The sequence below is a fragment of the Ursus americanus genome, chromosome 22 (assembly GCF_024610735.1).
Source record: "Ursus americanus isolate L20-20 chromosome 22, mUrsAme1.1.p, whole genome shotgun sequence".
Lineage (NCBI taxonomy): Eukaryota > Metazoa > Chordata > Mammalia > Carnivora > Ursidae > Ursus > Ursus americanus.
In genome coordinates, this window is record NC_142148.1 from 3,924,014 (window position 1) to 3,994,753 (window position 70,740).

The 70,740-nt window shown below is 53.9% G+C and overlaps 1 protein-coding gene across 4 annotated transcripts; it reads right to left on the reverse strand.

Moving 5' to 3' along the window:
- Positions 1 to 30,503: 30,503 nt before the first annotated feature.
- Positions 30,504 to 53,302, reverse strand: EDN3 (endothelin 3). 4 transcript variants are annotated; one of them, XM_045814639.2, is made up of 6 exons: positions 53,127 to 53,302; positions 52,119 to 52,365; positions 51,232 to 51,520; positions 35,556 to 35,729; positions 34,445 to 34,522; positions 30,504 to 34,004 (listed from the first exon to the last, which is right to left on the reverse strand). In XM_045814639.2, exons 2-6 carry the CDS (start codon positions 52,168 to 52,170, stop codon positions 34,001 to 34,003), a joined length of 597 nt encoding a protein of 198 aa, XP_045670595.2. In that variant the 5' UTR covers positions 52,171 to 52,365; positions 53,127 to 53,302; the 3' UTR covers positions 30,504 to 34,000. The 4 variants fall into 4 exon arrangements, with proteins under 4 accessions (XP_045670595.2, XP_045670594.2, XP_087709586.1 ...); XM_045814638.2 differs by having other exon boundaries at positions 30,504 to 34,007; XM_087853460.1 differs by having other exon boundaries at positions 30,504 to 34,522; positions 53,127 to 53,301.
- Between the last annotated feature and the right edge of the window lie 17,438 nt (positions 53,303 to 70,740).

The following is a 70,740-nucleotide window of genomic DNA, read 5'->3' on the forward strand; positions in this document are numbered from 1 at the left end:
CGCTCGGGGCTGACTGGCTCCAGGGAGGTGGGCTGGAAGCAGACCCACAAAACCAGACTGGAGAAGACTCTGAACGGGCAGGGGGACAGGGGAGGCTGGGCTGCTGCTGGGTGGGGGGGCTCGGAGTCGTCCTGCTTTCCCTGCTACCCTCTAGGAGGTCACTGCTCCCCTGTGCCTTTGGAAGGCAGGGTGGTCCATCTTAGACGTGAGGTTCTGACTTCGTTCTGGTTCTTCGGTATAGACGTCAGCTTTTGCAAGACTTCCAGCTCTGCTCCTGATTCTGTGGTTGCATGACAAGCATCTGCTCCTTCTTTACAGGAATCTGTGGTGTCACAGTCAATGCTACACCCAGATCTAGGTTTAAATCCCACCGTTGCTGTGTGACCTTGTGCAACTTCCTTAACCTCTCTGGGCCTCAGCTTTCTCTTCATAGACAATTAAAACCACTTCAGTGTGAACACGAGGGGAAGCTGGGTGAGGGTTTGACAGGAACTCTCTAGACTATTTTGGCAATTCTCCTGTAACTCTAAAATTATCTAAAAATAAAAAGTAAAAATTAACCCAAACACTTCCTCGGTTATCTGAGGACTGGAGATGGCAAATGTGAAATGCCTGGCATGCACTTAGTGTTCACTAGCCTTTGTATGGAAGGAAACAGCCCACTCGTTGTGTCTTTTCCCCCTTTCATTACTATTTTCCCCCTGCTGCACCCTATGCCTATAAACAGACTGATCCAACTCTGAAGGGGTGATAGAAATGGAGGAAATCTTGCAGGAAGGCATACCCTTGATACTATGGAGTGGGGAAGGTCTCTCCCCTTGAGATCACAATCCAATCACAACCGTAAAAGCAAGTTCCGGGGCACTGGGTTCACTGGTTGACCTTGACTGCTGCTTCTCTCTCTCACCAAGGGTTAGAGGCCACTTTTCCCCAGCGCCATGCAAGGCAAGAGACAGTGGCTCTGGCGTCAGACCCATCCTGAAGCCAGCGAGAGTAAAAGAAGGCTCAACGTCCCCTGCGGCTAATCCTCCAGAAGCTCCTTGGCAAGCTCATAGCATTGTGTCATTCTGGAACGCGGCGAAGGTGAAAAATACCTTCCATCCATTTCCACTATTAAAGCAGGAGGAGTCCCTGATTATATTTATGGGGAGACTTGGCAATGGAAAAGCAATTCAATTAAACACAAGCAGGGCACAGGGGAAGTTTGGAAGGAGGGTCGATGGCCAAAATGCTTCATCCAAATAAAATTCCGTCCCCCACCTGGAGACTGCAGAGAAGCTACGTCCAGCATGAGATTTACAGCCCCAAGCATCGCCTCCACTGGGTAATAAACTGTGTCCTCTAATCAATATTGGCGCTGGGCTGCCCGTCTGCAGCATGGCCGCCCATTTAGCAAAGTCACTGAGTAATGGAAAACGCAATCAAGTTGTATAATGAATCTGGGTAATTGGACGGACTAGGCAGAATGGTCCAGCTAAATATATTCAGTCCGGCGCGTTAATTAAAAGCTTGACACTCCAAGCGCCATCCAAAGTGCCCCATTAATGCGTCTCTGAATCCAAAGGTCAGAGGCAGCGGATGAGTTACAAGACATCGCCACCATTGCTCAACGCTGGGGCCTTGCGCTGAGCGTGTCCCCGGGGGGGGGGGGGGTGGGGGGGGGCTCCCTGGAGCTCTGGTGCGCCCTTACTGGCCGCTGCCAGGCCGCATCAGGAGGAGGGACCGCAGCCGCTCGTGGTGCAGAACCACTGCGCCCAGCACGCGTGGCCTCGGCCACTGCCGCACGCGGTGACATCTCGTGCCACCCGCACAAGTTGGGGCTAGTCCCATCGTCGTCCCCTCTCCATCGAGCCCTGCAGGCACACACCGGGGAAGCCACTCATCCGAGGTCAGAGGTCGGCGGGGTAGGATTCAGACCGAGGCTTTCCGGCTCCAGGGCTGTAACTACGTTCTTATTTCACAGAAAAAGGAGCAAAGAAATGTCATGTAAAGCAAAACAGCGGGAGTGGTGGAACTCCCAGTGTGGAGGTGACAGGCCGTGTGGCCAAGAGGCAGAGTCGCCGGGCGTTGAACAACAGCTCACCTCACGTCTGGCATCCAGAGCAGCTTCAGAGCAGGGTGGGCCGTGGGGAGCAGTGGACGGCGCTCCTGCCCGGACGTGACCGCTGCGCGTCCGTCGGGAACATCGCAAACTCACACGCCAAAGACGGCACTCGGCCTCCCTTGACCTTCCCGGAACCAAGAGCCCGCGGAACTGCGCCGTCAGCGGCACTAGCGCGCCCCAGCGGCTGGGAGGTGCGAGTTGTTTGGATGAGCCCGCGGAACTGCGCCGTCAGCGGCACTAGCGCACCCCAGCGGCTGGGAGGTGCGAGTTGTTTGGATGAGCCCGCGGAACTGCGCCGTCAGCGGCACTAGCGCACCCCAGCGGCTGGGAGGTGCGAGTTGTTTGGATGAGCCCGCGGAACTGCGCCGTCAGCGGCACTAGCGCACCCCAGCGGCTGGGAGGTGCGAGTTGTTCGGATGAGCCCGCGGAACCGCGCCGTCAGCGGCACTAGCGCGCCCCAGCGGCTGGGAGGTGCGAGTTGTTCGGATGAGCCCGCGGAACCGCGCCGTCAGCGGCACTAGCGCGCCCCAGCGGCTGGGAGGTGCGAGTTGTTCGGATGAGCCCGCGGAACTGCGCCGTCAGCGGCACTAGCGCGCCCCAGCGGCTGGGAGGTGCGAGTTGTTCGGATGAGCCCGCGGAACTGCGCCGTCAGCGGCACTAGCGCACCCCAGCGGCTGGGAGGTGCGAGTTGTTCGGATGAGCCCGCGGAACCGCGCCGTCAGCGGCACTAGCGCGCCCCAGCGGCTGGGAGGTGCGAGTTGTTCGGATGAGCCCGCGGAACCGCGCCGTCAGCGGCACTAGCGCGCCCCAGCGGCTGGGAGGTGCGAGTTGTTCGGATGAGCCCGCGGAACCGCGCCGTCAGCGGCACTAGCGCGCCCCAGCGGCTGGGAGGTGCGAGTTGTTTGGATGAGCCCGCGGAACCGCGCCGTCAGCGGCACTAGCGCGCCCCAGCGGCTGGGAGGTGCGAGTTGTTTGGATGAGCCCGCGGAACCGCGCCGTCAGCGGCACTAGCGCGCCCCAGCGGCTGGGAGGTGCGAGTTGTTTGGATGAGCCCGCGGAACCGCGCCGTCAGCGGCACTAGCGCGCCCCAGCGGCTGGGAGGTGCGAGTTGTTTGGATGAGCCCGCGGAACCGCGCCGTCAGCGGCACTAGCGCGCCCCAGCGGCTGGGAGGTGCGAGTTGTTTGGATGAGCCCGCGGAACCGCGCCGTCAGCGGCACTAGCGCGCCCCAGCGGCTGGGAGGTGCGAGTTGTTTGGATGAGCCCGCGGAACCGCGCCGTCAGCGGCACTAGCGCGCCCCAGCGGCTGGGAGGTGCGAGTTGTTTGGATGAGCCCGCGGAACCGCGCCGTCAGCGGCACTAGCGCGCCCCAGCGGCTGGGAGGTGCGAGTTGTTTGGATGATCTTTGACATTTGACCCCAGGGTCTTTGGTCCCACCTCTCTCTCCATGAAGACACTGACAGCTGCTCCTTGGACCTCCGCAGCCCGAGAGCCCAGGACTCAGGACCAGCAGAGGTGCTCCTAGCCCGTGGGGAGCACGGTCCTTGAAGTATGTACCGCCAGCAACCCCGTTCTACAGATGGGGGGTCAGGGGCCAAGTCACGGCAGCCAGAAGAGCAGCCCATTCCTCGCTGCCAGGCCCCTCTCGAGGCCTCCACCTTCACTGGGCCCTGTGCCTCCCGGCCCTGAGAGGGTTGCATGGAAAGAATGTACAAGACTTCGGGGAAAAGCAGAAGCCGTGCCAAGAGTCAAGGACTGGCCATCTCCTCTGACAGGTCAGCAATTTTACAATATCCTTCAGAATTACTGACCTGGCGACCTCTGACTTAGGGACTGCACTTCTAGGAATTAACCCTCCCGATGCACGTATGTGTCTGAGCTGTGAGGCTTCCGGGGCAGGATCTGTTACTGCTATGCACGCCCCCAGCTCTGAGGGACCCCAAAATAAATGAAGGGGTATCCCACCATGACAGCTCCACACAAGGAACCCGAACTGTATTCCTTCATTCAATGTAAGTGTTTCTGGCTGGAAACCACGAGCAGCTACCGCCCTAGTAACCAGGGTAGACGCACCTCGCCCCCTAACCTGGAGCGAACAGGGGAGATGGCCCAGCGGGTCCAAAGGAGAAGAAGCTGGTGTTGGCCAGCACACGAGCGGACCCACTGAAGTTGCTCGAATGTAAGACACACATACACGTGTGAGTATATCTGCAAAATGCAACCTTGGGGTGAAGGTTTTCTTTGTGCTGCATTCCCTTCCGTCATGATTAATTTGTTTTTGCACTGTCATGAACATATATTATTTTATATGTTTTTTAAAAAATAGTTTGAATTTCAAACTTCTACAACCAGCTCTGAAGTCAGCAGATGAGATGGAATTCCTCTGTGTTCCTGGAACAGCCTCTTACCCTCTGGGGCCCTGAGCGAACCACACTCACATCAAAGTTCAGTAGTCAGCAAGTGCTGTGGGTGAGCGGCAAGGCGGTGCTCTCAGCCTGGCTGGCCCTGGAGCCCAGGCATGTGTGGCTCCTATGTGAACATCCCAGACCTTGCCAAGGCCCCTGGGCTGCCTTCTCCCCTCCTTCAGCCTCCTCTGGCCACACGGGTACTCTTTCAGTGTCTGGCTTTGTCCCCTCAACAAAGGTTCACTGGTGAACCAATTAATTCTGTTTCCATGAGGCTCTGACATGGCTTTGGCTTTGAAAACCTCATGCCCTAGAAGGAAGGACTGAGTGGCCCTGACGTGTGAGGGCATGCACGCACGCAAGCACCCACCCACCCACCCACCTATCCATCCATCCATCCATCCACCCATCCCCCATCCAACCATCCATCCATCCATCCACCCACCCACCCCCCATCCAACCATCCAACCATCCATCCATCCATCCACCCACCCACCCATCCCCCATCCAACCATCCATCCATCCATCCACCCACCCACCCATCCCCCATCCAACCATCCATCCATCCATCCACCCACCCCATCCAACCATCCATGCATCCATCCATCCACCCACCCACCCCCCATCCATCCATCTACCCACCCCCTATCCAACCATCCATCCATCCATCCACCCACCCACCCACCCCCCTATCCAACCATCCATCCATCCACCCACCCACCCCCCTATCCAACCATCCATCCATCTGTCCATCCATCCATCTGCCTGTATGAAGCTCCTGCTGAGTACGGGGCACCATTCTGGGTTTGGGGGTCTGACAATGAGCTCATCACACAGGACCTCCCCACAGGCCTCCGCTTACCAATGTTGCCAGTCAGCAGGAAAGGGTCAGGCTTCCCAAGTACGGTGGGAGCTCGGGGAGAGATTGTACCACCCCCTGGCACAGGTGATCTGGCACAGTTTGAGGGCAAGGGAAGACTACCAGGGAGCCTCCAGATTTTTACCAGCTTCTTGGGCCTGGAACATATAATCTGGAGCTGCCTGAATATCGGTGTTGTTTTCTATCGGTGTTGTTCTCTGTCACTGTTTCTGGTGCTTCTCTAACACTGAGTGAGCCTCTCCTAAGAAGCGTTGCCCACTCCCTTCCCTGCCACCTGCCCCCACAGGCCTCTCTTTGCTCCTTACTCCCTGGCTTCCATTGCCTTGTTTCTACGACGGGGATGGAATAGCTACCACTTTAGAACATCACGAGCAGTTTGTCTCCTAAACCCTGCCTGTACTTTTGCTCTGTCACTCCTCCAAGCAACCCACGCGCAGCTCCAGGACGGTGCACGGCTGCGTGGTGGCTAAGTGTGGAGCCAGGCTTTGAAGGTGGCCACGTCTGACTGGAACGCCATGCCTTGACCACCCGCTTCCTCCCAGGACGGGGCGAGGATGTGCTGAGCCGCACTGCATGAAGCCAGGGCTTGGCACGGCGGGCCTCGGCTACAGCTTCCTTCCTTCCCTCCGAGGTCTGGCGGGGGGACGTGCCTGCCCGCGTCCGGTCAGCGTGAAATATGCTGCAGATGACCTCACCCCCAGCTCCAGCCATATCCGGGATGTGACCCCGGGGGCGTGCCCAGGGGGGACCCCCTCCCAAGCTCCAAGGCTGTGCCACATTGTAACCCCAGAGCGGCCGTCTACCCACTGGGGGACCCTACTAGGGAGACGCAGGAGTCATCTCCACTTCTGGAGAAAACTAGCGTTCCATCACCATTTTAGTCCCTTAGAGGGTGGGCCCTGCTCCCTGAGAGCAGGTAGAGGGAGGGAGAGAGGGAGAGAGAGGGATGGGGGAGGGGCTGCGCTCATCCCAAAGACAATGGAAGCAGAGGAGAGGAAGCCTGGCCCCGACTCTGCACCCCTGGCCCCAACTTCCACAGTAGCTGAGTGGAGCTGGGGAGACTGGCAGGGGTCAAAAAGGCCAAGGCAGCATTTCCCTTCTGCTTTCCTGAATCCCAGGAGCCACTTGGCAAATGGCCCCGTGGGTCTCTTGGGGCCATTCCCAAGGCCCTGCTGCCGGGCGATAAACCTGTGACAATGGGCATCCCCTGAGGCCCCCTTCCTTCTTCCCCACAAGCACTATTAATAACAACACTGAGCATATTAAAAATAGTCACTTCCTGAGCTCTTGTCGTGCCCTGGGCATAATTACCACCCCGAGCACTCCCATCAGCCCCGTGGGAGAGGCTGTGGGGTCACGTGCGTGCATCGTGGGACGTGCTAACCGAGGCTCCCGGAGTCCGCGGCCCTCTGTCCAAGGGCGCCCAGCCAGAGATGGCAGAGCTGGAGTCCTGAGGCTTGGGGACCCATGGCCTTGTGTCCATTCAGTTCATCCACCTGTTTCATTGACTTTAGTCACCTGCGTCCAGGTGCAGGGAGTGCTGGGCGTGGTCTAAGCGCTCAGCCAAGGAGCACAGAAGGAAGACGAGCCCCGGTGACCTTTAAAGAAATGACCAGCTACACCTTCAGAGGCCAATCCTGTGAGGAGCAAAGGTGCCGGGGGACCCAAGGAGACCCCCAAGTCTCTAAACCACCACTGAAAAAAGAAATAGAACCATCCAGAATCCAGTGGGCCAGACAGAGGTGCAGAGTGAGGTGTGCTCTTCTGGGGGGAAGGCGAAATCTCATCACCGTGTGAGATTCTATCAGCCCTGCCGTCTTCTCCTGGGAACAAACTATTGATTACTGAGATTATCCTGGTGATTCTAGCCCCGAATTCCTTTGTGATGGAGTACTGATGTCAGGGCTCAGGTGGGTACATACTCTCGCTTTGGAGAGAAAAGCACTAGCATCTGCCTCTCTTGCAACGAAAGATCTCCAGATAAGTGTTGTTATTGCCACGGTCTGTTAGATAAAGCAAGTTTAAACTATTCCAGGCCCTCAGGGTTATGAAATGCCACCATCGTTTCAGGGGGAGAGAAAGTCATCTCTCTTTTGTTTGTTTCTTTTTTACTCTTAAAATTTAGTTTCCCGCACTAAGGCCCACACTGGGGTTTTCTGCTGGCAGGCTGGGTCCACACTCAAGCGGCTGGCCCTCGAGCCCCACCCCAACGTGCTTCTCCTGCCTGCCTCCCCCCCGCCCTGCCACCGACCCTACTCATGGGGCAATGGGCCCCCGTCACCTCTGTTACCACCCTTAGTCTGACAGGACCGAATTGCAGGTATTTATTTATCTCTTCCTACCCTGATTAACCAAGTACTTCTAGAACCATCACTCTTATTACGAAGGGCTTGGGACAGAGCCTCGTCCCGCAGGGGTGCTCAGTGATGTAGGACAGATGGACAGAAGGAAGGGAGGAGAACGTGTCAGTAATTACAGCCAGGCTTAGCAAATCCTAGCACACCGGTCCCTCATCTCAGAAGGGAAGTAGTAATCGTATCTCTATTGGGTCCATTATTACCTCCACTTTACAGGTGAGAAGGCTGAAGTTTAGAGAAGTGAAGTAAAATGACCCCAGTCCCCACAGTCTCCTGGTGACAGAGCCCACAACCACATGGTCAACAAGAAAGACACTCCGTCCTGGGGTGCTCAGGTCTTGATGGGGAACAGAGGTGGGCCCCAAAGATCCGAACACATGACTAACCCGTCCGCTAACGCCACTGGGTAAGGGCGAAAGAGAGGCTCACAGTGCGGGCGGAAGGGGGACGGAGGGAGAGGACCAGACGGTTCTGGATTCCACTCTCATGATGAATATTTGCTTTGATTGGCTCAGAGTGACTCTGATAGCTGTGAAACCATGACCGAGCCCAGCGACTTGGTCAACACGGCCATCCCTTGAAAGGGCAGCCCATATGAGGAATTCCTGGAAATGAACCACAGACAACGCTGACATTGCATCTCTGAGTCTCCCAATGTTCACCCACGTCCGCCGGGCTGGGTTGTGTCCTGGGTGGCCCACCCGAGCAGAGACCCGAAGCTTTGCTGGCTCCCCTGGCAAAGGGGCCCGTTTGGCCAAAGATCCTTGGGGGAAGAGGCGGGAGCTGTGCCATCCACATGGCCGGCGACACCTCCCTGGGCCCCGGGCACGCTGCCCTACATTTTCATGTCATCGCTCCTGGTTTTGGCTCCTTACAGATTTGTTTAGTGACGACATAATCCCTGGAAATGTAAAAGACGCTTCCAGAGCACATTTTGAGACCCACTAAGAAAAGTCTGTAGCATTCAAATGAAAATAAATAAATAAATAAATAAATAAATAAATAATAACACCTGGTTTAGTCAACCGCTTCTCCATGTTTGTTTGAACTTGGGGTCCTAGGGTATCCACCCTGGTGGACGACCTCTTCTTCGAAGCCCCGTGTTTTACTGATGGGCCAGCTGAGGCCCCCACAGAGCACTCGCTCCCTGTAAGAGCCGGACATGCCAGGGGAGGAGGCTGAGATGGTCCATGGCCAACATGCTACAGTTGGAGACGTCAGTATGCACTCACGTCGAGCTTAACACAGATGCAGGTGGTGGAGTATGAAAACGTTTGTAGATGCGTGTGTACACACGGGTTCACACACACACTGATTGCGGGGTGTCGGCTGGCACAGCCTAGAAGCGCCAACACCCCGCAGCGAGGTGCGTGGCCAGCGCCTGGAGCTCGGCCTCCATCGCCAATCCCCCATAAAAGGACCCAGGGCTCCTTGCAGAAGTGGCTTATTCTGCCCAGGAACACACCAGGTGAACTTGGGGCATCTCGTGGTGCCAGGAAATGATAAAAAGCAACGGTCATGACGAGCGGCCACAATGACGGGGCCATGTCCAAGCGACGTGGGAGATGGTCAAAGCTGGAGCAATTTGAGTGATAAAATAAATAAAGTAGTATTGGGTTATAAACCAAAGTTAGAATAAATATCCACGAGACCATACCGATTAAAGAGACGATTGAACAAATAAATAAACTGAGGAGAAGAGACCGATCTCCCGTGAAGAAGTAGCCCAAACGGTTTACAGGCCCTCCAGCTCCCCTCTCCTGAGGTGTGGCGTGCGTGGTGACCTCCTTCCCAAGAGGACGGCAGGGGAAGGGAGAAAGAACCAGGAGATAGTTCCCAGCAGAAAAACCTGACAAGCACGTGACCTCAGCCAGGGGCTCAAGGTCAACATCAACAGCCGTCTGTCAGGTGGAGAGCGTGGACCCTTGATGTGATGTGATGAGACGGGCCCCTTTTGTGGTGCCCCTGCCCCAAACCATGACCCTGAGTCTAGCCCCAAGCAGAGCATCAGACAAGCCCAAGTTGAGGAACATTCTAGAAAACAGTTGATGAAGAAAGTCTGAGAAAGTGCCACAGACAAGAGGAGCATAGGGAGGTGCCGCCACCCTATGTCCCATGGGGTCCTGGGAGGGACCCCAGAAGAGAAGATGACACTAGGGGACAGCTGGAGAAATGCAGACAAATGGGGACATTACTGTTTCAGCAAACATGATGCCAACAGGGGACACGTGGGCTACATGGGGATGCTCCACGCTTTCTTAACAGTAATTGTGCAAATCTACAACTGTTCTAAAATACAAAGGTCAGTTTTGAGAGCCCCCCTCCCCCCACCGCACCTTTTGAGCCAGGAAACTGTAGTACACTGAATAACGGCCCCCCGAAGACATCAGGTCCTAATCCCTGGAAACTGTACATGTGACCTTATTTGGAAAAAAGGTCTTTGCAGAAGTGATTAAGGAGCTTGCAATGACATCATCCTTGATGATCTGGGTGGACCCTCAATCCATGACAAGTGCCCTCCTAAGAGTGAGACAGAGGCCAGACCCAGACAGGAGAGGGGCCGTGGGACCGCCGAGGTGGAGGCTGGAGGGACACGAACCACGGGCCGCCCAGAGCCCCCCAGAAGCTGCAAGAGGCAGGAAGCCCCCTCCCCTGGAGCTTCCGCAGGGCACACGTCCTGCTGCCACCTCAACATTCAACTTCAGCCTCGGAACAGTGACAGAATAATGTCCTGCTGCTCTAGGCTCCCCGGTTCGCGCTCCTCTGTTCCAGCAGCTGCAACTCACTGATCCAGCCAACTACCTTGTCCTGGAGCTCCACCCGGAGCCCGGTGCCCGCGCGGGCCCCTGCCCTGCAGCGCTGACAGTGACAGCTGTTTACAAACAAATGTTTACGGAATCAGACATGCCGTGTGAGGGAGGAGCCACACACCCCCACAGTGCGAAATGGGGGATCTCACCTGATCAGGGCGAGGACGCTCTGCTGATTCTTTGGCCCAGATCTGAGGAGGAGTGGGCGCTAGCTGAGTTTGTGCAAGATGGGAGGGTGTGGGGAACAGCATCCATGTGCAGGGAACGGTACAACCTAAGACCCTGAGGCAAGAGGAGGGATAGCCTGTGGAAGGAGCAGCAGGAGGGAGAACCAGGGGAGGGATTTAAACTGTAACGTGCTGGACCCCGGGGTTAGGAGGTCCCAGACTGCCAGCTGTCAGCCCTTTGTTGACGGGTTGGGAGGGGTCGCAAGGACTCCCAGAGAGGGGTGCTTTAAGTTGGGGTGCTCAGGGCAGCGGCCATTTAACCACCAGCATGGAGAGATTCCAGAATTCCAGCCAGACACTGGCACACTTTTCTGTCAATGGCCACACTTCATGAGCAACCCCTCAGTCCTGCCATTGCAGCAGGACCCCGGTGGGGGCGAGCTGTTAGGGAACGGGCACGGCTGCATCCCAGTAACGCGGCGTCTGGGCACAGCGGAATGTGCATTTCATGTCATTTTTCATGTCATGAAATATTCTTTTTTTTTTTTTTTAATCAAGACTTTGGAGCTCCAATACGGGGGGTGGGCCGGATCCACCCCGCAGGCTGCACATGGCTGATCCCCAGTGATCACCACCAGTACAGCCTGGCCCTGAATGCATCAGCCCCGAGGGCTGGGTGGCCAGGACACGGACGGCCAGGCCGAGAGAGGCACAGAAGCAGGGGGCAAGCAAGGCAGGGCCAGAGTTACTACACTGGCCCTCTGGTGCCTGGAAATTGGCCAGTTTTCACCCCAAATCTGCTCATTGGGCTCTCTCCAGGAGCAGCCTGCAGGAGGATGGGCCCTTCCCGTGAGGCCCACTGCCTCAGACATTGTTTGCTAAAGAGGGTGGTGGCGGCCAGGAGCTGTGATTTTGCCATTGACCTCCGGCACCATTAGAAACTGCTCACCCCTAAAACCACATGTGCACCTGTCGCCCTCTAGCCCCGACCCCACACATCTGGTCCCCATCAGTCTCGAAGGTATGAGGAGGGGACACCATTCCCCTCCAGGAGGGTTTTACTTGGAAGTCAATTTTTTTTAAAGGTTTTATTTATTTGAGAGTGAGGGACAGAGATAGCGACAGATAGCAAGAAAGAGCAGGAACGGGGAGGAGAGGGAGAAGCAGCCCCCGCTGAGCAGGGAGCCTGACATGGGGTTCGTCCCAGGACCCCAGGATCATGACCTGAGCCTAAGGCAGACACTTCACTGACTAAGTCACCCAGGCGCCCTGGAAGTTAATTTTTAAAGTCGCAGCTTTCTTGACCACCGAAGGAACACCGCACAGAAAAAGCAGGCACGGGATGGTGGGGAGGCTTAGGGAGGCAGGGGCTGGGGGAGAGAGACGGGCCACAGTTATCTTAGGTCCAAGGAGGAGGCCTTGAGGTTAGCAGCTACAAAACTTGTTTGCCTTTGCAGCGACAGTCCCAAGGGGTGGAAACACCTGGAACCCACGGCCACAGTCTCACCTAGATCACCTCTCTCACCTGCCTCCCTCCCAGCTCCTCCCAGAGACCCCTTCACATCCTGCTATCTGCTGCTCAGTCCCAGTCTCCAGGGACCCCCCCCCACCTTGGCTTCTGAGGCCTGTGTGGCCCAGCCCTTGTTAGCCTGCCTGGCTACCTCTCCCTCAACTCTTCTTTCTCTAATGCCCCATCCCCACCCCGACCACAGGCCCTTTGCACTTGCTGTTGCCTCTGCCTGGAAATCCCTACCCTCTTGGTTTGGTTACCTCCTTGCCCATTGGGGTGCAGATCCCAGATCCATCTTCTCTCTCTTCTAGACCCTCAAAAGACCTTGTATCTAGAGTGAGCTCATATGACAATGATGATTTTTTGTGTGATAATTTGCCTGTCTGTCTCTGCCTATCTGAGAGCAGGGGCATGTCTGTCCCACTGTCTGTTGAGCACAGGGCCTGGAACGTGCATGGTAAGCACACATATTCTCTTGAATGCAAGGCTGGCTACCTAATTGGCAAGGCAAATGCAAGACGAAAATGTGATGTGGGGCCCTTGTTTAAAAACAATGAAGAATTTCAAGATAATGAGACTGAAGCATTAAATCAGCTGTGGGGGTCCTTCTAAGTGCGGCCCCATGTCCCTGCACAGGTCACGCGCTGGTGAGGCAGCCCCTGCCGGAATGAATGTCCTTGGGCAAGGCCATCCGCCTCCTGGGCTGTCACCGTCCTCACCGGTTCCTGGGCCAGGCGCTGGTTATCTGTAACAGCGGACCGAGCCCTGGGGGGCTGGGAGGAGCACGGAGGCTCTCGCCGTGGTTCTGCAGGTCAGAGGTGGGGGTTTCCTCTTGGGCTCTCACAAGGCTGAGACCGAGGTGCCAGCCAGGCCGTGCCCCTTATAGGAGACTCTAGCAAAGAATCCGCTCCTGAGCTCCTGCACCGTCTTGCGTCTGGAAGGCTGAGGCTCCATTTCTCTGCTGGCTCCTGGCCCAGGGCCTCTCCCAGCTCCAGAGACCTCCCACTGTGACCGCGCGGCCCCCTCCACCTCCGAGGCCGGCACCAGAGATTCTCTCATGTCCAAACCTTCTGCGACTTTGACTCCCCCTCATTTCAGTCTCTGACGTCTGGACACAGCCTTCTCAGGGCCACCAGATTCTCTCCCAGTCCACTGATGGATAGCCTTCGTTAGCTCTGCAACGGCTCTGTGCCAGCGACGTACCCTAATTCTGGGGTGAGAGCCCGTTACGTCCCCAGGTCCTGCCCACACTCAGAGGGAAGGGACGACCCAGGGCACGACAGGGAGGGACGTCCTGGGGGCCGTGCTAGAATTCGGCCTAGCACAGGCCCACAAATACAGACTTATCGGCCAGGCTCTGAAGATGAGGGATAAGGCATCCCTCATTGTATGGGTCACCTTGGCCAGGGCCATGGCGTCCGCTGTTAGGTCGATGCTACTGGATGTTACCGTGAAGGCATTTTATAGACGCGATTAACACTTACACATCAGTTGACTTCAAGTCAAGGAGATAACCCTCAATCACGTGGGTGGGCCTCATCTCATCAGTTGAAGGCCTTAAGAACAAAACCTGAGGTTTTCTGGAGCAGGAATTCTGCCTCAAGATGAACATAGAAATCCTACCTGAGTTTTCTGCCTGCGCTCCAAATTCCAGACTTGCCAGCCCCACAACTGTGTGAACCCATTCCTTAAACTCTCTCTCTCCATCTCCGTCTCTCTCTACACACACACACACACACACACACACACACACACACGGCTGCAGACACAGACCTACATATAGTCTATTGGTTCTGTTTCTCTGGAGACCCCTGATGGGTACATTACACAAAGCACGGGGCGCATAGTAGGTGTTGAGTGAATCGCTACTACATTTTTTCTAGTGGGTTCAGCCATTATTTATCAAGAGCCTGTAACAGCGCTTCTCACGTAACAGCCGCTTCTCTAGGTGCTGGGAGGAGGAGGGTTTGGGGCTGAAAAGGCCCAGTGTGGCCTCTGTTCCTCACCTCTCTCCTTTGGTTCCCACGGTCAGTGTTACCATCTTCCTTCCGTGATGGACAAGAAGGCTGGGAAAGTTCCGGGGCAGCCGCTCGGGGTCAGGCCCCTACCTGACCTCAAGTCCGTGGCCTTGACCGCTATGCTGCACCTTCCTGTGCAGGCCTTCCCATCTTCCTGCAACCCCGATCTCTGGCTTCGTCACAGGACGGCGTGGTTGCTAGCCTGTGTCATGATGGGAAAGCCGATGGTCGGGGAAGTCCTGCAGAGAACACAGGTCCAGGCCAGGATCAGCCACCCACGGTCCCCCCGGGGCTCCCTTGGCTAAGTAGCGCCCTGGTTCCTGGTGGCACAGCAGTGTCGGGGAAGAGGGTTACAGGCATCCAGCCCGCGACGCCGTCCTTTCCAGAAGCGCGAGGACCCCCCCCAGCTATGTGCCCCACGAAGTGAGTTAGAGCTTCTTTTGGAGTCATTGTGTCTGCCGTGTTCCTCTCACCTTACTACAGCCCCGTACGTTCCTTGCCACGAGCCAGGAGCCCCATGAGGCACTAAGACACAGAGTCTAAGCCACGAATCTGCCTGGCTGTTCTCTTGTGGCTGCATGTGTGGCGTGAGAGCCACTGCAGGTGGCCACGTGCGGTCGTGACATGGAAAGGGTGTTGAGGTCATTGAGTCAAACCCCCTGGTGACTCTGTGTTACTGAGGGACCGGTTCTGCGGGGGGCAGGGTCTACCCTTGAGTCCAACACATACCCTAGTGCGATTTGAGGCAAATCTAGTCTCTGTCTTGGTCCAGTCACTGCACGGCAGTTAGCTTTTGCTGCGTAACAAGCCCCAAAGTCAATGGCTTGCAGTGTAGACGCTTCTTACTGTGCACGAGTCTATGGCTCAGCCAGCGTTTCTTCTGGACTCAGTGGACACGCTCAATCCACGGTCAGCTGCAGGTGGTGGACAGCCCCACAGATCTTGCCTGGGCTGTCTCATGTGTTCGGGGTCAGTGGGCTGTCAGCTGGTCTAGCATGGCCATGGCTGGGCAACTGGTCTCTCCCACGTGTGGTTTCCCATCCCCCATGGGCTTGTGCAGGCTACTCCGATGGCAGCTGGGCAGGCTCCAAGACAGAGCAGACTCACACCAGGCCTCTGGATGCCCGGACCTCTAGGCTGGCCCACCATGGGTTGTGCCCATTCGGTTGACCAAAGCAAGCCACAGGCCAGCCCATATTTGAGAGGCGGGGAAGCCCAAGTCTTGATGGGACAGGCCACAGAATCGCGCTCCTCCTCCTCCAGACGCAGGGAGGGCTGGGAATTGTGAGCGCTTTGCCGTCGGTCCGTCCCCACCTGTGCAATGGCCACTGGCTCAGCTCCTCCGCCTTCCTGCTGTTCACCAGCCACTGGCTGCTGCTCGTGTCATCCTGCTGGGGACACGCCCCATTTCCCAGCCTCGCACACTGTCAGGTCAGACTGTGAATCCAGAGCCCCGAGTTTCCCTGGCCCAGAAGCAGACCCTCCCTCCCTGGTCGACGGACCTCGAGCAGAGGGTTTCAGAGACTGGAAACAGCTGGATTCACTCATTCCAGCAGCAATTCCGATCCAACAGTTCCTGCCCCAGAGCCGTCCCTGCACCCTCTCTGTCCCTTGCAGGGCGCCTCTGCTTCCGGGCCGATTGCAAGCCTGGTCCTCCCACCTCCTCGTCAAATCTGTGGGCCCCGATTCCTTAACGGACTTCCTTGTCCCCCACCCCACCCCACAGTCAGTTCCCCACCATCCAGCCCACAAGTCTTCCTGAAGCACAGATCCCGTGACATCAATCCCCTGCTCCCAGCCCTCCTGCGCCCCCCCACTCACTGAGAGTCCAGAGACCTCCCCTTCGGCCTCCAGGCCCCTGTGGGCGGCTGATGACCCTCGGGGACCCTTGGCTTAGAGCCACGTCTCTCGGTCTCTGCCCCCATCTTCACGTGCGGTGTCTGCCCCCTCTGTGCTTCTGAGGACACCGCATCCCTGGATATTCACATGCATCTTATCTGAAGGTGGCCGCGGCTGGGGTGGTCTCAGCCGTTCTATCACTCAGGCTGCTGCCGGGAAGCCCCCTGGGGCTCAGCTGGGAATCGGGATTTTCAGTGTCCGCGGTGTCCGGAATGACTGGCCCTCAGCAGATAACACCTGCACTTCAGCGAAATCCAAGAGCGCGGGAGCTTCCAGTCTCGGCCTCAGCTCCTGATGCCCCCCCCCCCCGAGACACGGCTGTCATCCTGCCCCCACCGGCTGAGTCCCATACCCCCCCCGACTCTCGCCTGCACTGTGCAGGTGGCTTGAGAGCCCTGGCATTTTGCCACAGGCTCGACCTTAGTCGGTCTGACCTGCAGCGCCCTGTGGCTTGATAAAGCTGCACACCCGAACGTGCCGAAGGCTCGCGGACAGCCCCCCCGCCCCAGGGCCAATACAGGCTCTGTTTCGGGTAGCGCCAGTGAAGCAAGACGCAGATTGGAAAGGTGCGTGACAGTGTTGATTTCTGGGAGATCTTGGCCTGCCGCCTGACCAAACCACATCGCCACCCAGCAAGCGACAAGGCCCAGGCTCCCTCCAGCGGCTCGGACCACAGACAGTGTCAGCGCTGGGGTTGGCTTGGACGGAAAGGGGCACCCGCAGGAGTCTGCTGTTCTCTTCTCCCCCTCCCTAAAGCTGAGTTGTTGGATCCCCTGGGATCAATTTGCATGTCTGGCGATATCTGGACACACCTTTGGTTGTCGCCACCGAGGGCTAAATACCTGATAAGACTGGGGCAGCCCCCACGAGGGAGAACGTTCTAGCACAAAACATCCATGGTACTGAGGTTGGAAACAAGCTGTTTAACGGGCTGGCTGAAGACTTTCTTCTCATCAGCACCTGTCTCCCCCCCTCCCCCTGCTGGGTGCAGATGTTCTGCTGACACAGGGGACGCTCCACAAGTTAGCGCCCCATCTCTTCGCCATTCCTTCAACGTGGTTCCCTGCAAAGAGGAGCCTGAGGACGCCCGGTCTGGCCTGCTGCATGTTCCAGTGACCCAGAGTCCTTCTTGAGCTGGTCACATCCTCGCCGAGGCCGAGAATGGCCCCGAGGGGACTTCTGCTACCCGGGGTGGGGCTGTTGCCCAGCGAAGGGGTTTAGCCTTGTTTCTTAGCCAAAACACAGAGACTGCAGACATAGACCCTTCCTCCCCTGCTTCCCCTCTGTCCCCTCCTTATGACTTTTACAGATGGCACGTGCCCAGCAGGCAGTCCTCTGACCACCTACAGGCATCACCTCATCAGGACTCACAGCCATTCCTCGAAAAAGTGTCCTTACTCTCCTTACTTCACAGATGGGGAAACTGAGGCAGGGCATGTCAAAGAACTTGCCACAGTCACCTGGAGGAACGAGGCCCAGCTTCTGGCCCATCACACTCGGGCCTCCCAGTCACCACTGGCGCAGATGTTCCGGCGTCTCGGGGGCTGCACCCCAGACCCCAGCTTCCGATGCCAGTAGGTTCACACTACCTCAACACTCTTACCCCACCCACACATGAAGAGGTTCTGGGAGTCTCCAGGGTCACTCACATCCTCTGGCTGGACGCTGGCCCTCCCTCTTCCTCCCAAACTCCACAAGAAAACGAGTCTGCGGGCGGAGAAGGCCATATCTGATGAGGCGCTCGGCCACCAGGGCTGCGTCACGGTCGGTGCTCGTGCGCCCCAGGCACCCTTGCCTTCCTGGTCCCCTTCCTCCATAAAAAGCTTTAGAAAGTGTATTTTACAACTGTGCTGTCATAAAGATGAATGCAATCGAGGCTGGATTTGTTATTAGATATTCATTATTATTATAATACTCATTTTTCTTCTGATCTTACGAGAAGTCACAACATTTTTGCAGGAGCCTGCAAATGCTGTGGGCCCAAGCCCTGGGCTTCCTGCGTCTCATGGGTGAGGCAGGCTGAAGCTGCCCCGGGCTTGCCGCTGATGAAGGGAAGGGGCCCCGGGGCCCCAAGGCCATGCAGCTCCAGCGCGCTCTCACCGTCTTGCACAAAGACCGCTCCTTCCAGTTCTTGCCTCTTTCCCCCGGGGGCTGAGTCCACACTGCAGTGGGAAGGTAGGGGAGGGGGCCCCACCAACCCTCCCATACCGTGTCCTCCAGGAAGCCTCGCCAGAGACTCAGCCCCCACCCAAGGTCTATGGCTGTCACTTTGGGCTCGTGGATGTTGCAGGAAGTCAACAACCCACAAGTTCCCAAATACCGGGCTGTGGAGTCCAGCTGGCGCTTGGCCAGGCCCCCATGCACCCCTCTGACGCTTCAGCAAACACATGAGACTACTTTGCAGACAGAGAACGAGCCAAAAGGAGCACACCAGACTTCTCTTGGTGCCTGGCCACCAGGTGGACCCCACGCATTTTTGGACCCTTGCACGCCACCCCAGACACCGTCAGGAGCACCTCCCTTTGGCCAAGATGGTATCCCGACACGTCCTTTTGTGAGAAGGATTTTGTCCGAATCCCATGTGTTTCCTGAGACTTCAACTGAACCCTCTGGTTTTCAGTTTCACTGAGCTTTGGGCCCTTGGTCAAGGGTCAGAGCTGCTGGGCTGGGGCCGAGCCGCGAGCCCCTGCGTTCGTGCGCCCAGAGACGTCCCCTGCGCGGGAACGGTCGTCTCCAAAGCGGCTGCTCCCAGGCCGACTGCAGGCCACCCAGAAGGCCATGTTTTTGTTGCTCATTTGCTTGTCACTGCACCGAAACCTTTACTGACAGCCATCAGAGAATGTCTTGCTCCTTGCTGGAAAACTTAGGGGAAAATTTCATATTATTAGTATTATTTGAGTAATGGGGTTTTTTTCCCCAGCTAAGTTGCTATTTTGGGTAACATTGTGATGAACACTTTTGTAATCAAAGTTTGGGGTATGAACATTTGCAAGTTCTTCAATCATTTTGACAAACTGTTTACATAAGAGATCATTCCAGCTTACACTCCTCCCGGGATGCGAAGAGAATGACAATTCTTCTGTATTGTTGCCAGGTTTGGTAATTGCCAAAATAGGTTTTAGTCCTCAGAAACTGTTGTATTTTTTTTTCAATTAGGGAATAAAAGGATAAACCACACCAGAGACAGACATCTGTTGGAATCTGAGGAAGTAAATCCCCTCGATCTAGGATTACCAGATAAAATAGAGGACACGCAGTTCAATTTGAATTTCACATAAACAACGAGTCATTTTCAAGACAGTGTGTCCCAGCCATGGCAGGGGACGCAGTTCCACTAAAATTGTATTTATTGCTTATCTGAAATTCAAATTGAACGGGGTTTCCTGTATTTTTACACCCTAAACCTGACCCCCCAGCTTGAGGGTCACTGTCTCCACCATTTGGGAGCCCTTACTAGGTGCTGAGGTTATGCCTGTCCCCACATTGACTCGTTCCATCCTCACAATACCCGCCGAGGTCAGTACTGTTCTTATCAGGCTGGTGCTTCTCACAACAATAAGCACGTATCTTAAAAGTGTGAGTCAGGAACGCAGCAGTGGCGGCTGGGTGGTTCTGGCACTTTCGGAGCTGTGGTCAGGATGCAGACCCCAGGCGACCACCCTCGGGCCTGGAGGACCCACTCCCAAGGTGGTCCACTCATATACCTGGCACAGACTGTCGGCAGGGGGTCGTGGGTACGTTTATCATCCCCATTGTACAGTTGGGAAAACTGAGGCTCAGAGAGATTGAGGAACTGACCAGGGAAGCAAGCGGCAGAACTGGGCCTGGGCCCCAGGCCACCTGACTCCAGACCTAGGCCCTCAATGCTCTCTGGGTGTCATCGTGGGCCCAAAGGAAACAGCTGTAATCAGCCACTTGAAATGCTTCCGTGTGGGACTTCAAGCACAGTGAGAACTGAGAGCATGTCAGCCACCAGCATTCTTGGGGGCCTAAAAGAGAGCCATTGGCCATTACCCTATTAATTCATGACATGGTAACGGAGGCTCTGAAAGATCTCGAGCTTGTTCCTGTCCATAGGTTAGGCATGTCCCATGCAATCAGGATTATGCTCTTAATTTGCTTTTTCATAGATAATTCAAACAGCAGATCCAATCCATAGCCTGTCAGAACAATTATAAACTCCCAATTTATGGAGTCCGCAGTACCCAGCATGGACCACGCAGGTCTGCAGGTGCTGAGTGTGTGACATCAGAGGATGACTCACTGGAAGCCTCAGGGCAAACGGCATTGATTTTGCTGCTCTGGGCCTTCTGGGTGTTCAACCCTGAGCCCCCGGGAGACTTCCGGGCTGGACGCCCGTCTCCTTGATCCTTTCAACAAACAGTGTCTGTCCGCTGTGTTCACGTTCCCTGCAGCCCCGCAGTGAGAGAGGCCGGGCCTCCCCGACGACGGTGGGAAAATGAGCTGATTGGAGCAGGTGGTGGCACCTGGGGTCGGCTCCAGGCCCACAGCTGCTGCCCAGCTGCACAGACCCAAATCCCCAAGTTTTCGGAGGATTTTCCCACCATCTGGGCTCGGGAATTCCCATGCCCGGAAGGTTCCTCTGGAGCCAAAGTGTCCCGTTTCAAATGTGACCAGCGTCTGTAGAGGGTCCATTCACAGTCCTTTTCCCTGAGAACATTCTAATCCTCTCCCACCGATGCCCCGCCTCGAGCAGCAATCTGCCATCCCGCCAAGTCTGTCCGTCAGGAGAGGGCTTCCGTCCAGCCCCTGATCCACACCCAGCTGAACGCGCTTGGGACGTCTCCAGTAATATTCTGCTACCCTTTGCTGCCAGCATGGTTTTACCATTTAACAGAGAAAAGGAAGAGTTCGAAGTTCTTAGAAAAAGCCTTCTTCCCATCCTTCCATAGTCTCGGGCTGGTCACCTGCTGGTTATGTAATAGCCCAGGCCTTGGATTTGGGACAGGGGATCAGAGAGCCATTTTGTTCCTAAAGAGACCCCAAGAGCCCGGCCCTATGTCCTTGTGTCCTCTCCCTCACATGCTCTCCATTTCTCTGCTCTCAGAAAAGCTGGTCTCACATCACTAACTCATTCAGTCAACAGCCCTCCCCGAACACAGACCGGGTGCTGGGCTCTGGGAAGCCAGTGAGAACAACGAGGGCGGCTGAGGCTTCCAGAGCACGCTCAATGTGTCCGGCAGCCCGTCAAGCCCTTGACACGTATGATCTCCCCGAGTCCTCGGGACCCTGTGCACGGCTCATGCTGCTGTCCCCAGCTTACAAAGCAACGGGGACTTGGGGGTTAATTCACTTGCTCAAAGGCAGAGACCCAGCAGACAAGAGCAGAGTTAGGGATCTCACAGCCCCAGCAGTCGCCAGCTCTGACGAAACTCCAGGACCAACACGCACCTGCGGATGCCCCACGGCCCCAGGCTGGGAAAGAGCCTCTCAGCCAGCGTGCAGCTCCCATTTGATCTTTGAGTGAGGTTGAGGCTCATAGATGGGCACTGTGCAGCGCAGACAGAATTTGGGCGTGACGACACCTTGCATCTCGCTAGGGCTCAATATTTCCTTGAAATGAGAACCACAAATGACAGATTTGCTGTTCAGCTGTGATAAATACCAGACTGTAACGCCGATCCCCCAGCTCCTCTACAGCCAGGCCTTCGCGGCATGAGTTTGCAGTCGCCGCCTCCAGAAACAAAGCTTGCAGCTGGGCCCCGTGTGTCTGGGCTGCCTCTGCCTTGCTTGGAACCGCAGGGTGTGGGGGCGCCTGGGTCCAGGAGCCCCGCATGCCTGTCCCTTCCCCCGCGATGTTCCTGCTCTGCCGTGAGATCCGCCGGGGCTCGGCTGCTGGGAGACAAGGCACACGTGCGGCCCAGCCGCGTCCCCCTGCCGAGGCCACGCCAGGCTGGCCGGGGCTGAGCCCTCCCGCAGCTGATGCAGACGTGCGAGCAAGGCCACTGAGGTCAGCCGCACCTGGCCCCGGGCCGCAGACCCCCACCTGCGACCCGGGCACTTGTGGGAAAGCACAAGCCGCTATTTTTTGTTTCAATCATCAGATGTGGAGATGGTCTGCTACAAAGCAATGGTGCCTGACCCAGGACGCACGAAAACGTCCAGCGTGCTGCTGTGTCTCTCAAGACATCATCGGAACGCAGGCAGTTTTAGCCCCACGATAGCAATGAGCCCTACAGGCAGGCTATGGCTCAGGAACCTTCCAAGGGGGCGATATCTGAGGGTTGAAACAATTGTCTGTTGGCTCGAAATACAAACAGAAACTTAACAAAATAAAACAACAGATACTTAGTAAATGCCTACAGAACTAGCGTCATGTCAACGAGTCAAGTGTAACCGACTCTCTTAACGTCTAATCAGGCGAGTGAAGTAACATTTAACACAACCAAGCCAAATGCATGATTTCTTCTTAATGAAGTCCAACATTTTTTTAAAAATCAGAAGAAACTTCAGATTGTCTCTTCCACTTTTGCTGAGCCGAATTCCACATAAAGTTCCAAAGAAAAACAGCCTCTCAGAAACGCACAGCCCCGCAAAATGGTCTGGCCCAGGATGGACGCGCACTCGACGTGTCATTCCCCAAGACTTCTGACCACCACAGCAGCCCGGCCTGCGGGGGTCTGCAAACAGCTCGGGGAGAGCATCCCCACTGTGCAGGTGGGCACGGCGAGGACTGGCAAGGCAGGGCACTCCCCTAAGGGGACAGGTAGCACTGGCCTGAGTCAAGCCAGGCAACTGTGGTGACTCACTGGGCCAGTGGAGGAGCCCCATCTCGACAGGCACGTGTGCAGTGTCATGTCCCAAAGAGGGGACCCTGATTCCCTTTGCTCCCACGGCATCCCACTTGGCACCGAACTGCTGGGCCAGTAACAGTCTATGCTTGCTCTTCCAGGAGCCTGCGCGACCATCAAGGCAAGGACCCTGGGGTTCTCACTGTGTCTTCATTCACTGGACAAATGTTCGTGGAATGCAACCAAGGGCTAAGTGCTTGGCTAAGTACTGAGTTAATAGCAGTACATAAGGCAGATACTTACTCCACCCTCAAGAGGGAGGCGAAGGGAGGAACGATCACTAAGCAAAAATGACAGTTATGTGCAAGACAAGCTATTTACGAATTAATCGAATTAACTGCGAGGTCTCCAACCTTGACCTTCGCCTCCTCCTCTGGCTTCTTGTTCTACCCGCTCTGAGGGGGAACCCACGTAGGCCAGCTCCCTAGGGCCTCTGGGAGGCAGAAGTGGGGACAGAGGCTGAGGACCAATGGGGCTTAGGGGAGGCTCGGCTCGTGGGAGGTGTAGCAGGAGAAGGGGCCCGGTAAATAGTAGGTTCTTAGGAACTCGGTGTTTTTTATTCGTGTTTGTTTTAGTGCTGGCTTCATGTTTATATAAACCAAGAAAAAAGGAAAACCCCCTTAGAACTTATCCTATCCTGTTTCTAAGCTAGGGTCACGTTTAAGATGCCTGAGCCAGCATTAGTTACTGAATTAACTCTGGAGAAGAGTCAATACATTTCTAAAGCCTAGTGGTGTTTGCTGATCTCTAACCTATACCTGTAATTAGGGGTCCTTGATCCCAAGGCCAGTCAATTAATTAGTAGGAAAGCGTTTCCCCCGGTTCTTGACTCAAGAAACTAAATGCATGAATACTTAAGATATCGCAGGTTCAACTCTGAAAGCCCAGCTGCTCCGTCCCCAGGGAAGATGGGGATATGGCTGTGGGCAAAGTTTTCCCGGGCATCCCATAATGAGTTTCACACTCACTGGCCTCAAACTTGTAGTTGCATTGCAACATGGGAGGCAGCCTCTTCTAACGCTGTTTTTAAAAGAATGCATATTTTCCCTTCGAACGATCTCTTTCCCCTACTTATAGCACAGGCTGGTGCGTGGGCCATGGGGCATGGAGAGAAATAAAGATGTCACCGGGTCTTCTCCAGTGACAAATGCTGGGGAGATGTGTGCTCAGAAGGAAGTCTCCGAACAAGCCTGTCAAGATGCATTTCATATTGGCGGCTAAAAACTGATGAAAAACCATGGTTTCACTTGGAAAAAGCACTTAATTCACTTAATTCAAAACAGGCATGATGTCTTAATCAACAGCCTTGGACAACTAGGCACCTAAATACACCCTTGTGGGTTTTGCTGCCCGTCACCCATCTTCCCTACTTCTGGAAAGAGCATCCCAACTTCCTTTGGCCGAAGAACTTTATAAGTCTCCGAGCCCAGGCCCATCCTTGCACTGTATCTTGCTGGCCCGGTGATTGGTTGGGGGGTGGACACGTGACCCAGGCTGGCCCAAGCACAACGCAGGCAGGATTTGGGGCAGGAGCAACCAGAGACCGAGCTCCCCCTTTACCCTTGGACTTGAGGCAACGAGAGCCCGTGATTACCGGATTCTGGTTGCTAAGTTAGAAGAGGGTGCCCACGTTAGAATTCTTATGCCATTACATGAACCTCAGCATCTGGCGAGAGAATGAAAGGAAAGGAAAATGTTTGCATGAAATCCACATAGGAGATACAGCCGATCCTCCCAGGAAGCATCACCAGGAACCAGGCTCTGGGCTGATAGGCCCTCCCAGGGGGGTAGCTTCCCTGTTCCTCTGTCTCTAGAGCCCGCCTTTCCTCCGTGCTCTGTGTGGAGGGCAGAAAAGGGAGCCCCTTTCTGAGGTCCTTCACCGCCGACGTCTGACCAGCTCCCTCATACCATTGCACTTCTGAGCTCCTGGCCCTCGGCTCGTCCAGTCCCCAGCCCTGGTCCAATCAGATACGGCAGAGCAGTGCGGTCATATGCCATAAACTGTGCCACAGAGGTATAATCTGGGGGTGGGGTTAATTTTTTATAGAATGGGCTTCACGGACACCCCCAAACTGCCTGGCATGCGTGGAGACAGACCTTGCGTTTTGCATTCTCGATGAGGAAAAGATTCTCATCTTGGTGAAAAGATGCAAAAGCTATTTTTATGAGATGGGGGCTGCTGCTGTCCTCAACAACCAATTAGCCCACGAGGAAAGAAGTACCTCCAACAGGAAGGACAAGGGAAAAAACATACTCTGTTGTTAATGGTTCCCACTGCGTTTCCCAGTGTTATCAAAATTCCAGAAAGAAATCAATCACCGCCAAGAACATGATGAGGAAGGGGACGGTTCTCAACAACTCCCAATGGCTCCCACTTCCTTCCATTCCGGACCTCATCCCACTTGCTATTTCCTTAATGTTCTGACTCCTAAACCCCCTTGATCTCGCTTCTCCCCAACAGCATTTTCCATGCTAGTCCCCATACTTGTCCAAGCCCCTGAACAGGTTGTGTCCTTCCTCCTCCTTCTCAGCTGTGTCACTTTGGGGAAATGACTTTTTTCTGAGCCTCAGGTAGACAGACTACTTACCTGGATGTGGGGGTGATAACGATACAGTCCTCAAATATGATGGTATCTACCAAAACCACAGAAGCATTTACCCTTTCACACAGCAGTTTCACTTCCAGGAGTCTATCCACGCGCAGATACCCACATGGGTGCATGAGAGCTGTGGCCCCACTCACTGTGGCATTACTTGTCATAATAAAATACTGAAAGCAACCCGGTTGTCCGTCAATGGGTACCCGTTGAATAGACCACAGTACACTCATCTCCTAGATATATTAAGCCAACAAGCAAGTTCAAAAAAAGTATGGGTTCATGTTATCATAGAAAATAAATATTTGGACTTTGTCCCCCGTTTCTGGCGCGGAGCTCCTAAAACTTTTGAAATTGACTATCTTTGGTATGTTCATGAGATGGCTCTTCGGGGAGGGGTAGGCTTCCTCAGGATGGGGGCCCAAGGGCCAGAAAGGCAAAGCCAGGGCAAAAGGGTTGGAACTTTCAGTGGCACCCCACGATCTCCGAGGGGAGAGGGGCTGGAGACTACATTCAATCACCTGTGGCCGGTGATTTCATCAATTGTTCTTACATAATGAACCTGCAATAAGACCTAAAAGCTTCTGGGCTGTTGAATACTTTGATGTGTTCGGAAGGTGTTGGGCTTAGAAAGGTCATGGAAGCTCCGTGTGGTTCTGCCACCCCCTTCCCCCCACAACCCACCCCCCACATCTCATCCCTTTGGCTGTCTCTGAGTCGTGTCCTTTATAATAAAGCTATAACAGGAACAGAAGAGCTTTCCTGAGTTCTGTGAGTCACTCTAGTGAATTATCGAACCTGATGGGGGGCAAGGGTTGTGTGAACCCTCAAATTTGTAGTCAGCCGGGCAGAAGTATGGGTCACCAGGGGACTCTACTCCCGCTGGTGTTTGAAGAGGGGCCGGTCTTGTGGGACTGAGGCTCCAGCCTGGGGGATGTGACGCTCATTCTGGATAGGTAGTGTCAGAACTAAATTGGATTGTCGGACACCCAGCTGGTGTCACCAAATTGGAGAATTGGGGTAGAAAAATGACGCATATTTGGTGTCAGGAAAAAAATCTACACATTTAGTGTAAAAAGTGGAATCAGAAAAAAAAATTGCACAGTGTTGAACACTAACTTGTGGAAGGAAGCAAAGAAGAGCAAGACCACGGGCTTGACTTGCCCATATTCTCACAATGAAACAGTGGCAGGTAGACCAGAAAGTAGGAAATGTGATCACCTACAGCAGGGCGGGCGGGAGCCGGGGTGGGGCGGTCTTGGGGGGAGTTTTAATTTTTGAAGCATGGAAGAGTATCACTTATTAAATGCTTTAATTTTAAAAACTTCATAAAGTTATTATGAACCTTACATCCTCACTGTGTCCTGCCACTAACACCTACTAGACGAGCGGGCACTTTGCACAGAGTAAGGGCTAGTTCTCAGCTACTGAACCATGGGCTCGTGGCCTCCCTGGGCCTTGGTTTTCTGGGTCATCTGTAAGGTGAGAACAATGACAGTACCCGTGTGGTGGAATTATATTGAAGATTTACAAAGGTGACACATAACTTTGAACAAACAGGAGAACTTAGCGTGCATTTGGACTCCTGTGGCCTCTTGCACAAGGAGAATCCCCTAGAAATACGTGGAATGGCTGGTAGTCGGCTTCATGGGAATACTTGCTCCCTGGATAACCTCATATAGTCTAATGATAGGTCTGGATTTTCAATACTAAACTCAGACTCCCAGTAAGAAAGAAAAAACATGGGGTAACTGAGTGGCTCAGTGAAGCATCCAACTCTTGGTTTTCGCTCAGGTCATGATCTCAGGGTGGTGGGATCCAGCCCGCCTCGTGCTCCACTTTCTCTCCCTCTGCCCCCTGCCCCCCACTCATGCTGTCTCTCGGATCTGGAAGGAAGGAAGAAGGGAGGGAGGGAAGGATGGAAGGAGGAGGGGGGAGGAAGGAACATACCACACGCAGGGAAGGGAGAAACCGAGAAAACAGTACAGACGAAGTGCCACAGGCCCTCCAGGAAAAGCGGACAGGGTGGAGTAGTGGCGTTGAGGAAAGAGCTTTAAAAGGCGGGTTTGGGGGATGAGGACCCTCAGATGGGGGCGACCCGCCGAGTTACGCTGCCATCAACTGGGGAAACAAAGACACTTTGTCATGAACCCGCAGGACGACAAGGGTAAAGACCAAGTCCTCAAAGCCCCAAAGAGAAGAGGCCTCGGCCAGCCGGCAGAGCAAGAGTCTCCGGGGAGACTTCTAGGCGGCGGCGCTGACCTCGGGAGGAAATGAACACGCCCAGACAGTGGAGGGGACCCAGGGTCAGCCCGAAACGCTTCCCTCGCCAAACCAGCGCCGTACACACCAACACCGGGACATTTCCAGATGGACGACGACACAGAGTTCTTGACCCAAGAGCCGCGTGGGGCAGGTGCCGGCAGAATGCAGCCCCCGCCGGTTCCCGCCCGGGGTTCCCCGGGAAGACGGTCGCCCCATGCCCCGCGCGCTGCGGCCCCGCCTGCAGCTCCCCGCTCTGGGGCCCGCGCTGACTGGCGTGGTCGCTCGTGCAGCAGGTGCCCTGTGCCCCCCACCGTGTGTGCGCCAGACCCCGCTTGCGGCGCACAGAAAACGCCCCCTTCCCGCCTGGCGGACGGGCAGCTCCCCTCTCTTCTGCGACTAGTGCGTGTGTCTAAAACCAAAACAAACCCCGTCTCCACGCAGACAAGCGTTGTCCCCTTGGACGCTGACAGGGAGCTTGTGGACCCGGCCGTTTCAGGTGCGCGGAGATGACGGGGGGAGGGCTGGCTTTGGTGCCTTGTGTCGGAAACGTGGTCACGAGTCCTCATTGCTCTCCCTTCCCGCCCACGTCTGCTCTCCTCCGCCGGTGGCCTGACCCACCCACAGCCGCAGTGCCTCGGCCTTCCCTGAGGGCCCCACCTCGGCCCATGGGCTTCTCCAAGCCTCCCCTCCGCTGCTGCGGGGCCCTTCCCCGCCGCTTGGCTTGCGCACTCTCACGCACCTCCGAGAAGTCCTCCTTTCACCCCCAGCCTGGAGCGAGGGCCCTCCTCTTCGGGCTGCGTTACAAACATGCCCCGGAGGCCCTCTGTTGCGGAGCAGCCCCGACAGCGCCGCCTCTTCCGTCTACCACTGCACCTGTTGCTAGTTACTCAGCGCATCATTCTGGAACCCAGGAAGGATTAACGACACACACCTGGCAGAAGTCTGATTGCATTCATTCCTCCTGGCCCCTGACGGTGACTAATTCTTAAATTTCCCTGCGCTAAATACCACTCAGGTCCCAACAATTCCTAGCATTCCTGCCGGCAAAAAGAAAAGAAATCACATATCCGATGACTGAAGGACCCAAGTGGGTTTATAATGGCACGAATAACAGGTAACTGATTTGCTCGAGCTTTGAGATACTTAAGTATTCATATAAAAGAATTTGGGGATTTAGAGAATATATATCTTCTGGGATAGGGGGGAATCAACTACCCTGACAATTTCTATAAATCAAACTCTATTACTTTGAGGAACAGTCTAAATTCAAAGATGTGCTTCCATGAGAAACTTTTAGTAAAAATAGGAACTAGTGACTAGTTCAGAGCGAACTTGGAAGACCTGGGGACTGTGCCTCATGCCTGCTGTGAGTTTGGGATTAAAATTTTTTTTTACATGGACTGTTTCTTTCAGTTGGACCTCTGGATAAAGCAATGAGGTCGGCAGGCGGGTATTACCACACCCATTTTATAAATGGGGAAACTGAGGCCCGGCTTAAGGCTAGGCCCCTTGGTGATTTGGTGGCAAAGCCAGCTCTCTGGATCACTGGCCCTTCCCGCTGGCCTTCAGGGCCCACCACCTGCGGGGGATGCCCACGCCTGGCCGGGTGGTCTGCTGTCTCCACTCCGAAATTCTTCCACGTTTGATCCAGGAGCCCTGCATTTGCTTTCCGCCCTGGGCCCCACCCATCCTGCAGCTGGTCCCGCTCAGCACTCTGTGACTCCCCTTCCCTTCCTCCACCCCCATCCGAGGAGCGCCCAGGACTCTCCAGGCCTCCATGGCTCCCAGCTCTCCCCCCACCCCCGCCCCGGTCTGCAGCATCTCCATGGGCTGCCACTCTGCGGGTCCTGCTAGGGCCTCCCCTAGACACTGGCAGCCACCCCTGCTCGGCCTCACATCCTGCAGGAAAAAAATGTGTGCCAATGCTCCCAGTTCATCAAAGTCACACTTCTCTAAAATGAGTTTCATTAAAACGAGAGGCTCTTGCTTTTCTCGAACTGGATGTGATCAAACCCACTCAGAATCCTGGGCTCCCCTTTGCACTTTAGCTGAGCCTCTGTCCACTTCCCCGCCCCGGGGTGCCCTCCAATCCTTGATGCAAAAGAAAGAGAAAGGAAGGGGAGGGGGAAGAAAATGAAGAAACCCAAGTGTGTTTTGACACTTCCAACCCCCGAGACGCCCTCGTTGTCCTAAAGGCTTAAAACCATTGCAATGAATGGAGGAGATCAAACAAAATATGGTCACTTGTGGCTGCTAGTTCTTGAGAACTGTAAGCAGCAAAGCAAAATAAAATGACCATCTCAAGGGCTGACCAGGTCAACCTCTGGTTGCTGGCTGTGATTGCCCTGTCCCCGGACTCCTGTCCCAACATTCCCGTGGCCTGTGGGCCATGGAGCAAGCTCTGTGAGCTACCAAGGCGAACGCGACAGTGCCAGGGGAAGGAGCCAATGCTCTCCCCAAATTTCTCTCTTCCCGACTGCCTTGAATTGTTGATCTTCCTCAGATAGTCCCCAAATCCCGCTCCTTCCTTAAAATTCAAGCAGCCCCATACTCGCCTCCCTCCATAATTGACTTTGGATGGATTCTACTTCCTGGACTGTAACTCCCTCCACGCTCTCCAGAGCTCCATGAAGAGTTGATGTGTAACCATGCATATAAGACCAGCAAGAAAAACCCACAAATCAGAGCAAACTTCTAGATTTTTTTATTATGCATTTGACAGTATTTTCTGAGTGTTAGCACAACGAATGAATTTCTCTCCAAGATACCATCTTGCCACAGAGCCAAACAGTGCATATGCGTTGTAAAAATGTGATTCAGGCTCTAAGGAATAGGAGTTTGGGTTCAGAACACAATTTAACATCTATATATATATACAGTGGCTTTACTCTGGACAGATCCACATTAAGGAACTGAGTACAGAACAGGCTCACAATAAATAATTGCTTCTCTAAACTATACACGCTCCTGCTAGCAAACCAGTCCCTCCTGCTGCATGATAGATACTCGCTTTTATACCTATAATAACTTACGAAATACTCATGGAGAACTTAACATTTGGTTAAGGCCAAGACTCTGTCACCCACCACCTTAAATTTCTCAAATGGTGACCTGGGCGTGCCTCAAACTCGGATACTCATCTCTCTGCCGGCTGGGGGTGGGGCATGGAGGGGTTGGGGGAGGGGGACAGCCCTCCCCCACCGGTGACGTTGCCGCCGCATCGCTTTCTCAGACAGGCACGGTAATCTCGGGCCGGACGTAAAAGTGCAGCTGAAACAGATCGTGAACTGATGGCATTACAATCCCCAGTGATTGCCAATTATATAGATAAATAGGAATTTACATAATTTACAAAGAGCTTGCATTTGTGGCTTATTTTGAAGCCATTCCCCAAAGATCCACATTTATTCATGAAAGCAAATACTCGCCCAAACGGCCGGGAGCTGCCGCCAGCTGCCTTTTCTGTGACGCGCTCTGCGACCACGGCCCGTGGTGGACCGGCCTGACTCTCCACAAGGGGCACAGAAGGTCAGTCCCAGATCGAGGACAGACTCTCAGCCGCCTGCCCGGGTTCAAAGCCCACAGATACTCATTTACTCCTTTCCTGGTCACAAACATCACAAACGTCATTCTTTCTTTTTGAAGACATACTCTTTTGGTGGGTACCACGCATAGCTGGAAATTTCTGATCAGCTTCGAAGTCCTCAAGTCCTGTATAGCTAAGGCCCGCATCCCTAATCGATGCCCGGCGCCCTCCCTAGCTCCCACCGTGTGCCTGCTCATGTCAGAACGCAACTGTCTGGTGCTCCTGTCACCTGCTGCATTGGGTACAAGGGGACACGTGTCCACATTTGCAAAGTCAGCTTGGAGCCCACTTACTCTCCAGGAGAAGGCGACGGCCCGCAAGTGGCTTTCCAACGTGCCATACCGCTCCCAAAACAATTTCCTGCATGAAACCTGAGCCGTGGGCGTCAGGCTCTGGGGCACATCTGGGATCATTTTACCCATTAGAGAATCCCGGTCCTTTGGACGGGGGCATTCTTGGGGTAGGGCTGTATTGTTAAGTGAGGACCCTGTGGGTGGGTTTTTCTCCCCCAGGGCAAAACTCATTCCTTGTCCTCCAAAAGGTGGGAATGTGCAGTGGTAAGGAGCAGGGAGGGAGGGTCTCTGAAACGGGGTGCCGCAGGCCTGCTTCGGCAGGGGCTCCTCACAGAGCAGAGCAGCAGGCAGAATGTGGGGGGCGGGGGAGCGCTGCCAGGCAAGCATTTGAGGCTGGAGGCCAAGGCCTGCTCATTCTGTCCCTGACTTTAGCCCGTCTTGAGAAAGGGGTGAGAGCGAGAAAGGTATGTGGTGCAGTGGGGTCCTCACTGGCTGAAAAAGGTAACTTCTCCCCACTCCCTCTCTAGCTCCAGTCCCTGCTTTGAACTGGACCTTCTCGCCAGCGCTTCTTGGCAATTTCAGAGCCTGCCACCCACCCAGGGAGGTGTGAATACACCACACAGCTGGGAGCTGCCCTGCAGCCTGCTCACGTCTTCCATTATCACAATCTCGGGATGGTGGCAAGCTTCCACTCTGAGAATGTGAATCTGGAAATGACTAGCTTGAGTCTTGCAAGAAATTAAGGACCGTGTCTTATAAAAGACTTTTCTTCCCGAATAAAGCTTCCTACAAGAGCTTGACGTGAATTGTAAAGACCTGGAAGAACCACCTTTCCAGGCCCCAGGGGGGCACCTGTGCTACCTTCCTCTTCTCCTGCACCTGCAACAGACAGTAACAGCAGCAACAGCAAAAGCAGCCTCATACTTTCTCCGGGCAGGGCTCTCTTGCCTTCCTTGAACATACCCAGCACGTCCCTACCACAGGATCTTTGCACTTACTGTTCTCCCTGCCCGAAATCTCTTCCCCTTCCTCATTCCCCTGGCTCACCCCTTGACTTGCAGGTCTCTAAGCCAACGTCACCGGCTCGGGGAGACCACCCTGTCCACCCAATCCCCAACTGCAACCACCGCCAGCACTTCTATCCCGACCCAGCCTTCCTGCTCTCCTTCACACAGCTCACTCTATTCTTTTATGTACAGTGGTCCCCTCGTATCTGTGGTTTCAGTTACCCGCAGTCAGCCATGGTCCAGGGCAGATGTCCCTGCTTCTGACACAGTGTCAGAAGGTCCCTAGCAGCCTCGCGCTGCGTCACAGGCCCACATATTCAGCTCACGTCACCTCGTCCCAAGGAAGGCGAGTGCAGACCAAGGTGTTTCGAGAGAGACAGAGAGACCACATTCACGTAGCTTTATTACAGTAGACTGTAATGCTTCTTCTAGTCGATTGTTGGTTACTGTTGTCACTCGCTTTTGTACCTAATTTATAAATCAAACTTTCCCATGGGTGTGTACGTGGAGGAAAGACACAGTACATCCAAGGCTCGTGGTGTCCGTGGTTCCAGGCGTCCACTGAGGGCCTGGCAACGTCGCCCCGCAGATAAGGGGGGAGACCGTATCCGTCTGCTGCCCGCTTCCCCACTATTTAAGTTCCGCAGAGACAGACCCTTTGCCTCCCTCCGTGCCGTCCCCAACTTCTGGAACAGTGCCCCGTGCGTCACAGGTGCGCGACACATCTTTGCTGAATGAATGCATGAGTAGATGAATAAATGATGCAAAGGATGAGTGATTTTCATCACATCCCGCCCTCACTGAGAGGAGTGGGTTTGGGGCGAGAAGAGAGAGAAAGGAAAAAAAGACCGAAAAGGCAAGGCAGGGACCAGCTGGGGCCTGGCTCGCGCTCTCCTGGGGCCTCTCTCTGCCTCCTCGCCCGCCCCCTCCCCTCCGTTTGTATTATGGATGCTGACGGATCTCTCTGGACGCCTAGAAGCCACTGCCACCGATTTGGAAAGCCTCCTGTATACCGAGCATGGTGTAATCTTCCCTTGATCAGTCCCTGTAGGAACCCCAGCCACCTCCAGGCTATTATTATGGACATAAATTACCATCCCATTGTAGATGTGTAGGCGAGCCATTAATAACAATTTCTGATTGATAGAATGACAAACGTGGTTTGGCTGCAGGAGACCCTCAGAATCTCTCATACAAAAAAGACAAGCAGGTTAAAAAAAATAATAAAACCAATGGGGGGCACGGGGGGCTTGCTGTGAAGGCCAGCTGCTGCGATTCACCTCTGTCCAGAGTCAGCTGCTGAAAAGAAGAGAGGATTTTTTTTTTCTTTTTTTTGGTAACGACCCCATGTTGCTTCCGAAAAAGTGATACCTGGGCCCAGGTAGATGAGCCGGGGGCGTTCGGGTGGGGGGGAGGCTCATCTCTGAGCAGCAATGGCCAGCTAGCTGTGTCTGGGCCCAGCAAAATCCAGAGCCAGATGTCACTGCTGTAAAGCTACGAGGGACGCAAGGGGTCAGCTCCAATGACCAAGAGTGGCTGGCCAGGGGCAGGGCAATGACAGTGACTGTCCACAGCTTCGGCCTGCTCTGACCCCAGACAATCCACCAAAGGCCCGGTCCCCTGTGGATGCAGCACCCCGTGCGTGCTGGGGCTCCCACCGGCTGTCCTCTCGACCACACGCCACCCTCACATCCTCCATATCCCCAAGGGTGTGACGTCTCAGAAAGTAGTTTCACCTCCTTGGACGCAGGCCTCCGTGGGCACCGCTGGCTGGCTCTTCCTCTTTGTCAGGATGTTTTTCTGTCCTTGAATTCCTGTGGGGAGAGGGCTGGTTTTAATGAATCAACCTGCCTGTCCATGTGCCTGGTTTTTCAGTGTCAAATTGGGACTTCCTCTTCCCCACGCATGGGCACATCAGTGCATTCCCGAGGGACCACATCTGAGCCAGGCACGGTTTCCTAAGGTGGAGAACACTGTGGGTGGATTTCTACCAAAGCACAACGGCGACTCGCTCCTCAGTTATTCATCGGATGTTACGAAGCCAAGAAGAAAATGAGGTTGGCACTGGGGTTTCCGACAGAGAATCCTGGGTCCCTGACCACTACGGCACCTGCCCAGTGAGTGAATGCCAATGTGAATGGCCACCCGGGGTCAAACCTGGGTCTGCTCATTTATTCAGGCCCACACAGACTCACAGACTTCTCTTTAGCAGCCAGAGGAGGCTACAGGGTCTCAAACTCAAGGGTTACTGGGGTCCCCAAAGTAAGGTGCTGGGGAATGCAGGTGAATGCATGTAGCACGTCTCCCCAGATGTGAGCAGTCCCCACGTGGTTCCAGCCTCTACCCACCAGGAGGGGATGTGGGACCCCGTGGGACCAGATGGTCCCATTTGCTGTTTTTGAAGAAGCTAAAAATACACATTTGGCAGGGGTGGGTAATTCTTCAATTTTTAAATGTTGGCAACTTATGCAGATTTTGGCGAAGTGCCGGGCACTCCAGAAGTGGGTCTGGAGACCAGACACGGCCTCGGCCATGTTGCGGGCTCTTTCTGAAAGGCAGCAAGGGGGCTGGACCCACCCTCCTGGAGCAGAGGACTCCCATGTGCTGTGCAGAGCCTGCGGGACCACACCAGCCAGGGCGTGGCCAAGCCCTCCCGCGCCACGCCCCCCACGCCACGCCCCCCCCCACGCCTCACCACGCCACACCACGCCACGCCACACCACACCACGCCCCACACCCCTGCATCACACCCCACGCCCCGCGCAGCCGTCAGACTCTTCTGGTCTCATCTCGCCCTCTCGCTCGGAGCTCCAGATCCTCGGGGATGAGTGTGACGTGGCGTCATACCTGCTGACAGCCGGGGTGCGGGCACAGAAGTGCAAGCAGGCACTGTCCTGGCTCTGCACACAGGCGCAGCGCAGTGTCCACTTGGAGGGCTGTGGGATCTGCGGGAACGGCCCTGTGGACCTCCTTCCTCGGAAGCTTGCTCTGTAGTTGGACAGTCCATAGGGCACAGTCCGTCTGCAAAAGACAGAGCAGCGTCAGGGCCACGTGCGCACAAGCACGCCCGGACTCCCCACTCGGGCCTTCTTCGTGGAGCTGGCGGGCGCTGGGAGACCGTGGACATGGCAGGAGTGATGGGGTACAGGGACACCTCCAGATCTGGTGTCCACATGCTCCCCCACGCTGTGGGTATCAGGAAGCATCTGCAGGCAATCTTTACCCATTTTCCCCAAGCCCCCCAAAAGTGCCCTGGGGCAGAGGGGACAGACGGGGGCGGGGGGGCGCGGAACCCTGGGGGAGGAAAGGTCAGCATTCCCCTGGGCCCACCCTCTCACACTTTCAGTGCCCCTGAGTCGGGAGCCTTTCGAGGGCAGACCTGGGTTGTCTCCCAAGCCCCGCACAAGGACATTCTGAAGGACGCATAGGCTCGCACAGGCTGGTGCAGAGCGCCTGGGTCTGGTCCTCCCTACCAGTAAGAGGCCTGCCCAGTCCCCAGCCCAAGGCCAGCCGGGTGCGCCCTGCAGGCCTGATGCCCAATGTCTTCTGTGCGCACGTCGCCTCGCCATCTGCACTAACGGGAATACACAAACGTAATTACAGACGCATTCTGGCCCCAAGACTGCTTCCTCGAAGACACAAACATCAAGAGGATCCCCGGCGCCCTGTAAGACACAGCCAAGGACAGAACTGGCCTTGGGAAAAAGCTTATTTAAAAAGTCTTATTAAAGAAAGTCTGAAGCTATTTACCAATCTCATTTATGGTTGGAGCCGGGCAGAGGGTGATGGTGTGTCACTTGGAACAATTAACAGTGGTCTGTTTCTTATGCTCATGTGTATCCAAACCATCACTCTCCAGAGAAGGCAGAAGACTGCCAGGCGGCAGTGCGGTGGAAAAAGTTAAAAGCAAAGGGGCGCCTGGGTGGCACAGCGGTTAAGCGTCTGCCTTCGGCTCAGGGCGTGATCCCGGCATTGTGGGATCGAGCCCCACATCAGGCTCCTCTGCTATGAGCCTGCTTCTTCCTCTCCGACTCCCCCTGCTTGTGTTCCCTCTCTCGCTGGCTGTCTCTTATTTTTTTTTTTTTAAAGATTTTATTTATTTATTTGACAGAGATAGAGACAGCCAGCGAGAGAGGGAACACAGCAGGGGGAGTGGGAGAGGAAGAAGCAGGCTCATAGCAGAGGAGCCCGATGTGGGACTCGATCCCGGTACACCGAGATCACGCCCTGAGCCGAAGGCAGACGCTTTAACGACTGCGCTACCCAGGCGCCCCTCGCTGGCTGTCTCTTATCTCTGTCGAATAAATATATAAAATCTTTAAAAAAAAAAAGTTAAAAGCATATTTCATCAGCTTGATTCATTAGCACTACTTAACAGGACTAGGGGACGAATTGCTAATTACCAGAGGAAACTTCTGTGGCCGAAAGTTACTGTTCCAACATGGCCTGGTTTTCCAAGATGAACCATCTTGGTTTCTGTGAGCCCCAAGGAGTATCACCATCATCCGCCTCAAAGGGGTTCTGACATCCTCTTTGCGCTTTCAAAATACAATCAAATTGGATTTACTTTAATTTGAAACACACATGGTGGAGCATTTCAGGGTGGTAGGGGCCAGCTGGGGGGGGGGGGGGCTGGCGATCCTCCATGCCCTGATGCCCCGAACCAACTTTCCCCTGCTGGGTTGGAGGCCAGAGCGAATGGGGCGTTGCCACCCCATTCCCTTGCTCGTGCTCTGCGCTGTGCTGGGTTCCTTCCCAATCGGTAGAAGGTGGGTTCCTCCTGCCCTCAAGGAAGACCCGGTGTTGAGCAGTCTGTGCCCCCAAAATGGAGAAAGCAACACAGTCCAGTCCTGGTCTGAGCCGAACCTGTGCTGAAACCCCATTTGTTCTCAGGAACGGGCTGGGGGGCATGGGGGCGAAACAAATGCAGACCCTGTTGTAAGTCAGGCTTGGCTAAAGGTATATTTTTCCAGTAACAGGGCTGCATTAGATCTCAAAGTGTTGACATTAAACCCAGTCCCCATTTCTTGGTGAAAATTACACACAGGAATAACCACGCTCCCATTTTTCCATCAAGAGCAAGACCTGCAATTTTGAAATTGCTGTCAGCTGATTGTGCCTTTGCGTGTGCAGAGCCCCTCGACTTCAGTGAAAACACTCCAGAGTGTTTTAAGTAAGGAAACGAGGCAACAACGAGGTGTTTGTTAATAGAGAAATGCTAAGGCTTTCTCGGCAGCCAAATGCAAAGAGCTCGTATGCAAATGAGCCCTTGCAATTTTCAAAGAGTGTTTACAGAGAGGCACAGCCCCATCCTCTTCCCCACGGCAGGATGAGAAAACCCTGCTCCAAGCCCTGGGGGTCCAAGGGTGCTCTCAGGGGGCTGACCTCAGGAGGGGGTGGGGGAAGATGGAAGCTGAGCGACTGAGGGTTTAGAAGGTGGCCCAGACCACAGAAGAGCTCACAAGTTCCAACCGAGGCCCACCTCCCATGGGTCACAGTTCGGAGGTTTTAAATCAATCTGATAAGCTCTTAATTAAGACAGTTCGATCCTTCTACCTGAACAAATACGGCTTTAAAACACCTTGAAGTCCAGGCTTGACTTTAGAATTCTGGGGCTCCCTGGAGTTCGATGTAGGAATGTGGCCACGCAAGGAGGTTCAGCACCCTCTCTTCCACCCACTCCGTCCTCACCGAGGGGCCTCATCCACCCGTTGGCCACCCTGTGGACTTAGGGAGATGTGCCTGGGGCTCTGTTCTGTCCCTTGGTGTCAGACTCTGAAAGACACCTACCTGCACAGGCCCTGGGAGTGGGCTCGGGGACATTTGGGTAAAGGAGTCCAGGATCCTGGACACCTGGAAATCCGTCGAGAAGGGGTACACTTTTAGTCCCACAGAGTGGGAGACATGGCCAGGGCTGAGGGTCAGAGGCAGCCCTCGAACCCACAGGGCCCAGGGCAGGGGACTTCATTGTCCAGATTTAAATGTGGACCACCAGCTCCTCAAAAGTAGAAGGCTCGTCTTCATTATTTGTACGTGCCGTGGACCCGGCACAAGATTGAGCAAATGGAGGCTGTTGACTGAGAAACTGGGAGTAATTGTGAGATCATCTGGTCTGGTAAGACTGGATTCTTTCCAACCTGAGAAGTGCAATAACCACAAAATGCATTACAAAGATTTGCCAACATTTGCCAAGCACACCATACACGTATGAACGTGTGTGTCTCTAGCATTATTCTAAGTGTGATGGGGAGATAGAAAGGTCTTCAGGAGTTCACGTGCTATTGGGGTATAAAACCAGGTAAAGGAAACACGACAAGCCAATATCTACAGCTATGCGCAAGGTGCACAGAGAAAGGTTCGCCGGTGACTCCATCATTAGGTTGTAAGTCCCTTACGTGATGACCACTCCACCCTCTGGACAGCCGCCTGGTCTAGGAAAGAGGGCCTTTCGCCAGACTGACACTCTGCACTGCATGTAACATAGTTAGCAAAGGGCTGGCAGTAAATGCATGATAGCTCTCATTGTGCTTATTTAGTCTGGGAATTCAAGGGAGTTGTTATCAGGCAGAAAAATGCCACCTAACCGGCCTGCATTTGAGATGCGTGACCAAGTAATAAAGGCATCAGAGCGCCCTATGGCACAACAATGCCATTCTCTGCCATGCTTCCTTCTGGCTGCTCCGTTCATCGGCACCGCCCATCTAAGAAGCATCTGGGCTTCATTTGTGTTGGTGCCCGTTTCATGTTCTAACGTTTCCCCAACAGTGAACTGGAAGGACCTTACGGTGGAACAATGGAAATGAAGTCAAATCGGCTGAGAACCTTTGACCAGCACACTGTCCAACCCGTTGGTGTAGCTACTGTTGAACAGTAGGGCTTGGAGAACGCGATTCTTAGTAGAAAGTAGGCAGCTCCTCCATCTGTTCATGTTTCAGTTGTAACACAGAGCTACACACGAAAGAGAAGCAGACGAGATCAACCCAAATGCCCTCAGACAAAACACAAGGGCCTCCCGCGTACCTACATATGCGACGTCCCTGCTGTGCCTGTGTAATAAACTGTCCCGCAACCTCCGTACAGTCACTGTTGATCAGAGACGGCGATGCCAGAGTCTTCTTCATGACAGTGTTCCTTATTTACCGCTTTGCCCAAATGTCATATATAAATGTTATTAATTATTAAACTTCCAGATCCCCTGTATTCATTCTTCATCTGCATTTCACACTGAAAGCACTTGATTTCTCTCTGCAAGAAGTTTTTAAATAAGGAAAGTTGGCTTTTTTTTCCCCCTAAGATTTTTAAGTTGTTTTTAAGTTCAGTGTTACCTGTTCACAAATGAATTAATTACCTCCATCTTTCTGATCAGGAAACTGGCTTCGATACCTGAGGTTTAAATGAGAGACACAGACATTCACCGAGGCCAGCCAGAGCAGCAGCAGAGACTCACTGGTCAAAATCTAATTTCTCGGGAAAGTTTATCAAACTGCCATTGAAAACCCAGTTTTAATCCCCCCAGCCCCACTGAGAGGCAGGCAACAAATCTCCACCCAGGGCTTTTCGATGTGCAGGCACTGGACTAGACTCTGGGGACCGTCCAGGAACAAGACGGACGAGTGGGCCCCCACACAGAGAGTTTTAAGCTACTACAAGGTTAGCAAATAGGCATTTTCTGGGTTTCATCCAATCAACAGAGGGTTGGTTTTTGTTTTTTTGTTTTTACTTTGAAAATTTCACGTGAACATCCCAACTCGTAGCTTTTCCTGAATAACCAGAAGCTATGCTCCCATCAGCCCCGCTCTCCAACACGGCAGCGATCGTCTGGCGCTGAGCGCCAGAGTCAGCAACGGGCATAAACGCTCCATTTTGCCCCAGCCCCCGCCACTCCCGGGGCATCTGCACCTTTCCTTCAGTGCTCACTCTTGTCACCAGCCTGGTCCTCGTGGGGCATCTGAGTTTACCCCCAGGCCTGGTGGGCTGTCCCACAGAGCAGAGCCAGAGAGGTCATAGGACGGACTGACAAAATCAGTACGCGATCCTATTTTTATAAATACAGTTGTTGGCAACGTAAAAAGCCCACGTTCGGCTGAGCGCCTCCGTGGCGGAGAGAGCGGAGGGATCGTTCTCACTTCGGTCGGAATATCATCTGGATGACCTACTTCCTTTGTCCTCGCTCTGCCTTCTGAAACGGGAAAAGCGAAGGCAGTATCGCCCGAGGGTGCAGGGACATACGGTACAGCAGGCAGGCCTCTGAGGACCGGCCCCGCGGCGGGCAGGGACAGAAAGGACCGTCCCGCTGCAGACAGGCACCAGTGGCCATCAGACACCTCCGACTGCTCCGCTGAGAACAGCTTCTCAAGCCCAGCGCGCTTTCCGACTCGGACTTTATTAATAATTTCCCTCCGCAGCAAGCACCACTGCCCTGCTCCCCCAAGCGGAGAAATTGCCTCTTGGGCGAGGAAGAAAGTGTGGCTCCCCTTCACTCCCTGCCTCTGTCCCCCTAACCCGAGAGAGTGTCAGGTGAGAGCACTGCTCTGACCGCTACAACAGCAGGGGTCACTCTCCACAGGGCCAGTGTGTCACGACAGGCCTCCCGTGCACAGGCTCCCTGCACACCTGCTAAGCGCAAAGGCGAGGAGGCAGCAGGCACCAGCTCAGGACTTGAAAGCCCGGAATTCTCCAGAGCCCGAGTCCAACGTTGGTGGCTTTTGTCTCCTGGAATCCAAGAGCTTCTCTTTCCTCGGGGAATGATCTGTCCCTCCATCAATGTGCCTCACCTGCCCCTGTCTAAGGACTCACAGGTGACCCCAGTTGGACAAGTGAGACTCCATCTCTCCCAAGACGCCGGAGTGAGGCAATGCAACATCCGAGAATACTCTGGAGCTGCCTTTGCCCAGTGGCCCCACCCTGCCTTGTCCATCTGTCTTGCCCCTGGGCCCCGTCTGGGTACCTCTCCCGCTGCTGGAGCGGCTTATTCCCCCCAGTCCACGTCCTCCCCATAAACGTCTCTGATGCCACCTTAGCTAGACCAGGTGTTCCGTGGCTTGTGACCAGTGACGGCTGGCTGCTCCAGAACTCACTTACTTGAGACAGAAGTGACCGCGATCTCTCGGATTTAATAGCAAGACCCAGAGCGTCTCCCGCTGCTGGGGACGAGCAGAGATTTCTTCATTGCAACAAAACACAAACGGGTGGGTTCAGAATCAGGACAAAACCCAGCAAACGAAGCTGGCTGGAGTCCTTTCTTCCCAGGTGTGCCCCCTGTGAAATGTTTGCCTTGGATCATACTGTCCTTTGGGCAGGTGAATGCAAGCACACCACGCACTGTCCTCCGTTTCAAGCGGCTCAGAGCCCAGCTCCTGACTCTCGGCTGACCACCTCAAAGTCTCACCCTCCCTCGAACTATTCCTCGTCCACTCATCAAACGCTTGTGCAAGTCCGCTGCGGGCCAGGCCTCGTGCCAGACAACCCACAGGGGGCCCTTGCAGCCTCCAGGAAAGAAAACAGGCCAGGAAATACAGCTCCTCCGCAACCTGGTTATACAAGCCGAAAACACACACACGCTTTCCCGTTCTAAGGACGACTCCACAAACCCTACACAATGTAAAGCGAACTGGCAATTTGTAGCTTTGCTTCCACTGCAGAAAATCCTTGCATCTTAAAGTTGGAAGACGCCAAGGCAGAGATTGCTCACCCCGCCCATGTGGAAAGTCCTCCTCCCGCAGCCCCCCCAAACAGCCAATGAGCCTACAGTATTTGGAAACATCAAAAGTGAGCAATGGGCTGTGTGTTGGTGGTTGACTTTGCGGGGGGGGGGGGGGACACTCTCCCACCAAGGGGGAAAAAATATAAGGAAGTTTGGATTTATCCAGGACTTGGCTGTTTGGGAATATTACCAGAATCATAGGCACGTTCGGGGTCTGCTGAGCACGGAGCCCCACCATCAGAGCCAGAATGAGGGTCGATTCTGCATCTCAACTCCAAGTGTGGCTGGCTTCTCGTCCCCTGGGGTCAGCAAAACTGACCTTTCCAACTGGAACCACTGATCCTTTCTGTTTGTTCACTCTGCACCCAGGGCTGCAGACGCAGTGTGTGCCTCACCCCTCGACATCTCAGCAACAGACGTGTTGAATGAATGAGGGAAGGAAGGACCGAGGTCTGAGTTAGCCGTTACCTCTGGCCCACTCCCGATCCCCCATATGTGTTGATTTCTTGGCTGATTTCTTGGACTTCGACTGTTGCCCTCAACTGGCCCATCTTAGAGGGTTTTTCCTGGAGAGAAGATGTCTCAAGATGGAAAGGGAAGAACTAGGAGCTCCTGGTGGCCACCCCCGTGACATGGAGACACCAGGTTGCACAAGTGGCCCAGGCCCCCGAGGTGACACAAGGTGGACCCAGGTTTCTGGTCCAAATGGAAGACTAGCTCAGTGAAGTTAGAGTCCCCAGGGAGCACCTGCCTTCTGGGCCTGAGAAAAGAAAGGGCCATCTGGGTATCTGGAAATGTCTGTCCAGCTCCACATTCCACCTAGAGATTTTCAAAACACCCGCGTCCCCTGGTCTCCAAACTGCACGGCTGCTGGAGCAGGTGTGACCCTTCACTCCAGCAATAAAACCACAGCTAAATGTGGGATCCCGGCCCCCCAAGTCAAGAGGCCCCGGGGCTCGCCGCCTGTACTTGCAACACTTTGGCCTATTCTGTTGTGTCCTATCACCGTATCAACAAGCTTAAAAATAACACTCAAGCCACAGACTTTTTCACGCTGCCAGCTCCCTAGAACGCAGGCATACCCCTCCCGAACTCGGGCACGTGCCCGCTCAAGGAGATTCAGAGGCACGAAGGGTCAAAGGAAAGGAGAACAGAAAAATGCTCTGTGCTTGTAGTATGGTGTGAGATCGCCAAGAGTTCCCGCTCAAAAAAGAAGTTGGGGAAACAAACTCCAACACTATGTGGGGAATGAAACCGTCTACGGAATCCCACAGATTAGCTGGTTTCCCCTCCATCTGGTGCGGCCCCAACGTGTGCACGGGAGTAAGGCTGGAGTTTCTCTCCCCAGCCACCCCCCCTCCGTGACCCTAACAGATTCCAGGTCGAATGTAGGCAATTCCACGTCTGTCTGGCACGGCCTCATTAGAAGTTTATGCAAAGCTGCAGACAGATGTGGCTCAAAATAGTTCCCAGGAGTGGAAAGAGTGGCCATAAAATAAGGAGCAGGTACTTTTTTAAGGACGGGGGGAGATTTGCAGAGGGATAAAAAAAGAAAATACAGACACCACCCTACATCCTTTAAATAATCCACAGTAAGCAAGAGAAGACCCTCTTGCTAACTGTCCGATTCCACTGTAGGGATGAAAAATGCTACCGAACAAAGACACACTCACCAGCGGAACTCTAACAAAGACTCCTTCTCCTCCGAATCTAGCTGTTTGCGTCCTTGGGTCGTGTCCTTGTAGCTCTGATGCACCGATCACTCACCTCAAACTGGGAATACTCGAGTCCCTGTTGAGATACAGGCTTTACCCCCACACGAGAACCCGATCTTGGGATCCGGGCAAGGTGAGGGAGGCAAGGCGGGCACGCACACTGTGGGATCCTGCCTTTATTATACATGGTGACGTTTTGTTGATGATTAATTTTCTGCTTTAATTTTTTAAAAATATTGCATTAACATTCATTTATCTTGATGACGGGCTCTTGGGCAGATCCCTGAAGACCCTACCTGGGGGAGTGTGTTATCGGCCTCACCCCAGCCGCGACCCTGCAAAGAAACCCATGGAAAACAGTCCGGGAAAGAGACATACACCTCTGCTTTCTCACTGACCTGCTTCTGACTTTCGGCAGAATTATCACACTCCCCGAGTCAGAGGTGGAAGTGTCTCTACTCTGGGCCATTCGTGTCATTGTCACGTTGGCCTCCGCGTCTCTCGTGGATTCCTGAAATGAATCTGTTTCATTTCTTTAGTTACTGGCCCAGGCCACAGGGCTCTCTGGCTGCCTCGTTCTAGAGTTACTGTCTACCGAGGCGTCCTGCTCAGGGCTGAGCAGAACGTCAAAGAAGAGAAGGCCCATGCCTCCTGGACTTCGGGCAAGTTCTCCAAAAGCTCTGGGCTCCCCAAGGCTCCCAGCTGGCACAGCTGAGAAGGGCAACGTGATACCCCGTCCTGCTGTCAGTCCATTTGAGCAACACTTGCCGGGGATGCGGGAGTTTCAACGCACCCCAAGCTGTGTCTGGACAAGCAGCTCTTCGTTCGCGCTAAGATGGGCTCCTATCCCGAGCAGGGCAAAGTGTGTGCACGTCCAGTTTGAAGGAACTGATTCCGTCGGAAACATGACACAATGAGAGCGGGTTGCCTCCTCATGCCAGAGGCCAAGCGTGCTCTCCACAGGGCCGCCTGGAGGTATGAAAGGTACGGAGGTTCTGTGGGTCCCCAGCCGGCGGGGCGGGAGAGCAGAGAGCGGGGCCAGGCTCCAGCACAGCCGCGGGGCCTCTGGGAGGAAAGCGCTGTTTGCTCCCAGCTTCCTTTGTTTTAAATTCTTGCAGGAATAAACCACACCAGAGATGTCAGAGCCTTTCACCTGCCTTCAGATTTAAGGCCAAGTTCCCAGCTGTGAGGTCCCTTTCATCTACCAGAAACCCAAATTCTCCCCCCGGGGTCACACCGGGTCAAGCCCTTCGTTCCAAGCCTCCTTGCTACAAAGCAAACTGGCCCTCGCCTCAAGTCGCTCTCTCGTGGGGACCGGCTTCGTTTCGGTCCGCCCCGCCTCGGCTCCTGCACACCCACCCCGCGGCACAGAAGGGGGCTCTCGGTCCCCGTGACCCCTCTAGTGGGGTCACCTGGTGTGTGCCGACCTCTCCAACAAACTGAGATTTAGCCCCAAGGTCCTCTACTTTTAAAGACCTGTCTTGCCGTGAAGTGTCCTCGGAGATACGCTACCTGAACTCAAAACGGGTTCTTTACCAGACTTCGAAGGACACAGAAATGGTTACGTGGGGAGACAAACTCCCACAAAGTTGAGCAAAACCATCATCAGTCAGAACCCCGCATCCAAACTCACATCCAGTCTGGCCACGAGCAGCTTCTCTCCTGAGTCCTTCTCACAAGTGTAACGCGAATGGTTTCTGTAAACCAGTGTGCAGAGCGTCTCCTCCAGGCCCTGGGGCAGGGTCCTCCGTCCACAAACCCCAAGGCTCGGTGTTCACTCCAGGCAGCACAGGAGAACGCAAACAGACCCCTCACCAGGAAGCACTTGACAGGTTCTAAACTGATTGTTCATGTTATCCTGAAAGGCCAGACGCCAGCTGCTGCCTGCACCACCCCACTAACGGAGGGAGCCCCAGGCCAGTGCCTACAGGGAACACCGAGCCCCAAACATTCCAGTGATCTACCAAGGGTGGAGGGAAGCAATGGAAAACAGGAGGGGCAGAAAGGGCGGGACCAAACCTCATCAAGCCTGGTCCGACCTTTGGCCAGCGTGTCCTTATCAATCTACTTATCAGCGGCGGAGGCAGCCAGGCACACCTTTCCCCCAGGTCTGTACACCTTATGCTAATGGCATGCTAATAGACCGTCTCCCAAGCTCGAGCTCGCTCAGTGCTACTCCCTGAGCCGGGGCGTGATCTGGGGTGGATGGTCCAGGGAGGTGCCCGCAGCAGTCCTGTAGAAAGCACTTCCTACTCACTAGCGCCCTCCAACCACAGAACGGGGTATGGCAGGCAGGCCCGCCCCTGGCCCAGGTGGGTTTACACGGACCCGAGGCCGCACAGTTATCCTGATGGTCATGTTTTCACCACACGGAGGGTTCACCAGGTTCTATGTCTCGTCTTCACTCTGCGTCGGCATCGGCCACCATCATCGTCGTCATCCGCGGCGCTGGGATTCTCACGATGGCCAGAAAGTCTCCATGCCCCTGCCCGAGCCGCTCATCTCCAGCAGCAGTGCTCCCAGTCCTGACTCACGGGTTGGGGGGATCGCACAGAGGATGGGGACAGCTGGCCTCCTATCAGCAGGACCCGGGGCTCGCGATCCATCCACTTCACTGGAACGTTCTAACATGTGAAATGCCCCTTCTTGGAAATGCGAACATGGCTTTCTTGAACAACAAAGGGGCAAAGATGAATCTGTGACATTGTTGCCTTTTTGTGGCAAAATACATTAAAACACAAGTTTCAATGTTTTTTTAATTACCATTATTACTTTTTTTTTTTTTTTACTCTATTTCTTTGGGGAGGAAAAGAACGCAAAACAAAGTCACTCTTGCTGGACTGAGTCTGTGAGGCATGCTTTGAAGCAGGCAGGTCGGTCATCGTGTGAGGTCACTACTCCAGAGTCAGACTGGCACTGACGCTTTACCCCAGGGGTGCTGGGAGAGGGGGCAGCACACCCAGGCCACTCAGCTTGTCAGCTAGGACACGGAACAGAGCGCCTGGGTCTGGCGCCTTCCCACGAGGAGGCGTTGTAGATCCCGGATTTTCCACCACAGTTGAGACTGCAAACATCCACACCACTCTTTTCATAAATACATTCCTCCTGGTCAGCTCACGTGGCTCAGAGTTTTGTGTGGAAAACATGGTCCCCATCACAGCACTCAGTGCCTCTCCCTCATTGTGGGCTTGGAGGGATTAGCAGATGGCAGGTCCTCTCAGTTCTTGGGAACAGAGTGGGTGGAACACAGAGGAGCTCCTTGCTGGGTGTCGTTTGGTGGGTGGCTCACTCTTCCACCAGGTGCATGGTGGCCGGAATAGAGGAGTTAATTTTATGTGTCAACTTAGCTGGCCCACCACAGCCAGATGTTTGGTCAAATGCCAGTCTAGATGTTGCAAGAAGGTATTTTTTTAGATGTGATTAAGATTTAAATCAGCAGACTTTGAGTAAAGCAGATTACCCTCCAGGATGTGGGTGGGCCTTGTCTAATCAGTCAAAGGCTTTCGTGGAAAGACCTGCGGTGCCTGGAGAGGAAGGAATTCTCCCTGCAGAGTGAAGGCTGCAACATCAACTGCTGTGTGTACGTATGTGTGTGTATTTACACAGACATGTCTGCACACACGTGTGCACACACACGTCCTGTGAGTTCTGTCTCCCCGGAGACCCTGACTAACACAATTGCCCGCTGTGACTCCTGGCTTTCAAGGACTTGTGGAGAACAGCCCCATGTGTACAAGCATGTAAGCGTGTGGACTACTTGTTCACTACCTCTCCCTTGTCATCTTATTCTTGGCAAACTTTCCATGATCCTAAGGTGGGATGTGTTTTTTCTCTGATTTGGAGTTTTATTTTTGTTTTTGTTGGCAACAATGGGATTACTGGGGGGAGGGGCGGGAGCGCCCTAACACGGCCAAAGAAAGTTATGAAAACCACACTGTGCCACGGAGCAGCTGTGGCCTCAGCAGCCTCCGCAGGCCCAGGACACATTTGGTTCCCCTTTGGGACCACAGACTTCCTGGAGGCTACAATGAAAGTTATGGGCAACACCCCTGAAAAAACCCACATTCCCACACGTGTCTGCTGGGCTGTTCGGGCCTCTGGAGAGCATTCACGCACCCTGGAACAAGAAGCCTCGTTTCTGGGAGAAAGCATTGCAGACCAGAACCTCGGTGACAGTGAAGACAAGGAAGCATGTCCAGCCAGCATTACTGAACGTCTCGCACACACTGGGTGCAGGCAGCGAGGGCTAAGCAAGCTCGGGTCTGGAAGAAGGAAGCATGTGGGGGGTTGTGAGAGAGCCAGAGATGCTCAGCTCTTACAGCCGCAAGGTACTTCGGGAGGACCTGGTCTCTCGGGCCCTCACCAGACTTTGACTTTGCACGGAAGGTGCACAAAGGGTCTCGGCGGTACCCTGCACATCCCACCTGCAATTTTTACGTCTTTACACACAGCGTGAGTGATCACACTCCCAGGGCGTCTGTCACCCTGTAATGTCCTCCCGAGGAGAGCAGGACTGTGGGGTCTATCTTCACACGACAGGATGGGCAGTAGGAAGAAAGACACCAAGAGCTGAAAAATCACCCAAAGTCAAGCTTCTCCCTGTAGGCATGAGGTTTAAGAGCCCTACAGTTCTCCGCGCGGCCAGCGGCAGAGCCTGCGTGCACATCACAGGCTGGAGAAGCTTCCACAGACTGGGAGGGTCTACAACAGGAGGTGGGAACAAACAGGAACCTAGAAAAGACCTCGTTACTCTCCACTGTTGTCCTGTTAGCTCAATTCGGCCATTTTTTCATTCTTCCATTTCTCCAAAGGCCTACGTTCCCTGTCCCTAGAGCCCATTTTCTCACATTGCAAACTCGTCCAAGTTGTTTAAAGATAGCAAATGGACCTGTCTCCGAATCTGAGTTTTGGAAGGAAGGAAAGAAAGGGAAGGAGAGAGGCAAGCAAGGGTGGGCAGGGGGAGGAAGAGAAGAGAAAGAGCATCTGGAAAAATCTTCCTTATAAAAACTATGTTGCTTGTCTAACTTCAAAATGCTCGTCTGGCTGTTGTCATTTTTGCTGTACACAGAACTCTCAACACCATATTTAATCCTTCTTTCCTAGTGTTTAAAATGAATCAGGGTCAGGAACGAGGGGAAGAGGTCAATCAAACTGTGAGGGGGTACGTCAGCAAGTTGGCTGGCCCAGAAGAAGTCAAAGGTCCATGACTTCATATAAGACAACTCGGAATGACGAGCTAGGGCTTCAAACAGATCAGAGGGAGTTTGTGTTGCCTCTTGGGCGCGTTTCAAGCAATCAATCCTCCAGCCGGTGCCGGGAGCCTGGCAACAAGCAGAGAATGGAGGTAGTCTCCAAACCCTCTCCTTCCTCCCCTCCTTCTCTCCTCCATCTCAGGCCCCCTGTCCTTAATACGGTTGGCTTTGCTTTCTTCTTCTATATTCACAGCTTGGGACGCTAGCAAAGGCAAGACTCTATCCTGTGCTACAGCCCTTCAATTCTGTGAAGATACTTTGGTCAGATCATGATGCCAGGACTGTAGGTATCAGAAAGGACAAGTGTCAGGGTGATGGGGCTGCAAGAAGTGACCCTGATCATTGTCTGAGAAGGCAATTGATGACAGCCCCATCCCGGAGCCCCTCCCCCACCGCACAGCACTTTCTTCTTCCCCACGAAGATGGGGCTGCGTCCTCCCTGCTATGGGCTGACTGCGTACCCGAACCTGGTCAGACACAGCCTGGCAAGCAAGCTCTGACATCTGGGTCAGCTACAGAATGTGTGGGGCCCAGGATAAAATGCAAACATGGAGCATCTCGTTCAAAAAGTGTTAAGAATTTCAAGACAGCATTAAACCGAGCAGGGGTCCTTCTGAGCCTGGGACCCTGAGCAAGTATCAAGGTGGTTTAGTGAAGTCAGCCCTGTCTGCCATTCTGGCATAATGAGGTCACTTTCCAGACCTACCCCAGATGTGCTTGGAGATCCTGTCATCTGGTTTGAAAGCTACTCAACCCCTCAGGTGTACCCTCCTCGGCCACTCATTCTGCAGGTGCTCATGAAACAAGGTGGGTAAGTGAGCCCATTGAAGCTGTCACCCAGTGTGCTCAGAGGTTTAGGGGTGAAGGAAGCCATATGGGGACCTGAATCAAGGTGGCTCCAAACATAGCAGCCAAGTCGCCTTTCCCAGCAAAAGGTTCCCATTCACCACTAGCTCCTCCATAAGAATCCCCAGTAGGGCCGCCAGCAGGAGTCCCATGAGGTCAGGATGGCCAAACCCAGAAGGCAGGTAATCAGAGCAAGGTCAAGTCCTCTTTACTATTGGTAAGGTGATGTGTCTGCAGAGGGAGGTCCCCAGATGGAGTAAGTGAATGGGAGACATTGTCGCAGCCCCCCCCCCCCCATTGGAACACTCTCGACCCTATGGCCGTGGAGGAAGGCTGACTTCACAGCAAGGCGGACCCCAGAACTCCCGGTGGCACTGGCCTCACCCCTACGGTGAGAGTTCTCCGGGGCTGGAAGGGAGGAGGAGAGGCCATCTATACAGGAAGTGGCAGGGTGCTACAGTGGGTGACAGGGGTCAGCCTGTGGCAGGACCAGTCGGCACTCCAGCCCCGGGAAGAAAGGAGCCTGGTACCGTGGAATTTCACCCTTCCTGGGAAGGTTCCACCAGACCCTGCCAAGCCCACCCCTGTGCTCTCTGGAGAGCAGGCTGCTTTCAAGGAATTTGAAACTCCTTGGAGCCTGGCAGGGTCGGGAGGGGGGCCCACTCAGCCCCTGGGGCAGGAGATAACTTTCCTCCATCGAAGAAGGACTTCTCAGGTGTCTAATCCCTCTGGCCAGCTCATTTCTCTCAGAGGGAGGGCTCCCCCTTCCACCGGATCAGAAACTCCGAGATTGGGTTTCTCCCAGGCCAGGCCCTCAGAGGGGATGGGAGTCACAGCCCTGACCTGCAGACCAGGCGTGAGCTGGCAGGAGGGCCCTGCAAGAGCTGGAGGCTGTGCCAAGGCGGGCTCCGGGCTGACCCGGCGGGGATGGGATGAGGTCCTCCAGGAGCGAAGATGTGGGCCAGCCCTCCCAATCACTTCCCACCACCCGGGGCTGGCTGACTCACTCAGGAGTGTTGATCCAGATGATGTCCAGGTGGCAATAGTAGACACACTCCTTGTCCTTGTAGGTGAAGCACGTACAGCGCCTTGCACGGTGGTGCACAGGACCCCCTTTGGACGCCTGCTCCCCAGACCGACCTGGTTCCTGCTCCTGCCCAGGGCTTCTGGGACTCGGACCCTGCACTGTGGTAGTGGCCACAGTCTCCTCGATGTCCCCCTCAGATCTGTCTGCAGGGGGGGCCCCGGGCGCGCCGCTCCTGCCAGCGTCCCCAGGCTGGGGGCAAGGCACCAATCCTGCAGGAGGCAGATTGAAGGGCTCCTGAGCGTGCAGACAGCCCCCCCCCACACACACACACCTATCATTCCCAAAAACCTGGGGGAAGGGGACAACCAAACTTTCTGCAAAGTTTGCAAGCTAGTTGTACTTTCTGTAAAGTCTCCAAACTCTGCCACACGTTCTGAAAAGTTTGCAAAGCTATGTGCGGTTTCTTAAAAGATTACAAGTTATGCGCATACTTGGTGAAAAGCTTGCAAGCTATTTTCACTTTCTGCAAAGTCTGCAAGGTATTTGCACCCGTTGAGAGCTTTGCAATCATTTTTGCACAGTTTCCGAATAGTTTGCCAACTTTTTGAAAAGTTCCCAACTTCATGAAAACTTCACCAAGTCCACCGGGCCAGCCCCATCTCTGGCTTGCCAGTGGGCTGCAACCTCAGAGCCCCCGGGGTAGTTGGCGCTCCGCTTCGGCCCCCCAGCCCACCCCCAGGCGCCTCCAGGGGTGGCGAGCCCAGGCCAGAGATTGCTCCGCACAATGCACCCTTCCCCGCGCCCCCCATCCCAGGGTCCTTTTGTGTGCGCTCGCGCCGGGAGGAGCGCGCCGCCCCGCCCGCTTACCTGCGGCGGAGGTCACTGTGAGCCCGAAGAGAAGCCACAGCCCCGGCTCCATGAACCCCGATCAGGCGCCGGGGCACCGGGCCGGGAGAACGGACTCCTGTGGCCGAGAAAGGGCGCTGGGCCCGGCACAGCGGCCTCGCCCTCCAGCTGCGGGGTCCGAGGCCGGCGCTCGCTTGCTCGCTGCGTCCCGGGCCCCGGCCAGAAGCTGGCGGCGGCGGTCACACACTTGAGAGCGCGCTGCCCATCCCTGCGCAGGACCGGCTGTGGGCTCGGGCTTTTCTGGCGCCCGTACCACCCCCTCGCCTCCCCGCCCCCCGGAGGGGCTGGGGCCGCCGCGCGGGGCCTTTGAACCCGGGGCGCGCCGGGGGTCGCCTCCCAGCGCGGGGGGAGCGCAGCGGCAGCGCAGCGGCCCGGGGCGCACCCAGCCAGCGAGGGGCGGGGGCGGCGCGCCGGGGGCGGTGGGTGCGGTGCGGTGGGGGGGCCAGCTGCCGGAAGGCCACGCGCGCGCACACTCACACACATACACACATGTGCACACGCACACGCGCGCTCACACTCGCACCCCGCCGCCTTGCAGCCCTGGGACCTGCAGCTCCCTCCCCAGAGCAGCGCGAGCAATAAAAGGCTGCTGGGAGGCTGCCACCTTTTATCTACGGGGCTATGGGAAAGCAGCATTTCTCAATGTTCACCTAATGACACCTTACCCTTGCACAGACCGTCCTGCCAAGGCCTTGGACGTACTTTACACTCGTGACTCAGGGGCACAGGCAGTGGCTCCCTGCCTCTCCCAGGAGCTCAGAGCCAGCGGGTGTGGGCAGTGGCAGGGGAGCAAAGTCAACCCAGAAGCAGGTTAGCGGTCTGGGCGACCCGGACTTGCTCACAGCCCCCTGCTCGGGGCAGGGACTGCAGCGAGAGGCCTCCTGGCATCTCCCCCCCCCCCCGCCCCCCCGCCGTGTCCTTCAAGGTTGTCCAGGTACAATGAATGTGTGGAGGGCTGTCCGGGCTCACCTGAGTCTTGTCTTCTGCCCTGAGCGGCCCAGAAGACAAGGGTTGCCTTATTTTGTTGTTACCAAGACCATCCGCGCTGGAAGGGTGTGTGGGCGCACAAGACACACTCCGGAAAGATTTGTGCAGGAGCGCACGAGTGAATGAAGGATTTGGCCCTGGGCTGCTGACCTCTGAGAACTCCCAGAAGCCCTCAGAGCTCCTCCCTTACCAGAGTCCTCTGACCAGAGGGACAGACAGATACTCCGAGGTGGTGCTCTGGTTGGCACCGGGCTGTCCCCGCAGGGCCACGCCTGAGCCTGGCAGCCCCTGCTGGGTGGGAGTTGGCTTTCCCAGGGAACCTCAGGCACGGCTAGGTCATGGGGTAACAGGCCTGAGGCCCTGGAGTTGCTGCGGTCTCCGGGCACTTGTGTTCGACTTCACACATGTGCCCAGATCCTTTGACGCTCCTCCTGCAGACTCCTCCCAGAGAAAGCGGCGGAAGTCATAAAGGGGCCACAACCTCCGCCAGGACGCTGGGCCTCTGAGCGCGGCCGCCATGCGGGGAGGAAGCCTGAGGAGCCTGAGGGGAGACACACAGAGGACGCCACAGGGCGAGAACCCCACGCTGCGCAGCAACCAGCCAACGACTTGCGAACACATGGGCCCAGAGGCCACTGGAGCCCCAGCCGCCCAGACTCCCGCTCAGCACCAGCGGCCCCCTTCCATGTGGCCCGGCCGGAGGCTGACCCACGGAACCCACGAGCGCCACGGAGGGTGGTCTGCACCAGTCAGTGCTGGGTAATTCGTCACAACGCCACGCGAGGCAGAAGGCTGGCAAGCCCCCAGCACGGGGCTGATGGGGAAGTTTCTCCAGGCCGCCCCCGCCCCTTCCGTCCTGCCCAGTCCTCGAGTCCACATCAAGGAGTGGGACGTGGAAGACATTATCCTTCGTGATTTGTCACCAAGCAGGACGCAAGCTCCGTAGGGGGCTCTGCTTCATTTCTTTGTGCTCCGTGCTTTGAAAATTAGAAAAACCCCCAAGACTGGGATTATCTTCTGTTCCACCTGGGCTAGAACCTGGACCTCTTCATCATTATCCCTTCCCTTAGAAGTAAAATGCCCATCACCTACAGAGTAAGACGGCCTGGACTGACGGATGTCTGGAGAAAGAGAAAGTGTGCGAACGAGCTAAAGAGAGAAAAGGGGTAGAAGGTGGTTTTCGGGGGTGCCCAGACACAGGAGGTGTCAGAGCTGCTCAGACACGGAGTCCGCTGCTGTCCACAGCTTGGACCAAAACCAGCACACCTGGGTGGGCGCGCTGGGAGACACCCACACTGCGAGAGAGCAGCCCCTTAGAGTCTCCGCATCTAGTTGAGAGCCGGAAACCTGGGACAGAGAGCCCAGGATACAGGGTGCCGAGACCGGAGCTGAGAAAAGAGACGAGAGTCGGCCAGATAGTCAGTGGGGGTAGAATTTTACCTGGTCTTCAGCCGGCTCAGCAACTGGAGCCCACGATTTGAGCGGGTACTCGCCGTGACGTTCAACACCACGAGCTCTCCTTCTGACCGCTGCCAGGAGAGCTCCTGGATCGCGAATGTCTGCAAGGACTCTCATATAGTCTTGCTTTTCGTGCTGAGAGACACAGGCCACAGGGTTGGAGGCCTCGGGCAGGCTACAGAATCCAGATAGGATTTCTTTCTCTCATTCTCTCTCTCTTTTTTACATCGTGGTAAAATATGTATAACGTCACATTACCCTTAACCTTAGTGCACAGGTCAGGGGTGTTAAGTAAGTTTGCGCTGTTGCCCAGCCGCCACCGCGACCCCTCCCCACAGACAGACGCCCTTTCATCTTGTAAGACTGAAACTCTGTCCCTATTACACACCCACTCCCCGTGTCCCCCTCCCTGCAGCGGCACAGCCTTTTGTGTCTGGCTTGTTTCACTTCACATGATGTCCTCAAGGTTCACTCCTCTTGTAGCAGGTGTGAGAATGTCCCTCCCATTTAAGGCCGAATAGGATCCCCTTGTGGGTTCAGACCACACCTTGCTCATCCTCCATTGATGGGCACTGTGTTGCTTCCATGTTTTAGCTGTCGTGAAGAAGACGGCTATGAACACGGCTGTGTGCACATCTCTTCCAGAGCCTTCTTTCAGTCCTTCTGGGTTTATACCCAGAAGCAGAGTTGCTGGACGGCATGGTAATTCTGGTTTTGATTTCTTGAGGACCCTCCATACTGTTCACCACAGAGGCACCATTTTGTGTTCCTGCCAACAGTGCACGAAGGTTCCTTCTTCTCCACGTTCTCAGCAACACTTCTTTCTTTAATTTTTTTATTTTTTGACAGTAACCGTCCTGATGAGTGTGAATGAGGAGCGCCTCATTGTAGTTTTGATTTGCATTTCCCACAGGATGAATGATGTCGAGCATCTTGTCATGTGCTTATCGGCCTTCCGTACGTCTTCCTCGGAGAAATGTCTGTTCAAGTTCTTTGCCCGGTGTTGAATCTTGTTGTTCTTGTTGTTGTAGTTGGGATTTTGTAAAGATCGTTTTCATTGCATTTAATTTTATATTTATCTTTTATTTATGGCAAGTGGTACTGGTTTTCTTTTTTTTTTTTTTTTAAGATTTTATTTATTCGACAGAGATAGAGACAGCCAGTGAGAGACGGAACACAAGCAGGGGGAGTGGGAGAGGAAGAAGCAGGCTCATAGCGGAGGAGCCTGATGTGGGGCTCGATCCCAGAACGCCGGGATCACGCCCTGAGCCGAAGGCAGACGCTTAACCGCTGTGCCACCCAGGCTCCCCGGTACTGGTTTTCTGTGTGTGGTGAACAGAGTTCTTTTCTAAATAACTTATTAATTTATTTAATTTTTAAAAAAGTAAACTGAATCAAAATATGAAGTAGTCATTGTACAGGTGTTTTGGAGACGGCAAAAGTCACAAAGCTGGTTTGCCCATAACTGCAGTCTGGAAAGAGGTCATTAAACTAGGCAAGGAAGAGGGGCAAGATGGAGGGGAGAGGGAGTAGAGGAGCGGAGGGAGGACAGGGGAAGGAGGATGAGGGACAGAGCGTTTTGACTGAGGTCAGTGGATAGGAGCAGAGAGCTGTTCCTTGCACTGGGAAGGGGAAATCTCATCATTCTTGAAAGTAGCTCCTAAAAGAATCTGTGGAAATGAATAAAACATACGATATCTATTTTGGCAACTTGAAGGTACAGAGGAACTTTGGAAATCCAAATCACTTTTCTTATAACAGGGAAAAGGGCCAAAAGACACAGGAGGATGTACCTTTCCACATGATGGTGCTGCCTCGGGAAATCCGGGGGCTTTGCTCCCGTGCTCTCGTGGTCCGATCCAGTTGGTTGGGTGTGCGGAGCAAGGAGGACTTGAGAAAATCAGGAGTCGTCTCAGCGCCCTCCTCCTGTTTCTCTTGGATTGTTTGCTCACTTCATGGAGCGTGATTGATTCCTTAGCCACGACTTTTGAAGGCCGCTGTGGGAAACACAGGTTATTTTTGTCCACGCAGCAGCCCCTCCCTGCCTCTTGGTCACAGCACTTTGGTTCTTCTTTGAGGACCCACCCATCCTTGTCCATGTGGTCAGTGGGTCTGGGACTCCAAGGTAGGCTTGTGACTGGGATCTGGCCAATCCAAAGATCCTGTCTGCTTGGCCCCAGGGCTCAGTTCAGGGCTGGGCAAGGACTCAGGACTTTTGCTAGAACACTTGAGAAAGAAGTGCTCTATTCACCGGGGTTGTGGAGAAGAAAGGAAATGTACCTAAAGCTACTGGTCGCCACTTTGCCACCGTGAAGAAAGACCCTGCCTGCAGACGGACCCAACGTGGGGGAAAGGGGAGTCAAGAGCTGGAGAGACTGGGCTGGTGTCCTGTTTTGAGGCCCTGGATCCATCTGGGCCTGAAATCCACATTATCCCTACACTTTTCATTTGTAATAGCTCATAATGTCTTTTTTGTTTAAGCTTTTTTTTGGAATTCTGACACTTTCGAAGGAAAAAATTTGGGCTGAACACTACCAGTCCTCCTGGGCTTCAGTCTGTGCAGTGTGCAAAGGAAACAGACGGTTCATATGATTCAATGGTGAGCTGACGGTGAGAGTTTTAATCATTGTTTTGCCCTCGTAACAACTCAAAAAAATCTTGTGCTATCATTATCCCCTTTCTAGACAAGAAAAGGTTAACAGGGGCACCTGGGTGGCTCAGTTGTTAAGTGTCTGCCTTCGGCTCAGGGTGTGATCCCAGAGTCCTGGGATTGAGCCCCACATCGGGCTCCTCCGCTGGGAGCCTGCTTCTTCCTCTCCCACTCCCCCTGCTTGTGTTCCCTCTCTCGCTGGCTGTCTCTCTCTCTGTCAAATAAATAAAATAAATAAAATAAAATAATAAATAAAATAAAATAAAATAAGGTTAACAGTTATAGAGGCTCAAAAGTGACCGGTCCATGGTCTCACAGCTATTAAAGTGCCAAAGTCAGGACTCAAATTCAGAATTATCCAATTCCAGGGTCAAGGTTCCTAACCACTAGGCAGCTGCCCCTCAAACCCAGACCCTGGGTCTGAGATGATACTCGTTTTCTTCTGTGTATCGTTGATGAGTGCTCACCTCTCCATCTGTCTAGCTTCCTTATTCCCATAATCGCCGATGCCAGGTCACTTGAAAGACCACAGCCCCTCTGCAGTGGATAGTAAGCGGCCTCACTCCTCCTTCTTCTCACCCTTCACTGTCTCTGCCATCAAACGCACCCGGCCGAGGAGAGACGTGCCGGGACACTTGAGGGCCTCGGCCAAGTGCATGGCAGGGTCGTTCTGTTTATTTTCCAGCCACTTCTTCCAAGGGGGCAGATGTGCAGCTGTATCTTTGTACCTCTCACTTAAATTTTGATTCAAAATCCAGCCGTTAAGAATACTGTGATTTATCCAGATAAGCATCGCCTCAAGTTGCCTCTTCATGTGCTTTGTGACTCTTTTGAAGATTGTTTTCTTTTAAATTTAGGGGATTTAAGTAAGAGTAACATAATACATTATGTACTTTTCCATTATCCTGGAGTTTCTTCCTCCCACCCAACCTACCCCAGCGGAACCCTGGACTTGCTCAGAAACCAGATAATTAAGTGCTTGGCTATGTTATCCAAGTGCTAGCTGTGCGCCTCCGCGTCAGCATGGGGCTCATTGTAAGACGCGCTGCAGGAGGTACGAGGCTCCAAATTCCTCGCTTGAAGAGTGACATAAATTGCATACAAAGTTCCCAATGAAATAAAATTATCACAATGCATTCCAAACTTCAGCCCTGCCAATTACATGTGTTGAAGGGCTAAAAGAAATTGGGTTGATCCCAAAAAAAGAATCTGACAGTGAGTCTAGCAAAAACCGTTGACAAGAGCTCCAGAGTTTCTCCCATGTTTGCTGTTGCTACCTCCTTCAACATCCTGTTCCTCCAGGTCTGGACTCTATCTTCCCTTGAGAAACTACGTCTCCCCACACTTTGTGAAGCTTGTGTGGGGCTCCGGGGCCAGGCTTATGTCTGTGGACTAACCAGAGCATCGTATCACCTTTAAAATAGGCAGACCTCCAGAATTATAAAATAATAAATTTACGTGGTTTTAAACCATTGAGTTTGTGGTAGTTAATTACAGCAGCTGAAGGAAATTAACACAACCTTGAATACAATGATTTGTTGGAGGACGGAGCTGTGAGCCAAGCTTGGCCCCATCAGAGCAATGACATTCGGTTCTGGGACTCTGAATGTCTTTCCATGGAGCTGCTGAGAGGACCAGAGGGAAGCATGAAGGTGCTGGCAGCCATCTTGTCACCATGAGGGAAAAGTCCGTCCAATACAGAGCGGAGGTAGAAAGCAGCAGCAGGGAGCTGAGACTAAGCATTGAGCCCCTGGATCCGACATGGCACCCTGGACTTTTCATGTCCACCCACCCTAAGAACATTCTCATCTTTGCTTGAGCCAGTTCAGATGAGATTTCTGCCGCCTGCAGTCAAAAACATCCTGGTGTTTTGGCTCAACTTCCTGTGATGGCGGCTGGTGCAGCGGTAAGGGGTCACGGTTTCAGCTGGTGAAAGACTCATCTGCTGGCAGTTGTCTCAAGAACAGCAGCAGGGCAGGCATGCCGGTTGACCTGGTCAGGGGATGGGAAGTGCTACCAAAATAAATGTTTAAACCTTGTCCAGAAAATCTGAGGTTCCACACTTCTCGCAGGCAAGACACGAGCGCTCTTGCAAAACCATTTCTGGTGGCAGCAGGAATGACGCGGTGTGGAGGGGAGGGAGGGCCGTCCCAACCCTGAACCAGCATGTTAGACGCCATCAGATGGGACGCCAGCCCGGAGCCTCGCGGCTGCCTGGAAGGCAACATGCCACAGAGGGACCAGTTCCTGAGGGAAGGGCGCAGAGGCTCCGTCTTCCATAGCATCAGCCCTCAGGGGAAGCAGGTGGAGTTTGGGGATCTCTGTCCTACACTTCAGGGCCTGCCTTTCAGGTTTTCCTTCAGTGACGCCTCCAGCTCATGCCTTTCCCACCCCCCAGGGGCTCCCAGCCAGACCACTCACATGCACACGCCCTCTCCACTTATCTCCAACATGTGTGCCTTTAGCGGGCGCCTTCCATGCCTCCCAAAGGTGGGAATGTCAGGCATCCTCGCAGATTCATGGGAGAGATGCTTTGGGGCAAGTTAAGTCAACACGCGCAGCATACCTGCCTGTTTTACCTACCGTGAAGTAGCCTTGACTCTTATCAGAGGAATTTTTCACAAAGGGTATCCTTCTAGAGCTCCCAACATGGTGATTTCCTGTGTCCGCCAAATGCAACCAGTCACTGGATTTGGGAGACTTGCTTTCAGCAGCTATCACATGTTAGCTTGATCTGTTTGCAGAATAAAAATATTCACAAAACCACTCCTCCATTCCCTCCACCTCTGCATGAATCCTGTCCAAAGCCACTTCAAAACCCAAATGCTACCCCTTCTAGAAAGTTCTACCTGATTTGCTTGTTTAAAGGAAATACCTTCTGGCTCTCTCACAACCTCGTATGACCTCTACAGAGTTGTAGTAAAGCATAATGGTAACATTCACGGGCTTTGAAGCCAAACAGATCTGGATGGAAATCCTGACTAACCCACCCTTGCTAGCTGTGTGACCATGGCCAAGTCACTTCACTTCTCTGAGCCTTACATTTTTTTATCTTTGAAATGTCGATAATGGTAGTAACTACCTAGTGGGTCACTGTATGGATTAAATGAGAGAGCGTACGTAAAGTATTGAAGGTAGGGCCTGACACAAAGTCGATAAGCATTGAATACATGTTACCCAGCCGTAGTCGTGGTTGCGGTTGTAATTGTACACGTACTTTTCTCTCCTGATAGATGGGAAGTCTTTTGGGAGGGGGGTGTATTTGTTATCTACTGCCACAATAGTGTGCATCACTGACATCCCCCAAACCGTAACGACAGTGAGTGAGAGCATTTGTTGGCTAAGCAGCTCGGAGATCTTGCCGGGCTCGCTGGCAATCAGCTGGCTGCTGGGGGATCCAGGTTGACTTTGGGCAGGATGAAGAAATGACTCAGCTCTGCTCGTTTCTCGTCCTCCAGCAGGTCAGCCCAGGCATGTCCTTCCCATGGCAGTGGGAGGGGCTCCAGAGAGAGAACACACGGAACTTTCTCAGGCCTCTGTCCATACCGCATCTGAGAACATCCCATTGGCCAAAGCAACTCCCACGGCCAAGCTCTTGGGCCTTGGGGGCACAGCAAGCTTATGGGGTCGAGGGCATGGTAAGGAGGCTGTAAAGAACTGGGCCCATTAAAACCTAGCCCATGCAGGGGCTGGAATCCTACAACATGCATGAAATGGCACCTTGATCCAGACGAATCTGTATAGCTTGGCTGCCTTGAACGGGAATTTGGGCCCCAAACCGAAGTGGCAAAACGTCGGAACCCGCAGCAGTCGGAAACAGGGATTTGCGGGGTACGGCTGGCTCGCTGTCACTGAGGTCTGCGGAGGGCTTCCTCACGCGGCTCACTCCTTTCCTTTACATGGAAATATTTAAGCTTTTGTTCCCAGGGTCAGAGAAAAAAGATCTCTTAGGTTTGCCTACATTCCGTGGTGTGTCCCTCCCGGTTCCTCCCCATCTCAGTCTCCCTCACACGTGGGGACCGTCCAGACTTGGGGGAGAAGGACAGAAACAAAGCGCGGGAGAGAAGTGAAAACACACGGCATAAAAGAGGGGGACGGTCAAAGAGTGGGGAAGGGCAGGACAGAATCCTACTCGGGATTCCCCTATTCCAGAACTTTCAGAAGTTAGAACAAGGAAGGGATTCCTCAGAACCTCCTGGTTGTAGCTCAGATGCATTTCCTTCTGAAAGAAATTTCACAATCTGGGTTTTTAATGAGCTCCACATTTTCTCGTCTAGGCAAGATTTCTTTTCTAAAAGACAAGCGAAGCCCCCCAGCAGGACACCAGTTAAACAAAAGAGCAACGCCATGGGGTCTGGAAATCATAACTCAAGTTCCGAAATGCACAGACGGCGGGGTTTGACCTGATACCTTCCCAGGGCCAGAGAGCAGTCAGCTCTCCTGCCCGAACGCAGGAATGGCTGGGGGAAGAAGGAAATCATGGGACTTTTTTTTAACCTTAAGATTCAACTCTTAGTTTCCAGGGATGTCAACTGGTAGCACAGAGAGAACACATTTAAAGGTTCGAAGTTTGCTCCTGTATTCACTCACTTTCTGTTGGGCCCCCATCAGGAGGAGCCAGACTCTATCCCAGACCCTGCTGCTGGCACTGTGAGCAAGGGCCACGCCCCCCGTGATGCCCACATGCAATTGGCGGGCAAGACAATAAGCAATAAAACCACAAATAATTAACTAGTGTAACTGGGGGTTGGGACAAGTGCCATGAGGAACAATGCAGGAAGGGAGAGCTAGACAGTGACAAGGAGGGCAGGGCGAGGGGCCGCATTTTGAACAGAGTGCAGAGGGAGGTTAGCCGAGACCCAGGCAGCTGACGGAGGTCAGCCTGCACAAAGACGGCCGAGTGTTCCAGACAGAGGGAACCGCGTGCGGGATGGACACGGTGCGGCCCAGCGACAGCGAGAGCGACTCGTCTCAGCGTCACCTGACCTCTCTTAGACCCCAGACCAAGGCTGGTTCACTCTCCTGGCCTCTAAGGCTGGAAAGACCCAGGGCTGATCCTTTACAACATTCTTCAGACTTGGGACAAAATGCCTGTTTCTGGGTAGATCCAGTGAGTGTCTGCCCCCCACATCCATGACATTGCTAGAAGGCACTGACCAAGTCTCCCTGATCACTGCCGTGGCCCCAGTACCTGACACTTAGTAGATGCTCCAGGGGCGTACCCATGTCTCCCCTCCATTCTCTCATTTAAATCCCCATCCCCCAACCCAGCGGGTGCCATCATTATTCCCATTGCACAGATGAGACTCAGGGAGGGGAAATGACTGGCTAAAGGTCACATAGCTTCAGGGGGGGTGGTCAGAATTTAATTCCAGCCTGTTTGACTCTATAATTTGTTGAGGGATGGGCACAGCACCCCATCAGAGCCAGTGACATGTCAGACAATGTTTGCCTTGGCTTCCGAGAAGAAAAACCATCATTCCCCCGCTGTGGAGACTAACGTTGAAAGCAACACCACAGAAGACAGAGGTGAGCGAGACTGAGAGAATCAGGTCCAGGTGACATCCTCTGAGGCGCTGAATCAAGCCCCACCTGAATCGGACCTGCATCCGGACAGCCAAGTCTCTATGTTTTAGGACAACGCCAGTCTTCTTTCACTTACAGCACCACTATTTTCTAACTGGTCATCACTATCACTACGGGCTTATTGTTTCACACAAGAAACCAAGACATAAATATGTACACATTTTGCCAGAGCTGGTTACACTGCATTTTTTCTAAAAAGGTCACTACTGCTTGCATCCCGTCCCATGTTCCCCAACAATGGCAGCCCAAATTTCCCCGGGGGGGGGGCAGAGCAGTTGTCCCCACTCCTGCTGTGGCCACCACAGCCCCAGAAGGAACGAGATGCCAAGCAAGAGATGCTGATAACAGGAAAATTCTGAGTCGTGCTGGCCTTTTTTCTCAAATGTGTGAATAAGCGGTTAATTCATGCCAAGGGCTCAAGCCAGGTACTGTCATGGGATTGCAGTATGATGTCATGAGATTGCAGTATGATGTCATGGGATTGCAGTACAAGATATGAGACCATCAGTCACCAGCAACCAGGGAGCAGTGTGCTTGGTGCCTGGGGGCACACAGAAATGCGACAGTCTTTGCACTTCAGAAGCCTGTGACTTGCCGAGCAGATGAAGGAAGAGGTGGCAGCCACTAGAGCACAAAGCCAGACAGCTGTGATGAAGGGGTAGGGCGCCTGCGGTCTGTAGGGTGATGGGCATTGATGAGAGGTGAGGCCAAGTCTGACCACCGCCTGCAGACCGTGCAGCAGACCCCTCACACACACCCTTCCACCCAGAGCCAGGCACTCCTCCGCCACTACTCACTTAATATCTTTTACCCCATACCTTTCTCCTCAAAATTCTCACTTTAGAAAGAGATGATGTCAGTTACACAAATGGAAACCAGTCTCACGTGCCATTAAGAGAAAGTCACTATAAAATTAAATACACAAAAACACAAAACACCTTCATCGAACATCTAACCAGATATGATTATGTGCCAAAGACTCTCAGCTCTTGGCTCCCTTCTCTTTATGCAAAAAAAAAAAAAAAAAAAAAAAAAGTTTGTCATCATTAAGGAGGTGTTCAAGGTATGTTGTCTGCAGAGAGACTGTCCCGGAGACAATCAGGATCAAGGCAGAACTAGGGAGTGGCCCTACATGATGGGACAAGTGTCAATGCCATGGTCCTGCACCACTTGAATTGTCTTCCGAGCCTCACTGGAGCACGCCTGCGGGGGAGCTACGCACACGGGCCCCCGCCTCCGAGCTCAGGCTCAGACGCCACTCAACACACTGGCTGTGAGACCCTGCGCAGCTCTCCAAATCTCTGTCCTCCTTGGAAAAACGGTGACAGCAGTGACAGCCAGCTGGCTCACAGTGCTGTTGGGAGGATTCTAAGTGAGACCATGTATGCAATGATACACACATCTTAACAGCTCTACACAGGTGATGTTTTTGCTGCAGTGCTGCTGCTGATTAGGGTGACCTTGGACCCCCTCGCGTGGAGTGGCCCAAGCTTGCTCATGCCTTGTTTATCCATCACATACTCTGAGTGCGTCCTTGGCCTCAGACGCTGTGTTCATGGACCCCGTCCCTTCAGTTCAGCTTATCCTTTAGCTGGGGAGACGGCATGAGCAACAACAAAAGCAAGGTGACAGCTGTGATAATGGCCGCAAGGCTGAGCTCAAGGTGTTGGGATGGGGCAGTCCACCCATGCCTGGGAATCAGAGAAAGCCCCCAGAGAAGGTCCCCGGTGCTGGTGAGGGAGAGCAGGGAGGAGGGAACGAGGGAACGCATGCAAATGAGCAGGTCCGGGCAGCCAATGGGAGAGCAGCTGCAAGCACCTGCCGGGCCAGTCTCACCATCAGTTCTGGGGATTTCCACTCAGCCTCCCTCTGGGCAAAGGCTGGCGGGCCTCCCAGCGCCGGTTGATCATCTGTGAGGGTGTGGCCAGACTGGGCTGCAGGGTGTTCATTCCAAAGGGCTGCCTGGGTGTCAACCAGCTGTCGCCCAGGAAAGGCACTGCCTCCACCCTCCATTCCCCTCACCCTGAGAACCTTGCTTCCCCCTACACGGGCGCCTCACTACCACACAGCAACAGAACCTGAGGCCAGGCACTCCCAGACACGGACCATAAGGCAACCCCAGAGTCACTCCTTTTTCCAAGTGTAGAAATTATTGATAACGTTGAAAACTTTGATATATCATGTCTGCTTCAAGGAGACTTGGGGGCACCTCAGGAGACAGTCTGGAGACGATTCTGGAAGACAGTCCAGCTCAAAACCAAGACTGCTACTTTGGCTCCCCAAATGTAATTTGGAAGAGCTTTCCACCACAACACGAACAGTGATGCAAACACGGGAGGGGTGCGGTTTACCCTCCACGTGGCCAGATATGAACCCCGGTGTGGGGGTGTCTGCAGAATTATAAACAAATCGTCGATTGTGATTAAAAGCGGTCATTTGTTGTCTCCGCTGTGTGCCGGGCACCGTGCGAAGCTCTTTCTGTATCTCATCTCATTTAGTCTTCCTGTCAACCATGGAGTAGGTATTCTTATGATCCCTTGTCACCATCTGGGAAACTGAGCACAGAGAGATTAAGTAACTGGCCTTAGGGCCTAAAGCTCAAAACAAATGAAAGTCTTGGGCCAGAATCGAGGTCTGTGTGACACCACATCTAGGTTTCCCGTCATATTCTCATGCTTCCTTGTCTATGGTAGCATGTCCCTGCCCCGATGTGTCCCCTGTGATAGAAGCGGGAGGGGGGGGCTCCTTGAAGGTGAGAAGGTGAGGTACGTGTCATTATCACCTTCATATCCTCAGCCTCTCTCAGGACCTGGCTGGTGTTGGCAACCAACTAAAGCTCATCCAATGAGTTTGCTGAACTGAGCTGACATCCAGCAATTTGGAAATCAGGAATGGCTGGTTTTGGAATGTGCTCTCACGTTGAGGGTTTATGTTAAAGGGAAGTGAATCCAACCAACCCCTTCTCTAGAGGAGAAGGCAGGAATCCTCTGGCCTCGGGGACCTGTGTGCCTGTCTCCATCAGGAGCGGACTTGCCATGTTCACCATCTTGGGAGCAGAGGCTGGGAACATGCCAGGTGGGATTAACAGGACCCTCCGGCAATGCCACCAGACCTTGTGAGGGATCTCCAGCTGCCACCTCCTCCTCAGTTCCCCCATTTGCTCAGAAGCAAGGCGGGCCACCCAGGGGGCAGCCACAAGGCTAGGAGCCAATGGGGAAGGCTGAGATGCCACTGGTTTCTATGTGGGCCCGAGGACCCCCAACCATCTGCCCAGACTGGGGTCTCTCCAGGAGATAGAAGGTGGGTGAGTCACAAGTTTAGATAAGCATGCACAAGTTTAGATAAGTCTAAAAAGCATGCACACGTTCTTTGCAAACAGCCATGTTGTTATTTGCTGGGGCTGATGGGCCTGTTGGTTCATCTAACACTCACGTGTGTGTTCAACAGTGGTGCCTTACAGAGGCCCACCCACTTGGGAGCCACACTGCCTGGGAGAGAATGTTCCTTGATCACTGTGTGCTTGTTAAGCAAGATGCTCTGGACTGGAAAGAAGAGAAAGGAAAAGAGCAAAGGGAAGGGCAGAGGCCAGGATGGGACAAGGAGCAGACAAAGGAAGCATGAGCTCACTGGGCCCAACCATTGGCATCCAGGTGGGTGATGGGGGCACAGGACAGCCAGAGACCAAGCAAGATGGAAACCCCATCCCCCTGAAAAAGAGTCTCCAGCCAGAAGAAGAAAGAATAGAAAAGTGAAGGGCAGAGGTCTTGCCAACGCCCACAGTCTCACAGGGTATACTATGAGCGCTGTCATAGGCTTGCTGGTGGCCTGGAGCCCCCCATTTTCTCCTCTGTTCACGAGGTGAGAAAATATGAGGTCTGCAAGACCAGAGTCCTTCACTGCCTTTTATGCATCCATCCATCCATTTGTTCATTCAGCAAATCTACTAAAGACCATCTTGGACATGGGGACTGTCTTTGGCTCTAAAGAACAAAGTTCCAGCCCTCAAACACTACTGAGTAGCTAGGGAAGCCATTCACACTGGTGCTGGTGATGGCCAATCTCGGTAGCTAGCTGATTTTGGAGTGGACCCCCAGATGGGGGTGGAGGGGAGGCAGATATTTACAGATCTGGAGGAAGGGTGTTTCAGGAAAGAAAAGAGCCAGCGCAAAGCTCCCAGAGGGGTGGAATCAAGCCTGGCATTTGACAAACAGAAGGAGGGACAGAAGGATGAAGGAGAGCACACTAGATTTCTGTAGCTGCTGTAACCAATTACCACGAAATTAGTGGCATAAAACAAAAGGAATGTATTCTCTCACGGAAGTCTGAAATGAAGTTCTGAAGGCTCTAGGGGAGACTCCTGGGACCTTCCAGATTCTGGCAGCTCCAGGATGGGGCAGCGCAGCTCCCATTGGCTCGGCCCTCACTCAGCCCTTCTCTTCCCTGTCCGCTCCTCCCTCTCCACTTAGAAGGACATGCGGCATTGGATTTCGGGCCCATACTAATCCAGAATGATCTCATCTCTTAACCTCAGTACATCTGCAAAGATCCTTTTTCCAAATAAGGTCACATCCACAGGTTTCATGTGGACATGTGTTTAGGGGAGGGTCACCATGGAACCCATTACAGTCTGGCCTCTGGCTCCCCAAATTCACATCCATCCCTCATGCAGTACATACTCACCCCAACCTAAATTCCCCAAAGTCTCAGCCCATTACAGCATCGGCACTATGTCCAAAACCTCATCTAAATACCATAGGTTCAAAAATCCAGATCTCACAATCTACATCATCTAAATCAGGGATGGGTGAGACGTTCGCTATGATCCAACCTGGGGCAAAATTACTTTCCACCTGTGGATGGAGCCTCAGGAAACCGGTTACCCGCTCCCTGAATGCAACGGTGGGACAGGCACGAGGTAGACCTTGCCACTTCACAAGAGAGAGATGCTGAGAAGTACAGGGGTGGCTGGCTCCACGCAGGTCAGAAAACCAGCAGTGCCAAGACCATTAGGTTTCAAGGCCTGAGAGTAACCCTCCGGGGATCTGGGCTCTGCCCCCTGGGCCCTCAAACAGCATGCAGAGAATGGACTGTAGGGGCCCAGATCGAGCAGGGAGATCAGTTGGGATGCTTGTGTAGACCAAACAGGACATGCTGGTGGTTTAATGAGGATCACGGTGGCAGGAATGAAGAATCGTGATCAGATTCAGAGAATGTTTTGGGGGCAGAGCCAACTGGATTTTGTGATACAGGAATTCCCCCTTATCTGCAGGGGACATGTTCCCAGAACCCCGCTGGATGCCTAAAACCGCAGACACCACGGAATCATAGCCATGCTTTTCCCCATACACACTGACCTATGATACAGCGTAACCTGTAAACCAGGCATGGTAAGAGACGACCGGCGTCAGTAAGGAGACGGGCCAGTGACCCCATGCTGGAACAGCAGTTATGTGGACGTGGCTTCTCTCTCTCTCACTAATCATCCTCCTGGGCTGTTGTCCCCTCCTCTTTCAAGGATGGGAGACAAGGACCTGCTACCTCCATGACGAGACAGAGCACGGTGAGTGACGCAGGCATGTGACACAGGCATGTGACACAGCACGAGGCTGCCACCGACTTCCTGAGCACTGCACGGGGGGTCATCCACGGGTCACCGGCCCCATGAAAAGCGAGACCGCAGATAGGGGGTCTGCTGTCCTGAACTCGAGAGGGAGGCAGAAGCATGATGGAGAGGACACAAAAGGCCTTCCAGGATTTGGGCTTTAAACTCGGTCCGAGGGGACGCAGTGGGAGTACTGGGGACCCCGGGAGTTCTGTCTGAGTGAAGGGGACGCCGCACGCCCATCCGCTGCCGGAGCCGGGGGGTGGGCAGCCCCTGTGCCCTCAGACTAGAAGGCCTTTCCTTGAGTGCTCGACCACGTCCTATTTTATTCTACCCACAACTCGGCTTCAAACTCAGAGCATGTTTCCCGGACAAGAGTCCTGGGGATCAAAAAGAGAAAAGTTCTCCTCAAAGGCTGACCCCGTAACCCAGAGTCCTGGGAGGGCCTCCCTCCAGCTCTGCCCCCACCACCCTCCAGGGCAGGCGCTGCACTAGGCTGGGCCACTGCGGCCTGCCTCTGAAAGCCCCCCAGACGGGCGCCAGGCATTGGCTCCTTGACCCCCTCATTCTCACCAGCACTGTCTCTCAACAACACCTCAGTCCTTAATGGCTCAAAACAATCCTGGAGTCTGTTAACATCCCTGCTCTGAACCGATTGAAGACAAAAGGAAGTGACAAATGAAAACCTTTGGAAAAACAGACTAACAAGAAAAAGTACAAACAGTACACATACTTCACACTTCGAGGTGACCAGGGGTGGCTCTGAGCTGCCTTCCCCGTGTGCAGAACAGCCAGGAGATGCTGGGATCTACCATAGTTTAGTTCTTGTTTTCATTTTTCCCCAATGTTCCTTATTAGGGACATCTGATAATATAACTGATCTTGGGAGCGTCCTATAGCAGAACCTTAATAAGATAAACTTTCCACTTCCTGGAAACCTACCGTATGCCAAACACTGACACGGCAATAAGGAAGGTCATTTTATCCCCATTTTACAGATGAGCAAACTGAGGCTCAAAAAGGCTCCGACACTTAACCATGGTCTTACAAGGGGGATGGTTGGGTCTGGAGATTTGAACTTGGAAGTTGTCAGGTGATGGGTTGCATTTATAGCTTTTGGGATAAGCTCACCTTGGAAATACATGTGGATCGAGAAGACACCTGAAGACTGAGATGTGAGGTGATCCAGAGTTTAGAGCTGGAAAGAGGGAGATTCAGAGGAAGGGGCACTGAAAACAGAGCCCAACTGTGATCCCCACCGGGCCACTGGCCCACTGATAACAGGGGGAGGGTCCAGAGACCAGTGGTCATTCCCATACTCCCAACACCATCTATCTAGTGGCTCACCTCTTTGCTCAACACTTGAGAAGTAAGCAGCGGGCAGGGCACCACCAAGGTGCCTATGGGCCGGAGAAGGAGGCTGGCTGCACCAGGTCATTAGGATATTGTAAAGCCAGCCTGTGACAGGCCCAAGAGCAGCAAGTTTCAAACAGGGATCAAGGGAGACCCACCCACCAGATCACTCAGGTATATGCACACCTGACTACATTGGTCAGAGAATCCCAATAAATAAAAAAGAAGGCCACCAGGCAACACCAAGACACAAAACAATAAGAAAATCTGAGCACTGTTCTAGAGAAGCTTCTCATCTAGTGGGACAGCGAGACAAGAACCAAAATCACACAGAAGTCGTGAAAACATGGCAAATTCAAATCATATACAAATATAGTAAAAGTTACTAATGACAAGCCCAGGGGAAAACCTCCTATATGTACTCAAATGATTTTTGGCAAGGGTGCTAAGACCATTTAATGGGCAAAAGAGTCTTTTCAACGATGCTGGAAAAACTGGATACAAGGGAATAAAGCTGGACCCTTATGTACCACCACGTACAAAAACAAACTCAAGACGGCCGGAAGGCCCAAACAGAAGAGCTAAAACTGTAAAATTCTTAGAAGAAAATATGAGGGAAAAGCTTCATAGCATTGGGTTTGGCAATGATCTCTTGGATATGACACCAAAGGCTCAGGCAACAAAGAAAAAGCAGACACTTTGGACTTTTTCATCACAATTAAAAACATTTGTGCATCAGAGGACACCACCAAGAGAGTGCAAAGGCCACACGCAGAACACACAACACAGGAAAAGGGAGGAAATATCCGCGCATGTCTCTGATAAGAGATTAACATCCAAACATGCAGAGAATGCCCAACTTGACAACTGAAGCAAACAGATTCAAAAACAAACGACGCAAAGAGACATTCCTCCGAAGCAAGGAGACATGTGGTCGATAGGCACAT

Excerpts from the sequence above, each read along its gene's own strand:
- EDN3 (XM_045814638.2), bottom strand. The coding sequence starts at position 52,170 with ATGGAGCCGGGGCTGTGGCTTCTCTTCGGGCTCACAGTGACCTCCGCC. Across the intron at positions 51,521-52,118 it reads CACAGTGACCTCCGCCGCAG|GATTGGTGCCTTGCCCCCAG; the intron begins GTAAGCGGGCGG and ends TGCCTCCTGCAG. Across the intron at positions 35,730-51,231 it reads ATCTGGATCAACACTCCTGA|ACGGACTGTGCCCTATGGAC; the intron begins GTGAGTCAGCCA and ends TGTCTTTTGCAG.